At 31.9% G+C, this 72089-nt stretch overlaps 5 protein-coding genes and 1 long non-coding RNA gene across 8 annotated transcripts; 5 read left to right on the plus strand and 1 right to left on the minus strand.

Moving 5' to 3' along the window:
• Nucleotides 1-2393: 2393 nt before the first annotated feature.
• LOC125824398 (uncharacterized) lies at nt 2394-3352 on the plus strand. The gene is made up of 2 exons (XR_007442770.1): nt 2394-2653; nt 3211-3352. It is a non-coding gene; the product is annotated as an uncharacterized LOC125824398 (long non-coding RNA).
• An 8983-nt stretch (nt 3353-12335) lies between these two features.
• LOC125824601 (protein REDUCED CHLOROPLAST COVERAGE 2) lies at nt 12336-27805 on the plus strand. 2 transcript variants are annotated; one of them, XM_049504003.1, is made up of 23 exons: nt 12336-12468; nt 13445-13506; nt 14039-14131; nt 15618-15690; nt 16897-17250; nt 18225-18289; nt 19005-19136; nt 19256-19297; nt 19389-19895; nt 20000-20157; nt 20270-20762; nt 20927-20989; nt 21076-21177; nt 21425-21733; nt 21820-21912; nt 22005-22106; nt 22183-22287; nt 22632-22765; nt 24184-24367; nt 24464-24595; nt 24666-24790; nt 24886-24967; nt 25063-27805. In XM_049504003.1, exons 1-23 carry the CDS (start codon nt 12399-12401, stop codon nt 27160-27162), a joined length of 5580 nt encoding a protein of 1859 aa, XP_049359960.1. In that variant the 5' UTR covers nt 12336-12398; the 3' UTR covers nt 27163-27805. The 2 variants fall into 2 exon arrangements, with proteins under 2 accessions (XP_049359960.1, XP_049359961.1); XM_049504004.1 differs by having other exon boundaries at nt 12337-12468; nt 24678-24790.
• Nucleotides 27806-28304: 499 nt separating this feature from the next.
• LOC125824603 (heptahelical transmembrane protein 2) lies at nt 28305-31768 on the minus strand. Of its 2 annotated transcripts, none has more exons than XM_049504006.1 (4): nt 31381-31768; nt 31190-31285; nt 31047-31107; nt 28305-29151 (listed from the first exon to the last, which is right to left on the minus strand). In XM_049504006.1, the coding sequence occupies exons 1-4, from the start codon at nt 31632-31634 to the stop codon at nt 28477-28479; spliced, it is 1086 nt and encodes a 361-aa protein (XP_049359963.1). In that variant the 5' UTR covers nt 31635-31768; the 3' UTR covers nt 28305-28476. The 2 variants fall into 2 exon arrangements, with proteins under 2 accessions (XP_049359963.1, XP_049359962.1); XM_049504005.1 differs by having other exon boundaries at nt 31047-31121; nt 31189-31285.
• Nucleotides 31769-38460: 6692 nt separating this feature from the next.
• On the plus strand, nt 38461-39741 carry LOC125824604 (protein ALP1-like). The gene is made up of 3 exons (XM_049504007.1): nt 38461-38808; nt 38923-39148; nt 39240-39741. The coding sequence occupies exons 1-3, from the start codon at nt 38521-38523 to the stop codon at nt 39689-39691; spliced, it is 966 nt and encodes a 321-aa protein (XP_049359964.1). The 5' UTR covers nt 38461-38520; the 3' UTR covers nt 39692-39741.
• A 7444-nt stretch (nt 39742-47185) lies between these two features.
• LOC125824456 (nuclear pore complex protein NUP43) lies at nt 47186-50941 on the plus strand. Its single transcript, XM_049503836.1, has 5 exons — nt 47186-47876; nt 48508-48577; nt 49559-49796; nt 49889-49962; nt 50708-50941. The coding sequence occupies exons 1-5, from the start codon at nt 47236-47238 to the stop codon at nt 50759-50761; spliced, it is 1077 nt and encodes a 358-aa protein (XP_049359793.1). The 5' UTR covers nt 47186-47235; the 3' UTR covers nt 50762-50941.
• An 890-nt stretch (nt 50942-51831) lies between these two features.
• On the plus strand, nt 51832-56159 carry LOC125824444 (50S ribosomal protein L35, chloroplastic). Its single transcript, XM_049503818.1, has 3 exons — nt 51832-52192; nt 53077-53193; nt 55815-56159. Exons 1-3 carry the CDS (start codon nt 51917-51919, stop codon nt 55887-55889), a joined length of 468 nt encoding a protein of 155 aa, XP_049359775.1. The 5' UTR covers nt 51832-51916; the 3' UTR covers nt 55890-56159.
• Nucleotides 56160-72089: the final 15930 nt, after the last annotated feature.

A 72089-nucleotide genomic window follows, 5' to 3' on the forward strand; every position in this document is an offset into this window, starting at 1 on the left:
AAATATTGAGGTAACGACGCGATCTATCAAATCAATTGTTACACAAAACAAGATCTGATGTCCTTACCTAACGATGAATTTAAACGATACAATTCTAACAATGTTTAACATACTGTGATTTCTATTCATTCTAACAAAACAAACATGGTGTTAATTATATTAACAAAACTACAATACAATAAGTAACAACCATCCAAACAATGTGTAACAGAATGTGATTTCTATTATTATTTTTTTCAAATAAACTCAAGAAAATTGTAATTAATACTCATTTTACTAGAAAATAAAATATTTCATTTGATAAAACTCTTAAAATTCCTTCTAAGGAAAGTAAAAATTATTACCTACCCACAATCTAATAGAGCATTTTTATATTATATAGCAAAAAAAGAAGAAGACACAATTTTATATTATATATTATATTTATATTATCCCTAAAAAGTTATCGTAATCCCTTAGTGCATAACCTTGGATATTATAGTAATTCTTTTGTTTATTTAAAAAAATTATATATCGTTAGTGTTGTTTTATTTTTTTCATTTGATGTCCGATAGTTGTACTGAGCCCGACTAAATCAAAATCGCTCTCCAATAAATTTGAATTTGTGTTAGAAAATTTCATATTACAGGTAAAGTATTTCTTAACAAAGGCAATTTCATATATGGTCTCATACCTGAGACCTCTAATCACTATAATTTATACTCAATTAGGTCACTTTGTACGTAATACACAATCTACCTTATTTTTAAGATTATAAATTCGATATATTTTTTTGAGGTTTACACGTAGATATTCTTATTTTTGCTGATGTTATACTGTAATTTCTTACGTCTACATAAGTCGTAACTAATAAATTTGCAAAAATAGTTGTTAATAATTATTATACTTTATCATGTAAAATAAAAATTTCGTCCCTAATTAATGTTGTATCTACTTGATAAGTACGTGGAAAATGCACATCTTGAATAACAAATTAATTAAATTAGTACTCTATCACTAATTAAACTCTATATTCACAATTAAAATCCAATTAGGAAAAAATCAAAATATTTACCATATTGCAAAATCTCAATTTTTTTCTCATAAAGGTCTAACGTGTTCGCGCTCAAAGAATGTAGTCCATGTCGAGTATTATTATTGAATCAATGTCAAACGGGTCAAAGGCTTAGAGTGAGACAAGTCAGGAATCTTAAAGCCCTAACGTGTTTGCCCAAAGGACATCTCCCTCGCGTAAGAACATGGATCCAGTTTAAAAAACAAAGGATTAAAATCAGCATTTCCACGACTTATATTCAATGTATGTGTTTCTTTGTCGTAGATTTGTTCATAAATGGAATCTGGAGAGAGTATTGTGTACGCAGATGTCACCCCAACGCAATCAAATTTATTTAAATATGACATAAATATAGTGCTCGAAAATGATTGCAAAATTAGAGGTATATGAAGTGGTTTGTTATAGGAAAATTTGAAATTTGAATCATGATCACAAAACTAATAAAAATCAGTAAAGCTATTCTTAGAACATAAAATGGTGGCAAAGAAACATGTGGGGTTTAGTTTAGATATATTGTGAATTGTGGTAAAAGATGTACCAAATATTTTTTGGTGATAAATTAAAAAAAACCCAATATATTTACTAGAAGAGTCTTTTAGTAAGACAAAAATGAAAGTTGGAAAAGTGCATAGCCATTTTGAGGCCACAAAAATGTTGTTAAAATGAGTGGATGATAATAAATCCCTTTTTAGAAAAATATTTCTATACTTCTATATTTTGAAATATACTTGTGAGATATGGAAATATTAATTTCAAGAGTATTTCAAGTAAAATAACGATTTTATTTATAACTTTTTGTATAAAAACTAAAACAAGTGCAATCGTAGTCTGATCTTCTTGTTTAAGAATATGAGGTTCCTCTAGAGTGAAGTTGTTGGGGGTATTCTATCCCACGAAGGATTGAGAGATACTGTCGTGTAAGAAACTTAGGTAAGACATACGCTCTTTTAGCCAGTTTATTAAGACTTTAATTCATTTTATAAACCTAAGACCACTCTTGCAATACAATCAAATCTTTTTATTATAATAATGTCGTTCTTTTACCACAATGTTTTTTAGATTCTACATTTCGAACATATAATAATATATCACAAGACTTAAAATTAATTTTAAAACACAAAAAACCTTGATCATCACAATAAAATGTTATTAAAGAGTGTGACTGTTATACGATTTTTGAAAACAACCACAAGAATTCAATTGAAAAGGATATTTCATTATTATTATCTAGTGAAAATGACCTAAATTATCTTTTGCCTTTCCTCTCAATAACAACCACACATATAATAAGATGTAGATAGATAGATAGCATAACTTGTTTCAATTTTTTTAATTTTTTTTTGGATGTGATAAGAAAATGTTGATCACACAAAATTTTATCAATTGCTATTCTTCATCTACCAATTTTTCTTATATTTTTTTGAAATATAGAAAAAGAAGATTGAGTACTAAACATTCAACAATTTCATTTGCAAAAAAGAGAGAATTTTCTGAGAAATCAAAAGTTGAAGAAAACGCAATTTCATCATTGAAAATTCCAAGAAATTTTCTTATTCAAGCTGTTGTTGGAGTTTTTGCTTTGGGGTTCATTGATGCAGGGTAAATTTTCCTAATTTATAATATTTGTTTATTTATATCTATTCAAATCTTAGAATACATTTTATCACACTAGCGTAAATAGAGATTTTGAGTTTGAGTTTGGGAATGGAGATCGGAGAAATTTTTAGTGCGGAGGGGTTTCCCTCAACCCTATTAAGAAAATCAGGAATTAGCGACTGACAAATTTGACAACTAAATAACAAAATTCGTTATTAATTCTATTTAGCGATAATTAGCAACTAAGTTTATAGATAATTTCAGATTTTCTTGAAGTGACGACTCTGGCAAGACATGAATTCTAATTAGTCGGATCAATATGTTTCACCTACATTTCAAGTTGCTACAATAAACCCTCTTTGTTGTCATTTTTATGGAAAATTGATATAGATAGCCGTTCACTTAAAAAAATATAGTTTATATATAAAATATGCATATAATAAATGTAAATATCATGTATATTAGCTAGAAATTATAAATATTTTTTATCAAGCGGCCAATTGGTGTAACTTTTCCTCTTTTTTATTTTTTCTCATATTTTTAACTTAACAATATTTCAGGTATAGTGGAGATTGGTCAAGAATTGGAGTGATCTCAAAGGATAATGAAGATTTACTGAAAATTGCAGCATTTTTAATAGTACCATTGTGTCTCTTTGTGATATTTTCTTTCTCTAAGAAAATTGAAGAATGAAAGCGTTTTATATTTTTATCCTTTTTTTAGAAAAGCACAAATTATTTTATTTTCAATCAAGTTATTACCATATCTTCTAAGTTGATATATTATTACTATCAGTCATTACCATCAACTACTTCACGACTTGTTTTCTTAGCAAAACATGATTGAGTGAAAGACCAAATATAGTTCAATACTCTATCTACGGAGCCTCTAAGAAATAAGGAAGAGGGAATATGTGGAACAAGATAATTTTTGTGTTTTCTTTCGGCTTACACGCCAATTTAGAGTTCTCGGGTGTGTGCCATCATGACCTCAATTTTTGGATCATGACACAAACGCCATTTATAATCTCAATCCATCACAATATTTACATGTAGCCTAAAGAATTTACCTTTTATTTTACCATTCAAGCTTTATCATATCAGGTCGGGTCGGATCAGTCCCTTTTTGGTGCTCTTAAATTTTCTTAAGGATTTTTAGAGGATTCTAGTGTTAGGACTTGGATTAGCATTAGAGAGTTGTAACTAAGATGATGAGATATTATTTTTGTCTCAAAATATATTTATCTTATTTTTTATTTATGCGCTCGTTAGAAAATATTGATTAGGAGGATTTTTGACTATTTTATCCTTATTTATATCTTAAGATATAATCTCTCTTCAATGAATATTTATTTTATGGGTAAAAAACATAGAATGAGAAGAAAAAAAAATTATGTCATGTAGGATAGTTCGAATTCGAGAGTTAAAGCAGTTTTAATTTAACCGTAAATTTGGATGTGAAATCTTTGAATTTTTTGAAATAAAATCTATATATTTGAAAACTAAATAAAAAGTACTATAAGTCACAATAATTGACAATTGAAAATATTTATATATATATATGAAAAAAATACGATCAAAGATAGACCTGTTTAAATCTCAAAATTTAAAAGATACCACATAAATTAAAATGAAATTTCTAAAATAACAATTATTTTGAGACAAATATTTTTAATCAAAACGATAAGTATTTTTAAACGAAAGAAAATATAACCATAGAAGTCCGTTAAGTGTATCACTATTTTTGGAGTTTGGATCGTGACATATGATTACTAGTCACATCTTGACATTATATTATGCACAAAATGGGGGAACATTTTTAGTTACATCTTTTTGAAATTTCTACCATATTATAAAATAGAAAATTAAACACCAAAAATAGAAATAGGAAAAATTACAAGAATATACTATTTAAGACCTTAATTTACCTAATATTGTTTTAGTTTTTTTATTTACAACATTAACATTTTAATTACAAATATGACATTTTATTATAAATTAAAAATCTACACGATTTTATGTCCTATTTTATTGGTTAGTGGACTAAATTTTTGGGAGTCATATTTTATCTTTTATTTTAATTAATTTTTAGAATCTCAACCACAATTATATTTGTATACGTTTTCTTTAATAAATATCTTACTTTCTCTTTCATGTTAACCTTACACGGAAGAAATATCATTGATGTACTTTTTTTTTCCTTGGTAAATGCATTGCTGCACACATTTTTTTCAAGAAAATGTTTTGAAACTCCTTGAAAATATTTCTCTTTGTTTCTTTTAAAAATGATCTCTTACAACACAATTTTTTTTACTCTTTGAATAAATCGATTATGAGTAAGAAAGTTGCTTTTGATAATGCTCCCGGAAAGAGTCCTCATTTAATGAAGGCTTATATCGATGTCAAGAGCCCGATTGTTTGTTCAAAATAAAAATTACAACTCTTAATTTGAAGAAGATCCGCATTATCATAGTTAATATGATTTGTATCATGTGGTCCATAAATTATCGGAAAAATTTTTAAACACATTTTTTTGTGTGCACTTTGGTGGTCGATTTGATACAATTATTGATGATATGTTATTTTAAATAGTGATATGTGTTAAGGAATATACTTTGGTAGCTGATCCGGTATAATAATTGGTGATTTGTTGGTTATTAATCGTAATATGTTTTTGTGTATATATTTTGATGGATGGTATAGTTAAAATATTGATAATTTGTTGATTTCAATTTGATGGATGGTGGTCGATTTAGTACAATTATTGATGATATGATATTTTAAATAGTGATATGTATTAAGGAATATACTTTGGTAGCTGATCCGGTACAATAATTGGTGATTTGTTGGTTATTAACTGTAATATGTTTTAGTGTATATATTTTGATGGATGGTATAGTTAAAATATTGGTAATTTGTTGATTTCAATTTAATGGATGGTGTGATTAATTTTTTGGCGATATATCGATATAGAATAATAAAAGAAATTGATTTTTAATTGATGGTAATGTTGATTTTAGTTATATGTTCCAAACCTGCAATGCATAACACCATAATCTAATCAACTATATACCAACTTTTTAGAATCATCAAATTAATTTACATGGTGTACAATGTGGTGTAACCTTTGTGTCAAGTTCAAATTTTAATAACAATAACAACAAAAAATAATTGGTGGATTTGTTGGTTAAAAAATAATGGTAATTTGTTGATTTAAAGTTGCAATATGTTATAGTATATATATACTTTGATGTAAGGTATGACTAATTTTTTGGTGATATGCTGGTTTAGAACTATAAAAGATATTGATTTATAATTGATGGCAAAGTTGATTTTAGTTATGTTACAACCCTATAATACGTAATACCATAATCTAATCAAGTATATATCAATTTTTTAGTATCATTAAATTAATTTACATGGTGTACAATATGATTTAACTTTGGTGTCAAATTCAAATAAATCTAATTTAATTTTACCATAATGAATGAATTATACCAAATTTTAACCAAATAAATTAAAATATATAAATCCATACATTGATGATAAATTTATTATTGGTTATATGTTCCAACGACATTGGTGTAAAAAAAGATTTAAACAAAAAAATTGAAGGGAGAGAACTAAAGAAAAACAAATAAATTTTTCAGAAAATAAAATGAGGTATATAAAAAGAAAAAAAAAAGGAGAAAGAGACGAGTGAAGAGAGTTTAGAAAAAAAAGGGTGGAGAGAAAAAGAGAATCAGTTTAATTAGTATTTTAAGAAGAAGATTAGAAAAGGGGAAGAAAATAAGGAAATAAAAATATTGAGGGATTAATTATTGAGAGATTTGTGGAAGGTAAATAACAAAATAAGAGAAAAATAAGAAATGAAATCTTATTTAATATAGGAACGTGTATTGTTGTATTATTTATACCAATTTATTTCTTATTTATTTTGTTTTTGTAAAAAAACTGTTGATATATAGGTGAAAAGTTAAATTATTGTTATATAAGGATTATTTAGGTGCTTAAATTGTACATTTAAGTTTTTCACCCCCAAAAATAACATATGTAATAGTAGTAATGAAATTCATACCACGTTCGAATTTTCAGTAATTGTTCAATTAAATTAAGTTGAATTTGAACGGATTCAAATAGATTTATTTATATTAAAAAAATGACTTATTGAAAGAATAACTCCATAATGAATTGAATTGAATTAAGATGGGTAAACAATCAGACATAACCAAGCACCCCCAACTCTAACTAAAACAAAATTATTGATTTTGTGGATTTTTTTCTTTAATATGATTATATCAGACATATCAAATTAAATAAATTATTAATATTTTGACAAGTTTTCTAATAGATGAATGAGTTATATATTTAACTCAAATCAATCCAAGTTTAGTCGAGCAAATTGTAAATGAACTGATTTCTCATTCTCTATTACCAACGAGCCTTTTAGTAATGGATTAAAGTTCTTTGATAATCTATTGACAATCAAATGCAAGTGATTTGATCAATTTACTAACCAATTTTTTGTTTGTAATTGCATTTTTTTATAGTGATGTTTAGAGTCCTGTGTTTAGTTTGTTGTGTCATAAATAACTCTTTTCCATATATCGAAAGCTATTTCCTCAGAATATCAACGTATCTGTGAGAAGAAAACTCTTATAGCTTTAATAAAGTAAAAATTTAATCAATCAAGACTTTTGTATCACAGTTGCAACTAAAATCATGAGTTCAGGTTTTGAAGAACGCTTCATAATTTAATTATGAGATTATAAAATGAGTATGGTTTAGTTTAATGTATTTTTCTATTATTTAATATCGACAACTAAAGGGTTTAGTTTAAAATATAATGAATTTCTTTCATTATATTATAGAATGTTTTTGGCCATCAAATTATATGTTACGCAACACATTACTAGTTTTCATGGATGTTTCTAATTTTCACGTCTCAAATTATTTGTTGTAATTATTTTTTATACGTCTTATAAAAAAATATTAATTGGGAAAGGTTCTTAACTATTTTACTAATCATAATATAATTTCGCAATTGAAGTATTTGTATTCTTAAAAAATATAGCTAATAAAGGTCAATGAAATGATTTTGTCTTGAACTTCTAAAATGACAAATAATTAAACTAAATACTTTTAAAACCACTCAAATAATTTGAGACAAAATGATTTCAAATTGTCTGTCATATTTCTCTTTTAGGAGTATATTTTTACAAAAATATTAAATAGGGATTTTCAATTATTTTATCATTATTTATGCCATAAGATATAACCTAGTTTCATTAAATATTCACTCTATTAGAGTACTGTAAACTTCAAGAACAGTTACTAGTACTAAGAATAAAATAGAAAAATAAATAATTTTATATTGAACTTCTAAAATAATAGTAACAATTTGAGACGAAGAAAATAGTTTATTCAGACTTTAATATAAATATCAAACCTCAAATGAGAAATATTTTTCGAAAAAGTTGATGAAGGAAAACAGTTATATTATGCTTTTCATGCCAAGAGCAAAAACAAAAACATAAACAAAAAAAATCAATTTAATTTTGTCTGTCTGTACTTTGGTCACATATTTTATTTTTTTATTTTAGTAGTCAAATCATAATTATAAGAGAGTACTATATATAAAAAGAAAAATTATCTAAAAATATTTCACACAAGGTAGATATAGCAATATTGATCACTTTTTTATCTTGTTTTGAAATAATAATTATTATCATAAAATTTTAGATCCTTTAATATTATCGAAAAAATGTCGATCTATGAATTTTACACCACAAAAAATTGAGGAATTTCTAGAACATCGGGTGAGTTAACCAAATTTTGAGTTTGTCATCAAAGTTTAGTCATTCCATCTTAATCTCTAGAAACTCAATCTATATAAAAGTTGAAATATTTGGATTAAGTATATCTCGAATGGATTTGTGAAAGATATTCTCTAAATATTTCAATAAACAACTTTTTAAGATTAATATATTATATACAATCATTATAAAGAAGAAAAAAAGCTTTATTAGTTTTGTTTGGTAATTAAATAGATTATAACTAGATAGAAGTTAAACAAATTGAATTATAATTCATTATTTAGGCATTTTCATTCAATTAATTTCGGTCTAACTAACTTTTGAGTATGGTTGGACATCAACCCATTATTTTTTCGGCTCATTTTACCCCCCCCCCCCCCCCCCCCCCCAAACCCCTTCGTCTAAAGTAATAATTCAATCAACCATCTATTTGTCACACCTCTAATTCTGTCATTTGCTTCTAATATTTACAATCCAGGATGTGTTGCAATTTAAAATATGTCAAATACCAAATGATGTGGTGCAATGAATGAAACTATTCATCTTTTAATTATATATCCTGATTTTGACTTCTGATATAAAATCATCTTTAATAAGCAAACGTTACTTCCGAATAGGTCCTATTCAACATAAATTTAAATTAATCGATCTCTAGTGAAAACATCAGACACTGAATGAAAAAACAAAGCGAAAACTTAAAATATTTTAAGGAAATAGTACTTGCCCTTTAAAGTCATGACTCTAGTGTGACATTACATGAAGCCCTAAAAAGCATAGCATTCAATAGCCAAATTCTACACCTCTTAGATTCTAAATAGATGCTAGAAACTTAAGAGATGCTATGCTATATAACTAACAAAAAAAATAAATCTAATTACAATGAATCTTTGGAATTTGTTGTGTTATAAATTTGCAAATCAATTCACCTCCTAATAACTTCAGAATATGTGTTTGAAAGTTTATATGACCAAATTAAGTTATTTTTACCTAAATTTAAATTACTTTTTGTTTGAAGTTCATATACACTATGATTGAAATTCATACATATATAATTGAAGTTCAACCACTTTTATTTGAACTTCAAACAAAAAGGCTTAAATTTCAGCCATATAAGCTTCAATTGGAAATAAATAACCAACGTGCAAAATCTTTTAAAAATTGAATACAAATTAGATAACAATATTCAAATAAAACACTCCGTAAAATTTTTACCATCCGATAATATCGTGAATATCATTCAAAATACTATAATGGAGTTTCACTTTTCTTTAATTCTAAATTCTATGATTATATAAATAATGATCTGCAAATATTAACTATTTTTTTTTTTACTTTTGAACTAATGACTATTTAGGTCTAAAAAATGACTATCAACTATATAGGCCCAACATTGGCCATGTTAATCATGTCGATTTGAAAAACCAAATTATGTTTGTCTTTCACTTCTACTTAATTTATTAGATTCGAGCCCTATAAACAAAAAGAAATTGATATAGAAGTTTTATTTTAGAAAATAAACTTATTCAATATGAATCTAAATTAGTCGAGTATATATAAATCGATTAAAATAATAATTTGAAAAAAATTAATTAAAAACATTATTTGTGCTAACTTGTTAATGCATCTTCAAAGCTATATAATATCTTTATAGACGTGGCACTAAATTAAACCTTAAATCTACTTTGTTGTTTTAAACAAACCTCTTATCATCTAAACTAAATCCAAAAGGAACTATTTGCTTTTTTTTTATTATTATTAAAGACAAATAGTTTGAACATGATAACAAGTTATTTTAACTTTTTCTTGAATCTAGCTCCTTCTAAACTCCTTTAATGACAAAAAATAAACTCTTATATTTCTTAATACAAAAAAGTTATTGAGTTCAGTCAAATTCGTAATTTTTATTGTAGTTTAACAATTAGGTAAAATACTTTCTATCAAAAACTTTTTATTGTAGAGGTTCAAACTTGATACTTTAGATTAAAAATAGACCAATCTGAACCGCCCATCACTCATCTACTCTGCTTAACTTTAGTTTAATCATTTGGTATCTGCAGTCCATTTGTTTGATTAATTTGAATTCATGTTGGCTGATTAAGTGGGTAAAGCGCTTGTTTCCTTTGATAATTTTTTTTTGTTACAAGATAGGTTGTCAAACAAATACACTATAAAAAAGGTAAAGCACTTTCGATCAAGAAAATTTTATTTATACAATTCGACCTTCAAAATCTCTAATTAAAAAAGGTGGAGATTCCATTTATTCCGCCAAACCCCTTAGTGATTATTTTTAAAATGGACTTGTAAATGGCATGTTGAGTCTAGCTGTAACTTTTATTATAGCTCTGACGTCATCGAGTGAAATTAAGGTTCAGATTCAATACCTTTGTTTAAAATGGACTAATGTGAACCATCCACCACTCCCTTATTTAACTTTGTTTATTAATTGTCCAATATTCACCATCCACTTATCCAACTAATTTAAATTTGTGTTGACATACTCACTAAGGTGGTAAAGTATTTCTCAATATTTAAATCTGAAATATCTCAACCATTTTACCTGTCCCTAATTAACTAAACCATCCACCATTCCCTTAATCAACTTTGTTTATTAATTGTCTGATATTCACAATTCACTTACCTATCTAATTTAAATTTGTGCTAGACAAACTCACTTAGGTGGTACACATTTCTCAAGGTTTAAATCTGAAATATTAAGAGAGGAAGTACCCAAACCATCCTACCCCATCCCTAATTAAATGAACCATCCACCACTCCCCTAATTAACTTTGTTTATTAATTGTACGATATTCACAATCCACTTATCCAACTAATTTGAGTTTATGCTGAACAAATGGTAAAACATTTCTCAATATCTAAACCTGAAATATTAAGAGTGGAGTACCCAAACCATCCTACCTCGTCCCTAATTAACTGAACCATCCATCACTCCCCTAATTAACTTTGTTTATTAATTGTCCAATATTCACAATCCACCAACTAATTAGAATTTATGTTGAACAGACTTATAAGACGGTATAACACTTCTCAATCCTGAAATATTAAGAGTGGAGGTACCCAAACCATCCTACCCAGTTCCTAATTAACTGAACCATCTACTACTCCCTTAATTAACTTTGTTTATTAATTGTCCAATATTCACAATCCACCAACTAATTTGAATTTATGTTGAACAAACTTATAAAATGGTAAAACACTTCTCAATATTTAAATCTGAAATATTAAGAGCAGAGGTATCCCAACCATCTTACATGTTGCTTTTTAACTTTTATTATTATTATTAAAATAAACCAAAAGACTAGTGAATGGGAAGATGAAACAATTTTGGAAGATAAATGAGAGGTCTAAAATTGCCAGCCTTACATTCTTTCTGATATACACACAACACATATGTACAAACAACAAAAGGTCTAAAAGATCTCTTAGGCTACTATGGCTTGGAGATTGTATTACCTTATCCTATCTCCAACAACAGCAACAAAAATAAACAAAATAAAAATAAAATAAAATGAATATAAACCCCCTCTTATATTTATTTTTTTCCTCTCTATATCTCTTCTCTTTTCATATTTCCTCTTAGATAATAATATACTCACAAGAACTACTACAAAAACAAAAAAAAAATTATGAAAATTTAACTCTTATTATATATTGTTTAATTCCCCTTATCTTCCTTTGTCTCATTTCATAACATTTTTCATCTTATCTTTTGCTTCATTCAAGTTCTCTCTTATTCTTCTTCTACTTCAACAAAAATATTGAAATAAAGTTCAACATTTTCTTGATACATATGAATTTTCATTAATCTTTACTCATGTGAATTATATGGGAATTTGAAATTCTTTAAGTATTTTTTTAATTTTATTTTTGAAAAAAAATATTATATTCATTGAAGTTTGAAGGAAGGGAGAAAAAATGGCTCCCAAAACAGGAAAAGCTAAGCCACACAAAGCAAAGGGAGAGAAGAAGAAAAAAGAAGAGAAAGGTATTTGTGCTATATCTACTTTATTATTTTATTTTTTTTTAAATAGTTATCTTCAATTAAAAAAAATTATCATGGATTTTTCATATTGTTTTTTTATGATAATAATTATGAAAATTTTATTCAAGTAAGTCAAATTGCTATGTCTAAAGTTTCTAAATGTTTTTATTATGCATTTTTGTCTATGCCAATGTAATTTCTATCAAAATTTCTTTATATATTGTATTAATAATATTTATCAAAATTTTATTCAAGTGAGTTAAATTGCTAATTCTTATGCTCATAAGTCTAAAGTTATTAAATATTTATCAATTTCAATGTATATTAATAATAATTATCAAAATTCTGTTCAAGTGAGTCAAATTGTTATTTGCTCTACTATTAAGTCTTAAGTTTATAATAAGTCATGTTTTTATTTTGTGTTTTAATTTCAACATGATTTCTATCATAATTCTTTTATATGTCGTATTAATGATCGAACTATCGTGGAGTTCTTTTTATTTGATAGAATTTCTTTCTATATCTAATTATCTATGAATTCTTTTGTAAAATCACAATATTTGTTATTTCGTGACGAGTTTCTTGAGGCAATTACATTAAATTAATATTCTACTAAATTAAGGTTATATTATCGAATAATAACAATGTTTATTCAATTAGACTTGAATTATTACTGTATATAATAAAATTAATTTGAAATTATTCAAGTTATATTATCGGAACAAAGATTATCAACTCCACGATAACATTTTCTTGAAAAATGTATTTTCCTTATGCATTTTATAATAAATTCATGAGTTGATAAAGTCCACACTAATAATTTACACAATTTGATAATAATATTAAGATAATTTTCCTGTATAACTAAATCCCAAATATAAATAATTAGTCAGTAAAAAGATAAATCTTTTAAGTTTTATTTATTTTTACATTTTTCTAATCATAAAAATTTTCCCATGTGTTAATTTTTGAATTACAGTTCTACCAAACGTTATAGAGATATCGGTGGAAACACCCAACGACTCACAAGTGATGCTTAAGGTAAAGTTACCAATGACAATTAATTTATTAACAATAGAGGTCGTTTGGTGCGCGGTACGAGGTAAATTATTCAAGATAAAATTTATATCATATTTGATTGACGGTATAAATTTATTTTGAAAAAGATTTACACCGTCAATAATCAAAAATATATAAATTCTATCTCAATCTTAATCCCGATATCTCATCTTATCCAATCAAACTTGGAGTTGTACTATTCCTCCTCCAAAGTGGATAAATTCGTCCAAGATATAATTTCATGATTATAATTCCAGACGATCAATCGTTTGATACGTGAAATAAGGTGAGATATTTCAGATTAAAATTGAGATAAATTGATACTCTAATTTGTCGATGAGAAATTTTCGACCACGCATAATATGAGTTTCATCTCAAATTTGAAATTATTCTATCTCACCTACTATGTGGGAAAACTAATCAAAAATTTATAATTTCAAAATAATTTAGTCTGCAAACTAAACGAGTCAGTAAAATAATTCATTATGGTCAATTACAATGGTTGACATTTTAGGGGATATCAACGGACAAGATTTTAGATGTGAGAAAGCTATTAGCCGTCAATGTGGAGACATGTCACGTGACCAATTACTCCTTGTCACATGAGGTAATATTTTGTATTGGTTTTATTTCCTTTTTTTTTTTTTTTTTTTGCATATTTTTCTCTTTTAATGTCATAATAATGGCCTTTTTCCTACATTTCAAATATATATGTTTTTTTTTGTGAAAGAAGTTTGAAAGAAAAATGCTAAAAAAGAAGAAGAAGAAAAGTTTTAATGTGTGTGGAGCTTAGCCATTTAATTTTGAACCAAGTTAGTTAGAGTTGTTTGAGCGAGTTTGTATACGCCTCAACTAATTTTACAGGGTACTTATTATATTTTGTATTTTAGATAATTTTTATTTACTTATTTTAAAAAAAATTATTCTGTTTCAATACTTGCATTTGTTATCGACTAAATCAGAATTTGCGTTAAAAATAAGTTTTATATTTGGAGAGTGAAGTGCTCTCAAACAAAGTTTCAAACTCGAGATATTTAGTTAAAAATAAAAAAGTATGTATCATTTAATTATATCAGATTTACTAGAGTTAAATTTCAAAATTTAAAGAGTAGTGTAATTTGGTTTTAATTGATTGCTAGTTAATACTCCTTTAGAGAAAAAATGATTCATGTAATTCACATTCTGTTCTTAAAAGTAAGTTTAATGTAACTGTATTTCACTTGTAATAAATATTGTTCACACACTTTTGAAATGCAAATTCATTTACGTAACTTTTAACTAGTAAGAAATACATACTCCCTCTATTATGTATTTAGAAAGTTATTATTCCAAGAGACAAGTATTTTTTTTCCCAATACAGTAAATATTTTTAAAATATTAATATATAATTGTCTTTACCTCAAACAAGTTATAAAGATGATCGTATGAATTTTTACTAATCACAATTTCTCAAATTATATCAAAAAATAAAATAATAAATATTTATAAAGTAATATTAATTCTAAACTTGCTTTGATATGTTTTACTTAAATTGAGGTATTTTAGAAACAACCTCTGTATCTTCACAAAATAAGATAAAGTATACGTACATACTATCCTCTTATACTCGGTAGATGACATTAGACATCTTGTTGTTGTATAAGTTATAATAGTTTCAAACATGCTTTATTTAAGCTGAGATATTTCAAAAACAGTTTTTCTACCTTCACATGATAGAGATATATAGGAGGAGACCCTATTTGTAGAATTACACTGAGTACATTGTTATTGTATAAGTAATAACAATTTCAAACATGTTTTGATATGTTTTATTTGAGCCGAAAGTCTTCACAAGGTAGAGCCCCCTTATAGAATCGCACTGGGTTGGGTATGGTTGCTCTTGTATAAGTAATAACCGTTCCAAACCTATTTTGATATATGCTTTACTTAAATTGAGAATTTATTGAAACAATTTCTCTACCTTCATACAATGTGAAATAAGATCTCGATATTACATCGAGTATATGTTCGTATAAATAATAATAAATTTTAATTATTTTTATTGGTATATATTATATAAAAATATAAATGGTAAATTTTTGGAATGGGGACAGGTTAGAGGAACAAGGCTAAAAGATACAGTGGAAATTGTGTCGCTGAAACCGTGCCACCTCAGCTTAGTCGAAGGTACTTTTCTTTATGCTCATGGTCCTACTTATATATGCATTATCACCAAGAAGATCACGTGACCCACTACCGATATTGAAAATTTCGATTCGATAATCACGTGACGTGACCCTACTATCGATATCAAAAATTTCGATTCAATCATTTTTAATTTTAAGATATTATATTACTTTGAATGATTAAAACATATAACAACATGTAATTATTAATATGCTATTTTTTTTTAAGAATTTAAAAGATTGAGTATTTCATCGCTATACTCATCTACTTTTACTTATTGGCAACTATTATAAATTACTAGTATATAACGTTCATAATTACTATCATCAATCATAATTGTTATTACTTCCAATTCATTGGTAACTGTTAGTATTACTAGCAATTATTTATAATATATATTATAGTTGTCAATTACTATTACCATAGTTATGTCCGATTACCATCATCAACTAGATCATATATCACAACTATATTATTAATCGTCATAACTATTACTAGCCCCCATTTAGGGATAAGGGTCTTTTCAACTTTGGTCGGATTTACTATTGCGATACTAAACTTTAATGAGGACCTATTACCTTCCTAGACTATTCAATACCGTATTTTAAACATATATATTTGCCCACGTGGACATAAAAAATAATGCAAAATTATAAATAGTAATGTGTCCACGTGGGCACATATATACCTTTAAAATACACTATTAAATAATTCAGGGGGTAAAAATACGGTATTAAATAGTCTAGGGAGGTAATAAGTCCTTATGAAAGTTTAATATCACAGCAAATCCGACCAAAGTTGAGGTATTTTTCAGACCCTTATCCCCCATTTACAATTATTACTATTGATAATCAACTGTTGTTACCATAGTTACGACCAATTAATCATCAACCATCATTATCAATTGCTATGACTTTCACCAATCGCCATTTACCATTACTATCACCAACAATCAACTATTGTTACCATATCATCATCAATAGCGCTATATATTATCAATTATAATTATCAATCAACGCCAACTATTAATTATTACTATCATCACCATTAGCCATAACCTTACACCACGCCATCACAATTTTCCACAATCATCACTGTCAACCAGTCTTGTTAGTTAATATTTACCATCATCACCATTAGTCATCACCGTCGTTAATTACCAAATATTTTTATTTTAAATTATAATTTATTTATTTTTGGGTGCAGAGGATTATACAGAAGAACAATCAGTGGCTCATATTAGAAGAGTTCTCGACATAGTTGCATGCACCACTTCTTTCGCCGGTTCATCTTCTTCAATCAAAACCACCGGTCGAACCGGTACTGAATCCGGTTCAGAAAATGCACTCTCCGAACCAAAATCAGGCAAGCCCAAACCTCAGGAACCGAAAAAGGCCGGCGCTAAACCGTCGAAGCCAGATGCCGTCGCCGCCGTATGTGACGGCGACGATGCCGGTGACGCGGCGGAGAAAGGTGACCCCGCGATGATGTGTCCTCCGCCGCGACTGGGACAGTTCTATGACTTTTTCTCGTTTGCTCATCTCACTCCGCCGATCCAATGTGAGTTAATTTTTTATTTAATAATTATGTAATTAATTTTATTAATTTTTTATTATTGTGATTATGTGATATGCATGATTATTGGAGCTGAAAATGCATAGGAAAGAATTTTCAGACGCTGCAATTTTTTATTTTTTAACACTTTGTTTGGATGCTTGTTACGTATTTGTTTCATAATATATTGTATTGTATTGTTTTCATGAATATAATGTTTGGATAGACGGTTCTCCGTCGTTACATAATGTTACATATTTATAATTTGAATGATAAACCTATCAATACGAGGTAGAGTTACTATGAAAAGGTAGGATCAAAGATGAAATATAATTTTTAAATAATAATTAAAGATAAAATGGGAAGAAAATATTAAGGTAACGACGCGATTACACCACATCGTTCGTTGCATAAAATGGGTCTTTCCATCGTTAGTTAATGATGGATTTAAATGATACAATGCAATAGAATTTAAGTAACAATCAAAACAAACATTGTATTTAAACTATTAATACAATACAATACAATACAATGGGTAACAACCATCCAAACAAGGTGTAAGTTTTACTCGTTGGTAAGAGGATATGAAAGTCGAGAATTAAGACAGGAGTGAGGTTAGTAGGTAGTTGGGATGTCTAGTTTTCCTTGTCAGTTGTATTTTTACTTTTATTTTCTTATACTTCTTATTGTTACATGTTTGTTTGCTCTTGTTATCGTATTATTTGTTGGTGTTATTGGTATTCTTGGCCGTATTCTCTTTTTCTTCTTGTTTTGTTGAGCTTTACTTGAGCGGATTGTCTATTGAAAACAACCTTTCTACCTTTTCTAGATCCCACTATGGGATTGCATAGGGTATTTTGTTGTTGTATTTTTCATTCTTAGTCGTAGCTACAATTTTATTAAATGTATTTAAAAAATTTAGTAGTGTTTTTCTCTAAAAACAATTTCTTATCTGCTAATCTTTTGTTTGAAATTTGCAGATATCAGGAGATCAAGTCGACCATTCCTCGAGGATAAAACCGAAGATGATTTTTTCCAAATAGATGTGAGTTTCGTTGTTTTACTCCCTGCATTTCAATTCGTTTGTCTGGTTTTGATTTGACACAGAGTTTAAAGGGGCCTTAAACTAAAGATATGAAAATGTACCAAATGTCTTTAATCGTGTGATCTTAAACATGTCACGTAGAAAATTAGAATTAAAGAGTTGCTAATAAAGGAAAGAGACATTTTCTTTTGAAACGGACTAAAAAAGAAAGTAGGACAAATAAATTGAAATAGAGGGAGTAATATTTATTTGTGGCAAAAGAAACCCGTTCAGGTTAGCTGATATGATAAATGTAAACTGTGAAGTGTTGAAAAGCACTTGTAGGTGCTGAAACTGATTTTATGAATAACAGTTATGTGGTTAGGTAGAAGTGCTGAAACTAATATTCCCTCCGTATCGTTTGTCTGGTCATGACTTGGTACGAGTTTAAGAAAGTAAAGAAAACTTTTTAATCTTGTGGTGTTAAACTAAAGATACGTAGAATGTACCAAAATGTCCTTTAATCTCGTGGACTTAAACATGTCATGTGGAAAATTGAAATTAAGGAGTTACCGAAAAAAGAAAAGAAGCATTCTTTTTGAAACAAACTAATGAGGAAAGTAAGACAAACAAATTGAAATGGAGGGGAGTAGTAGCAAATAGTAAATGTTTTAGTTTTTTGGAATGATAAAGATATAGTAGTAATTTGAATAATGGTTCGTGAAATACAATACAGGTCCGAATCTGCAGTGGCAAGCCAACAACAATTGTTGCTTCTAGGACAGGTTTCTATCCTGCTGGAAAACGTGCTCTTTCGAGTCACTCTTTGGTTGGATTGTTGCAACAATTAAGTCGAGTTTTTGACGCTGTGAGTAAGAATGCATTTTGTTAAACTTTAATCGTCTATCTGACCAGAAAGATTCACTATGTAGTGACATTGACTATATATGCGATTTCTTTATTAATTGTTTGTTTGTTTCGTTCCAGGCATACAAGGCTCTCATGAAAGGATTCACTGAGCATAATAAGGTTAGTAATATTTGTCAATTTGAAAGTAGTTGTCTTGAGTTCAAGAATAAGCAAACAATGAATGCTCAAGAATGGTCACTTTTGCTTACAGTTTGGGAATCTTCCTTATGGTTTTCGAGCAAACACATGGGTTGTCCCTCCTTTTGTTGCTGACAATCCAGCTACTTTTCCTCCACTTCCCATGGAAGATGAGAATTGGGGAGGAAATGGAGGTGGACAGGGAAGAGATGGTAAGCATGATCATAGGCCGTGGGCGAAGGAATTTGCGATCCTGGCAGCAATGCCTTGTAAAACAGCTGAAGAAAGGCAAATTAGAGATAGGAAAGCATTTCTACTGCACAGTCTATTCGTCGATGTATCAGTTCTCAAAGCAGTTGCTTCCATAAAGCATCTAGTGGACAACAGCTCTAGTTCTACAATTCCATACGAGGAAAAAATTGGCGATCTTCTTATCAGTGTGACAAAAGACATGTCAGATGCGAGCAAGAAATTGGACAACAAAAACGATGGCATTCAGGTGCTAGGCATGTTGCCTGAGGATCTTGCAAAGAGAAACTTACTAAAAGGCATAACTGCAGATGAGAGTGCAACTGTTCATGTCAGTTTGAATATAAATATGTTTATAATTTGTCATTTATCTGCTAGTTGATTTTGTTATTTGGTGAAGCATTCATAACTAATGATCGTTATGTGTTATTGCAGGATACTTCTACCTTGGGTGTAGTGGTGGTTAGACACTGTGGCTACACAGCTATCGTAAAAGTTGCAGCTGAGGTGAACTGGGGGACAAATCCCATTCCTCAGGATATTGAAATAGATGACCAGGCAGAGGGAGGTGCAAATGCATTGAATGTTAACAGGTTAGTAGAGTTAGCCAGAATCAGATGCCAATAAGATGAATATTTGTACACCAGTGAATTGTTTTTGATTTTCATGAACTATTCTACTAACGGTATTCTTCATCTTATTCAGCTTGAGAATGCTATTGCACAAGTCATCAACTCCTCAGCCATCTAGCCAAGTACATAAATTACAAGGTGCAGATGTAGAAGACGTTCTAGCTACTAAGTCTTTAGTAAGACAAGTGCTCAGCGAAAGCATGCAGAAGTTACAGGAAGAAGACGGTAAACAAGTGAAATCTATTAGATGGGAGCTGGGTGCATGTTGGGTGCAACATTTGCAAAATCAAGCCTCCGGGAAAGTTGAGTCTAAGAAAACTGATGAAGCTAAAGTAGAGCCAGCGGTTAAGGGTCTTGGAAAGCATGGTGGTCTGCTGAAGGAAATTAAGAAGAAATCAGATGACAAGAGCAGCAAAGCCAGTTCAGGGAACGAAGCTTCTTCAGGTGACGCTAACAAGAAAGAGCTAGAGAAACTAGACGAGGAAATGGAAATTCTTTGGACAAAGGTGCTACCTGAAGCAGCATATTTGCGCCTAAAGGAATCAGAAACTGGTCTTCACCTTAAGGTGTGTTGCTATCTTTTATACCCATACCGTTCCTTGCATGTTTAGTTTCAAAACTGCAATGTATGAAACAATAGTCCTGACGGGTCACATGTAAGATAGATCTGTCATGCTCCATCATCATGTCCAGTTCTTAAACTGTATTCTGGTTCTGTTTATTCTGGCAGTCACCCGATGAGTTGATCAGTATGGCACATAAATACTACGCTGATACTGCCCTTCCAAAACTGGTCAGTGCCTCTATATACTTGCATGTCTATCCTGCTTCTTGAAATTGAACTAACTCTCGCTGGCTACAAATTTGAACTTTTGAAAGGTTGCTGATTTTGGGTCACTGGAGCTTTCACCCGTCGATGGAAGGACACTGACAGATTTCATGCACACCAGGGGTTTGCAAATGTGCTCCTTGGGGCGCGTGGTAATTGCTTCAGGCCTTAAAATCTTAATAAATCTATGCAGTCATTTCTAACTTTATTTGTGCAGTGCCCAGCCCCTAATTTCCCTATACTTTAAGTAAAGGGAAGCATAGATTTCTAATCAGCTGTAAAAGCACTTATAGGAGTATTTGAATAGCAATAGTTTGTCTGCAAGTTCAACTTCTTATTTTTGTTTTAATTTCTAAACTTAGTATTTAACTTTATTTGAACTTTTGCTTCTGATGTCAGGTGGAACTTGCAGACAAACTTCCTCACGTGCAATCTCTTTGTATTCACGAGATGGTTGTTCGAGCTTACAAACACATACTGCAGGCTGTTGTGGCAGCAGTTGATAATATTGCTAATGTGGCTGCATCAATAGCTTCTTGTTTAAATGTATTGCTTGGGACTCCATCTGCAGAAAATGGTGATTCAGATGATGACTTGAAATGGAAGTGGATAGAAACTTTTCTTTTGAAGAGGTTCGGATGGCAGTGGAAGGATGAAAGTCGGGAGGATCTTAGAAAATTTGCCATTCTTCGAGGTCTTTGTCATAAGGTATACAAATTCGAATACTAAAAATTTGGTGTCCGGTCCTTGGTAAATCTTACCTACCTCATCCGTACTAACAAATAATATTTCAGGTAGGACTTGAGCTTGTTCCCAAAGACTATGATATGGACTCTCCATTTCCTTTCAAGAAGTCGGATATCATAAGCATGGTCCCTGTGTACAAGGTACGCACACTAGTTTCCAAATGTCAAATGCAGAATGTGAATTATTAGGAGGAGCCTCCAGAAGTTTTGACAATTGTGGATGTTCTCAACAGCATGTTGCATGCTCATCAGCGGATGGGCGTACTCTGCTGGAATCATCCAAAACTTCTCTGGATAAAGGCAAACTGGAGGATGCTGTAACTTTTGGAACTAAGGTAACATTTTGTGGTTCAATGGCATGTCTTGATAATCATTCAAGGTCTCGAACTGAGATTTGTTTTAATTTTGAAGGCACTCTCAAAACTCGTTTCTGTATGTGGTCCTTACCATCGAATGACAGCAGGTGCATACAGTCTCTTAGCTGTGGTACTCTACCACACTGGAGATTTTAATCAGGTATAAATTTATATTTTACATTCTGAAATATGGCTTCACAACTTTGATAAATGCTGGCATTTTTTTCGAACTGGCTAGATAACTGAAATACTAGTCTGTTTATGTTACGTATGCATCCTCTCCCATGCATTGGACAGGGAAAATAGTAATCGTTTGCTACTTGTGTGTTATGTGAGATGTAGGAGGACATATTTTAGTCGGTAGAGCTTTTTTAAAAGCAGAGTGTTCTAGTTCACGTAAAAAACTTTTATGGAAATTCAGCATGCTGCATTTTCTGATCATAATTGCTTCACTGGTTACAACACTAATTCTCTTATATATGTAATGATGACTCACCCTATCAGGCAACTATTTATCAACAAAAAGCTTTGGATATTAATGAAAGAGAGCTTGGACTTGACCACCCAGATACAATGAAGAGTTATGGAGATTTAGCCGTTTTCTACTACCGACTTCAACACACAGAGTTGGCATTAAAGTCTGTGTACCTCTCTCTTCCTCACGGAAAAATCTAGTTCTAAGTCGTGATTATTTGTTTATTTTTCATTGCCTGCCTTCAACTCTAGTGTGATGGAAACTTACAACATAGATCCCTATTGATTAATCTGATGGTTCATCCCTTCATATTTATCTGGTTTTTGAATAGCTTCTCGTATTCATCAACTTAAAAAGAATAAATCAACTGCTGTGCTGGCTCTCAGACTAATAGTTATTTGGCCAAGCTGCCGAAATTAACTTATTTTGAGAAGTACTTCTTATCAAAAGTGCTTTTTGAAAAAGTATTTTTGTAGAGTAGCAGTTGTGTTTGGCTACTATTTTCAAAAAGTGCTTTTTAGTGTCAAATTACGAAAAAGGAAGTTAATGCTAATTTTAGTTTGGTAAGCATGAATTTTTATAGGGTAATCTTGTCCCAAAAAAATCGAAAGTGCTTATTTTTTTGGAGAAGCTACTTTTCAGCTTCTGCTACTGTCCTAAAGCACTTATTTCTTTGCCAGAAGCTTGGCCGAACACCTTCATTATCTGTACAAGTGTTTTTTTTTTTAAAGAAAATTAGCTGTGCAGAAGCTTGTCTAAGCGAAGGGGTGTCAAGCGACACCGTTTCCTCAGAAAATTTTACTATATATATATATTAATACTATGTATAGAGATACATATTTAACGAAATGACACCACTTGACTAAAGTTACCTATTGGCGTGTTGGTCTGATTTTGTTGTTTGAGGTTGGAGGTTCAAACCTCAACTTATAAACCAACGAGTCAAGATATAACCTACTTATAAGTACGATATCTTTCCTTCTATAAATATCTACACCACTTCCTAAAAGTTCTGTGTACACCACTGAAACAGGCTATTACTGTCCGCCATTGCTTGTCACAGACTTCCTTCCCAGAAGAAACTCCTTCTCTTGCAGATCTTCTTCCATTCCCTCATTTTTTTTTCTTTGGACCCCTCTCTAGGAGCTCCCACCTTTTTGCTCCCTTGGTGACTCAAACCCACAATCTTAGGTGCTTACCACCTGAGAAACCCCTCTTGTCCCTAATGACTTTTACATCACAAAGTAGAAGATATAACAATGGCTCTATTATGGAAATCATTTTGCTATTTATACTAGAAACAATCTCGTATATTTTATCCTTGTCCCCCACGGAAAGGCCACGAGGCTTATGGTTTGAATTTTGCCCTCCTGATTCTATTTAATGTCACTTCTTAGGTGTTTGTAGTATTATTCATTGAGCATGATGCAGCCTGAACCATGCTGTGAAAGCAAGGAACTGAAACTGTGCCAGCTTCTTTGTGTTTAATGTATTTTTAATGATTTGTGTCGTGCATCATCTCGTATCAGAACACTTCGTTATGTTTACTGATGAACTGATAATTGTTTTTTCTTTATTTAGGTATGTCAATCGTGCCCTCTATCTTTTGCATCTTACTTGTGGACCTTCTCATCCAAATACTGCTGCAACATATATAAATGTTGCAATGATGGAGGAAGGTCTCGGAAATGTCCACGTTGCACTCAGGTACCTTCACGAGGCTCTTAAGTGTAACCAGAGACTTCTTGGAGCTGACCATATTCAAGTAATTTCTCTATTCTATCTCTATTATGTTTGTGTCCAGAAGATCAGCCCGTTGACAGCTTAAATTTTTCTTAACCCAAATGTTCGTCTCCTCCAGACTGCTGCCAGCTATCATGCTATTGCAATTGCTCTTTCTTTAATGGAAGCATATTCCTTGAGTGTTCAACATGAGCAAACTACACTTCAGATACTGCAAGCTAAACTTGGACCTGATGATTTACGTACTCAGGTATAAATTAGTTTGAAGTCTGGTTATTCAGTTTGTTCTCGGTGATGAACCTCGTGGCAATCTTATTCAGAATTTTCTGCAGGATGCTGCGGCATGGCTTGAGTATTTTGAATCTAAAGCACTTGAGCAGCAAGAAGCTGCACGAAATGGTACCCCGAAGCCTGATGCCTCTATCTCTAGCAAAGGCCATCTAAGGTAGTAATATTCTTTTCGATTCAGTAGTTCTTTTTTTCCTGTTTCACACTTGCATACGCTAATCAAAATTTTGTTTTCCTCTTTGGTATGCGTAGTGTCTCGGATTTGTTGGATTACATAGCTCCAGATGCTGAGATGAAGGCTAGAGAAGCGCAAAAGAAGCAAGCTCGTGCAAAGGTTTGTGCTTCTTTCTCCTAATATACACAACCATTTTCTATTTAGATCACTTTACTGAAGTATCCTGTTTAAATTTCCTCATTTATCATATATAGGTTAAAGGCAAAGCAGGGCAAAATGGGGGAATAGCTACCGATGAATTTGAGAAGGATGAACTTCTTTCTCCAATTAGTCCTGTTGTGGAGAACTCCAGTGATAAAGAGAACAAGTCCGAATTAGACAACAAATCAGAATTGAAGATTGCAGAACCCACACCTAAGCAATCTGAACACATTTTCATAGAACAGACAGTACTGGAGAAAAATGACGACGTGATACTAGAGGATACCTCTGAGGAAGGATGGCAAGAGGCTTTACCCAAAGGTCGTTCAACAATGGGGCGTAAGATTTCTAGTTCTAGGAGACCTAACCTTGAAAAACTTAACACCAACTTCACGAATGCTTCCCATTTACCAAGAGCTCGAGGTAAAACCACTAATTTTCCATCTCCAAGATTAACTCCAAATGAATCTGCGGTGTCATCTGGGCTATCTCCTGCTTCAAAGAAGTTTGTGAAGAGTGCTAGTTTCAGCCCTAAGTTAAACAGTGCTGCTTCACCATCTGGTGGTACTGAGAGGTCTTCTAAGCCCAAATCGGCACCGGTCACCCCTGCTCAAGCTGAACAAGTTGTCAAAACTAATTCACTTGTCAGCTCAATCAGTGTTCAGGCAGCTGGAAAACTGTTTTCTTACAAAGAAGTTGCTTTAGCTCCACCTGGTACCATTGTGAAAGCAGTGGCAGAGCAATTGCCAAAGGATAGTAATTCAGAACAAAACAAGGAGACTGTGGCAACTGATTCAACTCTACCGACAACAGCGAGAACCAATGATGGAGAAAAGGCTCAGAAAGTCGGTGAAGAAAAGCAACAGGATGATTCTGGTGAGAAAACCAATCAAGCAGTCAATGACGCTCAACAAAGTAAAGAGAAAGCACCTGTATCAGCTGAATCTTCTGAGGGGACAAAAGCTGACACTTCTGGGGAGAAGGACGCAGTTGTCACGGCTTCTACAAATAGCTCCGTTCCGGGTATCCAAAATAATGGTTCTTCCAGTGATTCAAATGCAACTTCCAAAGTCAATATGCCGGAAAGCAAAGCTGCTATTGATTTAGTGACAGAGAAGGATGCTTGTCTTACAAATGAAGGAGCTGCAGTGAAAGAAAAGAATGACGATGAACCTGGTGATCTAGGAAGTGTCACATTGCCAACTGGAGTAGATAAAGATATTACCAGCAATGCTAGTACCATGCCTACTGAATCAGACCAACAAGGTGATTCTGAGACTGGAAAAGAAGCAACCAAGAAACTTTCGGCAGCTGCACCACCATTTAATCCATCACCTGTTCCAGTTTTTGGCACTATCCCAGCACCAGGTTTCAAGGAGCATGGAGGAATATTGCCCCCTCCTGTGAATATCCCTCCTTTGCTTCCTCTGAGTCCTGTTCGTAGATCACCACATCAGTCAGCAACAGCACGAGTTCCGTATGGTCCACGCTTGTCAGGTGGCTATGGTAGGTCTGGAAATCGAGTTCCACGAAACAAGCCTGCTTTTCTCAATGGTGAACCTAATGGGGATGCCAGCCATTTCGCTGTTCCTAGAATCATGAACCCACATGCAGCTGAGTTTGTCCCTGGCCAGCCATGGGTTCCAAATGGCTTTCCAGTTGCTCCAAATGGTTACATGGCTTCATCAAATGGATACCCGATATCACCAAATAGCATACCAGTATCTCCAGATGGTTCTCCAGCATCCTTGAACAGTACACCAGTGACTGAAGACGGACTTACAATATCTCCAGTTGAAGCAGGAGAGTCCCCTTTAGCTGTAACTCTGGAAGAAGCTACTGAAAATCACGATACAGCGGTGGCTGATGGGACTGAAGGGGAAACCTCCAGTAGTTTGGTAACTGACGAGACAGAAAGTCAGCAGATCATGCAGGATCAGGAAGAAGATGTGGAAAAACTACATGACATTCCTAAAGATGATGAGAAATTACAGTGTGAAAATGGAGAAATGTCTGTAGATACACCTGCACTATCTGATGAGATTACTGCTTCAAAAGAAACGTGTAGTACTGTCGTTCTTGAGGAGAAAGGAACCAAGCGTTGGGGAGATTATAGTGACGGTGAAAATGAGGTTGTAGAGGTAGCAAGTTGAAGAGATACTACTTTCATGTTAAAAGCATTGACCTGTTCTTCGTCAATTGGTTTTTGTGTCTTTTACTTTACAGATGACCGGGTATCTCTGAAGGCCAGAAACTGAACCACAGAGCTGTTTTCCTGCTTAGATGTCCGGTGAAGATCAAAACCAAGTAATGCACTGACTTCCTGATACAGTTTGACTTGGTTGAAGCAAACTCGTTGGAATTTTTATTAGCACGACCACAGGTTGCTGAACAGAGAAAATATAATTACATCGAATCCTAAAGGAACTGAGTCCATCCATGTATTTGTTAAATTCCACTTCTCTCTTCAATTTTGTTCACTCGAACAGAAGATGCAAAAGATTGCAACTCTTTCGAGTTTGTCAGATGATACGTTTGAGATGAACACCAGTGCATGGGAAGTAAATCATCTCCTGAAATCGAGTTCAAGATTCATTGTTTTCTCGTAGCATACTTTTGCAATAACCAGGTTTGGATGCTGATTACTTCTCAATCTAATAAGTGATGCTTCATAGTTTTAGTGTAGAACTTTTTGTATAGAGTAAAGACAACTTCATGGATTTTGTAATTTTATCTTACCATTTTGTTTAAGTGCAACTCTATGGTTTCTTGAAATCTAGTAATCTACTCTTCTAACTTGCTTTCCCATCTTTACCATATGCCCTTTTTCACAAATTTATTTTGTACTATTTATTAAACATACCCCATGTAATCCCACAAATACGGTCATAAATGTGGTCGAGGATGGTGGTGTGACGCAACCTTACCCCTACCTTGTGAAGACAGAGAGGATGTTCCCTATAGATCATCGGGAAATAAAAGAGCCATTTTAGAGGTAATATCTAATTGTTGCTTCAATCAAGCTAGTTATTTTTATGAGTTTTGTGATAATCACTAGTTTACATATTCAAAAGTATGGATTTCATAACCCAATAGTCCTTGAGCTTATAATCTTTCACGCAGAGTCCGTGAAAGGGGTGTGACGTAGGCAGTCTATCCTGATGTAAACATTAGTGGCTGATTCTACAGCTTGAATTATTGACTTATAGGTCAAATAGAGACAACTTTACCGTTGCTCTAAGATTCCCTTTTAGAGTAAACTTGTTATTCATCTCATGGATATAACTATTTCAAGAGAATCAATGGCATGGTGGATTAGTTGAAACTTCCAATAACATTACAAAGTACAAAAAAAAAAAATTATATACAAATGCTGGAGTACATGCATTAACCTAACTCCTAATTGAGTGAAAAAGAATGTTGAATTTCCAATCCCCCTTTGCAGCCATGTCTACCCCATCATACCTTCATTGCAGGGTGGGAAATCCTATTCCTCGTCGCCAATCCATAATAACGAGGGAAGCTACACAATGTGCTAGTGCTGCTGCCACGACGAACACATGGAAGATCTGATGGCTATGTCCTACAAGATCAAATGCACCAGGTTTGCATCTTTCTGGAAATCTTGTCATGTAAAATACTGCCCCAGTAGCATACAAAATGCCCACGATTATCTCATACCCTAGAGCCACAAGTACTTGTGGATGACCATAGTGAAAGAAAAGTGCATGTGTAGCTGGGATCAGTCCTGAGAAACCCATAGCTAGAAAGAGAGTAGCCCTAAAGGATCTGAAACGACCGGAGAAGAGAGCCGGGGAGAGGAGGGTGATGATGGCAAGTATACCAAATATAGTAATGGTGGTTAGGTAAAAGATACACCAGTATGGTTGATCACAGAAGATATAGTAAATTGGGCAAAAGAAAGAAGAGACTATCATAAGTGAAATGCCAGCATAATCTAATCTCCAGAAGAAGAGGCTATATCTAAGTGAGTGACAAGCAAATAAATGGGAAAGAGTGCTGGAAATCAAACAACCCATAGCTCCTCCTAAGAAAACAAACCAAGGCCATATGGCTACTTCATAACCATCTCTATTTATGTCTAGAAATGATGGATTTGTTATTTGTCTGGCATAAGAGTCCTGCATTCAAAAGATTAAACTATATGATGCCTTGTTTTTGTTTTGCAGGTCAAAATCTACACATAAGTGAAACCAAAGGCGATTTCTGTTTGTTCAACTGAATTCAATATTTTGACGTGGAAAACAAACATATATATATATATGTGTGTGTGTGTGTGATAAATCACTAAAATTTCAACAAATATTAAAGTTTGAACTCATAACCTCAAAAGTACAATTAATTCAATACTAAGAACCTTAAAAAATTGAATCCGTCAAGTTTAAATTTTGGATCCCACCTATGCTCAAAACAAGCTGCCCCGGAGAAAGCGGTTGCATTCACTTTATTTGGAGTATGAGTCGAGGGTCTATTAGAAACAATTTGAAAATCTTAGTAGCTTAGTTGGTTGACGATCTGAACTTTTACCTTGTTGAAGAGGATCCGATTCCCCATCTAGTAATTCTCTTAACACCAATTTTTTAAAAAAGAAATATATCAAAAAACCGTCTCTCTACCTACCTCTGAATACATCTTACCTTCTCTAAACTCTACTCTACACTAGGTACTAGGTATGTTGTTTGTTTGTTGTTTTCAAGAAGCATCTTCTATTCCACTATAAACAATGAAAGATGTAATGTACTAACTAAATTTTTAAAAACTCCTAAAATAAACAACAATAACAAAATTTTATCGCACACACCACGTGGATATAAATAAGCATTTCAATTTTTCTTTATTTACCAACAACAAAAAATCCTCAATTGTTTCCTCCACTATTCACGGAAGATAAGACAGGAGAAAAAAAACAAAAAGAACAACAAAAGCACCAAATTAGGAAAATATAGAAAAACAAACCAAATGCATGTGATATACAGCTAAATAACTCCTAAACAACTCTAGCTCTAATCAATCCAAAATTGCAAATTTATCAGCACATTAAAATCTAAATTAAGCAATAAAAGGTACTAGATTTTTTTTGTATTTGACTAGATATGAAATTTAAGGAAAAATTTGGAATTTGTGATATAAAGCAGATATTTATGTGTATAAAATATTTCATTAAGATAAAATAAGAAATTTAAAATTAATTTTCAATAAATATTTTTGGAATTATGTTCTCTGTCTTTCTGTTAATTATTATTAGTAAATTTTAGTTTTGGTTCTTTCTTTTTTTGTTGACAAGATTATATATTATATTCCTTCCGTCGTTAAAAATCTGTCTTGAAATATTTGTTATTTTAAAAGTTCAAAATAAAATGAATTATGTTTTCTTTATTTTATTCTTAGTACTAATTACTATATTTTAAAAATTACAAATACCTTAATTCTGAAAAAAATAGATCTTAAGACATAAATAAATGTAATATCTTCAAACATCCCTCCTAATTACTCTCTTATTTTAATTTGTTTGTTTGATTTTGATTTGTCAGAAAGTATATAAATTTTTTGAATCTAAATGTATCAAAATATTCTTTAATCTTATGGTCTTAACTCTTAAACATGTCATATGAAAAGTTATAATTTTTTATTTTTTTTAAAAGTAAAACAAACAAATTGAAACGATTGAGTATTATTTTTGTAAGAGACGTAAAAAAAAAAAAGCAACTTGATGCACTAAGATCATGCTATATGCGGGATTCGAAAAGGGCCAAACTATGAAAATTTATTGTACGTAGTCTTAAACTATATTCGTAAAATGGCTCAAACTCATATCCTCATAATAACTTTACCAATTACGTTAATGTTCTCTTCTAATTTTACGAAGGACGTGTAAATGAAAAACGCGATAAAGAAGGAACTAGGGAGTATATACGTGTAAATGTGTAATCAAAACAAAAGATCCTAATAAAACGTGTTACCTACAATACCCCTAACATTTCGCGCCAATATATACAAAGTTGATCGGAAATCTCACCGGGAAAGAATCGCCGGAGCCATTATTCTTCATATTCATCCATTCTCCATCACTCGTTCCTCTGTTCATCATCATCCAATTTCAGTTAAAAAATGACCAAAATAGACACAAAACACCGTCGAAATTAATTCAAAAAACGGAACCTGAAAACTCCGGCGAACAAATTCTCCACTGTCGTCGTCTTCTCCGTAAAACTCATCACCGTCAATGTCACAAATACCACAAATCCTCCCAAATGCCTAATCAAAAACACAAAATCCCCAAAAAAAAAATCAGAAGAAAATTAAAAAAAAATTCAAATCTCAAATCGCCGAAAATTAATTCTCCTCCTTACGTCCAAATATTTAGCGTTTCATTATGCCATGAAAATAAGCTGAGAGCAATATCCTTCAAAGGCCATTCACATCGATAATAATCTCTGATGAATTCGTTATCCTGAAGGTATTCAGGTAATGCTTCGTATTTTACCAATTTTTTTCTCCGATCTAATTTCTGATCGTTTTTTCTAATTGTTTTATCGATTCGATCTGCTGAGTCGACTCGTTCGCCGTCTCTGAGTTTTGAAATCTTCTTTCCTCTTCGTTTCATTTTAGCGAACGAGCGAGTTTGAGCTCCGACGAGTCGATCTCAGCCCCCGGCGAATTTTCGCCGGAAAACTTTGAATTTTTCGCCGGAAAGCTTTGAATGAACGTATTTAAAAAAAATGCTAATTTTGTATCAAATGTGAAAGCTAATTGAAAGTTGGCAAAGACACACAAATATTTATAGTAGCAAATGACGTGCAGCCACTAATTATTATTATTATATTTAAAATAAGATAAAATAAAAAAGTAATTTTTGGATTAGTTATTTTTTTTAATTTTTGTTTTCCAGGGTGTTTTTTGTTTTCATTAATAAAAGAGAAACACCGATAAATATGGTGTTTAAGTTCTATGTACTGACATTATAAAAAAGTATTTATACGATCGTAGAATACGATCACAGTCACAAATAAATCATTGTAATAAATATTTATTTATTATATATGATAAACGATAGTAAGAAATAATTGATTGTAATAAGTTAAACTACACTCATCGTATACGTATTTTCTAATTTAACATAACATAGTGGATTTACTTCCCATATATTCACAAGTTATAAATATGTTTTTTTCTTTCCATAGTAATTTTCCTCAATTAGTGTATCTTTCAATTTATTAAACTAAATTATCAATATTTACAATTCAATAATGAACATAATTTATATGCATAGTGTCATTTAATAATATAATATATCTTTCAACATTTTAAACAATAACATATTCTATGAAATCGATCTAAGAAGATAAGGTGTACGCTCATTTTATACCTAATTTTATAAGATAAAGAGACTATTTTCGATACATGGATATCCTTTGGGTGGGATATAACGATGACGCATACCCAGATCTTATCTCTATTTTTATAAGATAAATAGATTATTTCTGATACATTCTCAAGAGTATCTTAAATGTGGGATATAAAGATAGAGTGCACACAAATCTTATCTCTATCTTTACGGCTTTTATTTCCGATACAATTCTCGAGGATATCCTATGGATGAGATATGGAGATGGTGTGTGCTACGTCGCAAATTTTATCTCTACTTTTGTAGAAAGGTTATTTCCGATAGAGACTCAAATTAAAAAAAAAAAAAACAAAATAGATTTGACATCTTCCATCATTTTATTTTTTAAGTTAAGAATTGTTTTTTTTTAGTAAAGAAATGACAGTCCATTTTAGTGTGAGTTATATTCAAAAAAAGAAATGAAAATTTTAAGATGAGGGAAGGTGAGAAATGTTATTTGAGTGATGTGTTAATTTTAAAATATTCTTGGTAAAATAAAGTTGGTGGATTCACGTGCTATTATATTATCTATGGCTAAATCTTAAAAGATTGTTAAGACGTGAGGAAATGTTCTTTTGCTTTCTCACTCAACTCGTCCGATATTCGTATTGAGATTCGATTAAATTCAAATTCGCATATTGTACATGATTCTTTTTTGTCATTTTTAAAATTTTAAATTTAAAACTTCTGATTAACGATGAAGAGATTTTAGTCATTCTATCACAACCTATATTGATTATTAAGACCCTTTCATCATCATTCAAAATGTGTTTGATATAATAAAAGTTTTTTTTTTAACGAAAAATACTTTTCTTGAAATACAATCAAGAAAATATTTTCAAGTCTTTGGTTTGTTAGGAAAGAATATTTTCTAACAAGATATGTATTAAAATTAATAATAATATCAACAAATTGGACTGTTTTGATGGAACTTTTACATACTACTAAAAATTCATATAGTGTGTCATTGTTAGTCAAAGTAAATAATATGAAGTTAACAGTTACTACTAAGATAAATAGTAAAGTAGAATGAATTTCGCCCATAAATGAAGGGAAAATGACTTTTATCATGTCAAACATTGGAAAAATAAATTAGTTAGATCAGACATTTTGAATATCGAATAGTTAAATCAAAGGGTCTCAATCACCAAAGACTTCTATATGAATATATTTTCCTTAAATCATTTTTCCTTAGACCAAGCACACACAAAAATTCTAATTATATTCGAATCGATAAAATAATTTTTTTCTAGATAAGAAGTGTTCAACTCTTTAAGTGACCCTCATTCCTAGTTTCTACAAATTCAGACTAATCAGACCAAGCTTTTTGAATATCAAATGGTTAAATAAAAATGAAAAAGATAAAAAGCAAAATATAACTTTTTTGATTTTCTTGATTTTTTTTTTTGTGTTTGACTATTAATTGAATTTTATTGGTTTTATTACTTAGAAAAGAAAAGTGCTCTGCTGGCTTTTGCCTAAGATTCGTTGGGGCATATTGTAAGATTCCTTAAGAGCATAATTGGAAGTAAATAATCTTTATATTTTATTGGTCTCAAAATACTTATCACGTTTGATCGTTGTTCAAGTGTCAATAGTCCTTATAGTTAAATTAGACTAAATTAAAATTAAATCAATAATTTATGTATATGAAACTTATACAAAAAAATAATTGTGAATCATAATTTTTCTCCATATCAATATGATGAAAAAATACATGTTAAAAATATTGATAAAAATTTATATAGTTTAACTCTCGAAAAATGAAACATGATAAGTATTTTGAAATAGACGAAGTAAATACTTGTAAGATTTTCCTAACTTAAAGTAATTGTATCTCATATATATATATATTTATAGTTTCTCATTATAGTTTTTATTTTTCAAAAATAGGATTCAACCCAACAAAGGCTCAATCCAAAGAAAATAAAATAAAGCCCATAAATAATTAAAAATAGAAGACAATAAAATACAAATGGACAAAAGCTCATCCATCAGTCGAAAAAAGGAAGCTTCAAAGGAACCTTCCACCAGTCTCTAATTATAATTATAGTTAGATTGTTCTATAATGTTTATTTCGTTATATCAGTTAAATTTTCTTTTCAATCGAGTTTTGATGATGTGTTATATTATATGTTTTGCAACATTATTTTATTGTTACGATCATAAAAAATCAGGATAAATTAATAATGTCATTATGGAGTTCTTTTAATCATTTTGTTTAATTTTTTTAAAACAAATATTCTAGTTTCTAGGTATTAGGAGAAGATTAATTTTATGATTAGAAGTAACGTTTAAAAACAAATCCAAATCTTTACTAAGAGAAGCAAAATAAGGATCCCTCTTTAAAAAATTGAAGCAATACATTTTGTAATTTTAAAGTAACTAATCATAATCATGTTGCTTTGTTTATCCCAAACAAGACAGCTAGCTTAGCCTTGCATTTAAGCCACCAATAGTCAATTTTTTAAATTAAATAAATTATGTTAAATATTACACCACAAAGGCAAATTGGTTAGGGCAAAAGTAAATATACTAGAAAAATGTAAAATTGATTTAGAAGAAAAAGATTGGCTCACATGGTGTTGAATCCTAATTAGTTATAGTCGAAGGTAAGTTTTACAGAACAATTATAAAAAAGGAGATGTTGGACGGCTAAAATTTGATATATTCATAAAAAATGAGTGTGGTTGATATGTGTGATATGAATTGATTTTAAGATAGATTTAATTTGACGTGATATCAGAATCAAACCCATTAAGTTTGATTATGTGGGACTCCTAGTATGTGTGACGTTATGAGTATAGTACTTCTGGTCCTTAAATGTCACGCTCCGAAACCCCAAATAGAGAATGACTAGTCTGAGTGTGAAAAGGAAGGGGTATTGATAAGAATGATCCCACATCGAATCGGAACAAAAACTTTGAGCTCTTTATAAGTCGTGGAAAATCCTCCTCCTATTAAATTAGCTTTTGGGGTGACTTAGTTTGACAAAATGCAAATGCTAAAATTGATGTGCAGGAACATAAGGAGGTATTAAAAAGAGACGAACTAGACCTAAACACAATGAAAGAAAACGATTCATATATATGATATACTCGATCTAGTAGTTGAGAGTATACTTTAGAACTTTTAGTAAATATTTCAATTTATTAAGAACTGACACTAATTTAAATCATCTTTTAACATAAAGAGAACTTCTATTGCTATTGCAAATATGGCTCAAAATTTGTTTATTTTTATCCTAATTTATGTATTAAGATCTAATTTTCTTCATTGAATATCTATTTCCTTTATTTATGTTTCATCTCTTTATATTTGAGTGTAGTCTTCAAGGACAATTATTATTTAACTTAAAATTGAAAACAAAATAAAGTTTATCATGAACTTTTAAAATGAAAAGTAATAGAAAATATTTATTTTTAAAAATCATAACAAATAATTTGAAACAAAGGAAGTAGATACTACTATTTTCTAAATTAACAGTGATTATCAATGAGATTCCAAAGATAAAATCAAATAATATAATAGTTAAGACTGAGGAAGTAGAATTAAATTAAGTAAAAGGCTGCAAGATTCCCACGTTGATAAATTGATAGAGATAAACAAAGAGAAAAATCAGAAAATAGTTGAAGAAATCTAAATCTCAGAGCAAAATCTCTAAGATTATTATATTAGATATTTACAAAGCTCAACTACCAATTCAACTGGTTATAGTTGGCAAATCCTAATAAAATTTTCTTTCTTTATATTTAATATTAAATTTAGTGACTCAACTAATTTAAATTCATCACACAAAGTTCGACTGTGGCGAAAAATACATTAGTTAAGTGGAGCCTCCTTTTAGAATTAATTGATAATTATTTGATAATAATGCAAGAAGCCTTTTCACATTTACCTAATAAACAAAGAGGAATAATAGTAATTTTTTTATTTTAAAAAAAAGACCTTAGATTGAAAGAATCTAGAGAAATCACAAAAACATGGAGACCATAAACACACAACAAAATTGGTGGAATGGAGAAAAAAGGTGGACCATTTTTCGACTTTTGTATATTTTTTCATATTGATATTTTCTGTATCGTTTCAATTTTATAGGATATCCTCGAAAGAATGAACATAATTGTTCAAGTTCTGCCATGTGTATTGTAAAGGCCTTATTTAGTTGAACTTCTTAAAAGCCCATTGTAAAATGGGCTGTTTGCAAATAATTGTGCTTTCATCTGAAAAAAGCAATTTAAGGGAGAACTATTTTATTAGATATATATTCATATCATATATATTAATTCTATTTATATTTTAAAATAATTATATATTGTATGATTAATTAAGAATTATTTTTTCTACCAGATACATTAAAATAGGGAAAGAGGAAGGCGATATAGGAAGAGAGATAGTCATGTACTCTAGATACATGTGAATCATACTAGACACATGTATTTGTGTGTATCCGGTATGATTCACATATATGTGGAATACCCTATATATATATATATATATATATAAGAGAGTGACAAGCAAGATGAGAGGGAGGCGAGCGAGAGTTGTCGATGTATTCTAGATATGTGTGAATCCACTTGAATACGATGTATCTAGAATAAATAATACATAATTTTGACTTCATGTATCTTGAGATACGTGCATTTGGACGTACTGAATACATCAAAATCTGATAAGATTTCTAATATTATAAACTAGAGTGTATTTAAGTAGTTAGCTCCTAAGCTAGTGAGATTTCACTAAGTTTCCCCGATTTTTATCATCATGCTGGATCATACTAAGTTTTTTTAAATTGACATGTATTGTAACTTATGGTGGAAGCTTACAATATGTCGATTTCTATAGCATAACAATAACAATAACACTAACATATTGGTGCAATTTTTAAGTGGATATGTGCACAATCTTATTGCTATCTTATGAAGTTAGGGGCCGTTTGGTTACTGGATAAGGATTGAGTTATTCAGGTATAAAATGTTGCATAAGCTTTACCATGTTTGGTAGCAATTTTTTGTCAAATGTATAAAATTCAACACACATAATACTATGTTTGGTTAGAAAATTAGAAAGCCACATAACTAATACATGTTTAAATTATGAGTCAATCTATGTATTATTTTATGCAGGGTAAAAGATGGAATAAGTTATACCTGAATAACTAATACCTGAATAAAAATATAAATTGACAATTTTGCCCTTCACTCTCAATCAAATATACAACACTTCTTTTTAGAAAAAACATTTAGATCCACTCTCCATATCTCTAGATCTAAAATGACTCTTCATCTTCCAGGCCAATAGATTGAAAAACTTTCAATCTGACGTTCTTTCTTTGAGGTTAGAAGTTATGAAACTCAAAATTTGGCTGATCTTGTTTTATTTTCTTCTTCTTCTCCTCCTGTTTTCTCTTTTTGTGTTTTTCCTCTTGTTAATCTGATGAGAGACGAATGAAATTCTAGATCTTCTCAGTATTTTCTAGTTAAGTTGATGTTTTAGTACATCCAAATTTGATGTGGATTTTGTTTTGTTTGTTCAAAAGTCGTGCTTTCTGAAAAATGGGTTCATTAGGTTTAGTTGTTTTAGCTTCTAAAATTGCAAAAGATGAACATGTTATTTGCAGTTTGACAAAATAGTATTGTATTCTAGCTATTGAAGCCAAACAAAAATAAACATTTTACCCTGTTTTTCAATGTTACTTTTCATTTTTTTTAAAATAAAATTGAGCATTCTAGTTTGAAACCATCTATTACCTTCCTATTATACATAATGTGTCTGCAATAATTAGTTAAGTAACATGATTGATACTTTTGTTTCTTTTGGATTCAATTTGATAATGATGTTGCAATTTTTAAATGGAAAATAGGTGTAAATGGATTCTCAGCAGTTGTGCGATGTTGAATGCTTTATGATCCTCGAGGAGATTGTGGTGCATTCGTATATTGTCCTTATTTGCTTTTTTATGGCTATTTACAGCATGTTATAAAGAAACCAATCTAGAAATAGACGGGTCATTCGATATTGTATGAGTGCTAGAATTCCTAAAATCTTGTCTCATCTAAATATTCTCATTCGTGACAATGATATTGTATGTATTGACAAGCTTAGGATGGATAGAAATGCCTTTCACATTTTGGCCTCCTTAGCCAAGAATATTGGAGGGTTGACTGATAGTAAAAATATGTCGAGTACTGAAAAATTAGCAATGTTCTTAAATATTTTGGCTCATCACGAAAAGAACAGGTCTGTCAAAGTTGATTATATTAGATCGGGGTGGAGTGTAAGTCGAGCCTTTAATGAATGTCTAAGAGCTATTCTTAAACTAACTCCATTGTTACTTGTTAAACCTAATCCGGTGCTCGAAGATGATACTGATGATCGATGGAAATGGTTTAAGGTAGGTAAATTTCAATCTAACATTTGATTTACTACAACAAACTTGAAATATTATGGTGAAAGTATTTTTACTTTTAATAGTCCTTTAGTATTTAGAGTTGAATTTATCTTATAGGGTTGTCTTGGTGCATTGGATGGTACTTACATTTCCATTAGAGTTGAAGCAATATATAAGCCAAGATACAGAACACGAAAAGGAGATATAACAACTAATGTCTTGGGGGTTTGTGATAGAAATCTCAACTTCATTTATGTATTACCTGGTTGGGAGGGATCAGCCGCTGATGGTCGCGTATTGCGAGATGCTGTTGTACGAAGAAATGGGTTGAAAGTACCTCAGGGTATGCTAAATAATAGGCAGATCTTGTCTATTTCTACAACATCAAAATAAAATAATATTTAAAGTAATTATATTATTGTTTACATTTTTAGGCAATTACTATTTGTGCGATGGAGGATATACAAATGGAAATGGTTTTTTGTCTCCCTACCGAGGATATAGATATTGGCTAAAGGATTGGCAAGGTGACAATCCGTCACCTCACTGTCGAGAAGAGCTCTTTAATATGAAGCATGCTAGGGCGCGTAATGTTATTGAAAGAGCATTTGGACTATTAAAAGGACGTTGGGGAATTCTTAGAAGTCCTTCGTGGTACTCGGTTAAGGTTCACAATAGAATTATTAGTGCATGTTGTTTGATTCACAATTTCATTCGAAGAGAGATGGAAGCTGACCCATTAGATGTGGAAATGGAATTCCACATGGAAAATCAACATGAACATGACAATATTAATACAATTGAAACATCTGATGAGTGGACCACTTGGAGGGATGAACTAGCTCAATCTATGTGGAATGAAAGATTGGGAAATCAATCTTTATAATTTTAAACTATGTGATCACTTTTGGTGTGCTTATGCACTTTTGTTTTTGGTTTTCCGCTCACTGTAAAATGTAATAGCTTTTATTATTTTGTGAAAACGAATGGTCAATCTTTTGTATGTCTCACATTGTTGTCTGTACAAACAAATTGTGAAACTCAATGTATATCTATTATTTTTGAATAGAAGTAGTGATTTTGTATATATGTCATCACATTATCTTTTTCCTAGATCAATCAAGTTGTATTACAAGTTATTTGGTTATAGCTGAAATTTTTTACTTGTAAGTTGTAAAGTATTACTTGTGATTTCATTTACAATTTTACAGATTGAAATGGCTAGTTCTACTGCTGCAGCATCTAACACGTCCAGAAAGAGGGCAAGAAAATCAACACCTTCATCTCGAAGGGTATGGACTCCAGAAGAGGAACTTACTCTTGTAAATGGATTAAAAGAATTGTGTGTTAATGGTTGGAGAGGAGATAATGGAACCTTTAGACATGGATATTTAAAGGAATTGGAACACTACATGAATGCTCGTCATCCTAACCGTGGATTGAAATCTCTACCACATGTTGATTCTAAAATAAGAGCATGGAAAAAGAGTTATGCAACAATATTGTTGCTAAAGAGTCGAAGTGGTTTAGAATTCCAATATAGTGATGGAAGTTTCTTAGTTGATGATCCTAAAGCTTGGGATGACTTGATAAAGGTGATTTATATTTATTTTAAATCATTAGGGAATTGCTACTTACTTATATTTTCTCTTGGTTAATGGATCTTTGTTTATGGAATATTTTCAGTTACTTCATGTACTTGTTCTTTATTTTCTTAGGTTGATCCAAATGCCAAGTCAATGAACTTAAAAAAATGGCCATTATTTGCTGACTGGGAAGTGATATTTGGCAAGGATAGAGCTACTGGAGAGTTTGCCGAAGGGCCAGAAGATGCTGTTGAAGAAATAGAAAGAATTGAAGCTCAAGAAATTACTGATGGCATGTCTGTGGGATTTCCTATTGATGTTGTCGACGTAGATGATGCTTCAGGCACAAGAGAAGATCAAGCTGCTCAAGAGGAACCTAATGTATCAACTGGAGCAACACAAAGTCCATTTACTACTCAAGATGAACCTAATGAATCAACTGGAGTAGCACAAAGTTCATTCACAACTCAAAAAGGTGAAACCCATCAATCTCAAAAACAAGGTAATAGTTTTAAAGCATCATCTTCTAAAGTCAACGAAAAAGGTAGATGCAAAAAAAGAAAAACAACTGAAGATGATAATGAGACTGTTCTTAAAGGTTTGATGGAGGTGATGAAACAATTCACTGAAAGCCATGATAAAAGGATGGCTTCTTTAATTGACAAGCTAGGAGAGCGTGATCTATCTGAGATTCGTGGTAAGATATTTTCTATTATTGGATCCCCTGCATTTGAAATATATAACTCAGATGAACGAGTCAAGGCAGCAATGGGAATTACTCAAGATATAAAGAGGATGGAATTCTTCTTAAGCATCAGTGAACTTGAACGCCACAGTATCATATGGATGATTATTAATGATAAGCTTTAAATCACTGATGGTTTTTGTGTAGCTATTTTGTAAGGTCTAACTATAATGGGATTTTTTGTTACCTAGTAGAATGTCCACAAATGTACATATATGTGAATGTTGTGGGCTTAAAGTAGGTTGTTTTTGTATAACAAATGCATGATTAGGTTCAACATTAGTGTTTTTTTAAGTAGCCAACTCAGATGCTCTTCAGATTGCTCAAAACGCTGACCCAAACGGTAAGTTCATTCTCCAAGGTGTTTTTAATTCCTTCTTCTCCGAGACTGTATTGAAATTTTCTTTTCTCGCAGACTATTCAGCAGTTGGAGTAATCACAAAGATCCAGTTAGAAATACAAAGTACTCAAATGCTATTTTGTCAAGTGATTATATGTTATTGGGGCTGGTATTCAACTTTTGAAGCTTGGTGTTTGTCATGGAAGGATAATGTTACAAAAATAGGAGACTTCTTTTGAAAAAAAAGTAATTGTATGTCTTTGTTGTATGTGCCAGCTTTTGTAATTGAACAATGAATTATGTAAGTTTCATTCACTTTAAATGAAGATGTGTCTAATATTTTAACAATGAATTATGTGTGATTGAATTCTTTCCTCATGAATGCTTTCTCATTTAGCTTAATTTGTATAGTCACGTAGTTGAGGTGCTCTAAAATAAAGAATATCACATCATTATTGCAGAACTACCACGTTGAAAATGGCAGACAAACTGTAGTAATTTTGACAAAGACAAGGATTTGGATCATTTGGATTGATAGTTGGTGAAAGTAATAAAGAGCAACTAATGCACTTTCAAGTAAAGAATGGAAATAAAGTGATTCTGATAAAGGTTACAGCTATCTATCTACAATAGCTATCTATTCCTCATAATGTATCTGATTGTATTTAATTAGAAGTGAAGAAGGGTCACAGTTATCTATCTACCATACACAATTGAAATGGTCAGCGTTGGAGGTAATAAATCCATCCGTCATTTGGTTAGCAATGGAAGTTTAATGCAATTCTAAGAAGTGAATGACAATTGAATGGTAATCCTGTTATGGATTCTAAAGTTAGACTTTGAGCAACTAATGACACAAATAGGCTTGCCAGATTTTAGAACTGTTGGAAAACCATTTCGACTAAATTTCTAAGTTAAAACGCCTAATTGCACAAACTCAAAACGAAAGCCTCGAAACTCAAACCAGCCATCCTAATAGACTAAAAATGACCTTCCGGATCTACCCGTGCTGACGGAATTCTCATCCGATCAGTTTTTACTAAGAATACTGACTGAAGTCGATATTTGAGTAATTTTCCAAGTTAAAACGCCTAATTGCACAAACTCAAAACGAAAGCCTCGAAACTCAAACCAGCCATCCTACTAGACTAAAAATGACCTTCCGGATCTAACCGTGCTGACGGAATTCTCATCCGATCAGTTTTTACTAAGAATACTGACTGAAGTCGATATTTGAGTAAATTTCCAAGTTAAAACGCCTAATTGCACAAACTCAAAACGAAAGCCTCGAAACTCAAACTAGCCATCCTACTAGACTAAAAATGACCTTCCGGATCTAACTGCGCTGACGGAATTATCATCCGATCAGTTTTTACTAAGAATACTGACTGAAGTCGATATTTGAGTAAATTTCCAAGTTAAAACGCCTAATTGCACAAACTCAAAACGAAAGCCTCGAAACTCAAACCAGCCATCCTACTAGACTAAAAATGACCTTCCGGATCTAACCGCGCTGACGGAATTCTCATCCGATCAGTTTTTACTAAGAATATTGACTGAAGTCGATATTTGAGTAAATTTCCAAGTTAAAACGCCTAATTGCACAAACTCAAAACGAAAGCCTCGAAACTCAAACCAGCCATCCTACTAGACTAAAAATGACCTTCCGAATCTAACCGCGCTGACAGAATTCTCATCCGATCAGTTTTTACTAAAAATACTGACTGAAGTTGATATTTGAGTAAATTTCCAAGTTAAAACGCCTAATTGCACAAACTCAAAACGAAAGCCTTGAAACTCAAACCAGCCATCCTACTAGACTAAAAATGACCTTCCGAATCTAACCGCACCGACGGAATTCTCATCCGATCAGTTTTTACTAAGAATATTGACTGAAGTCGAGACTTTCGTTTTGAGTTTGTGCAATTAGGCGTTTTAACTTGAAAATTTACTCAAAGTTCTACTTCAGTCAATATTCTTAGTAAAAACTGATCAGATGAGAATTCCATCAGCGCGGTTAGATCTGGAAGGTCATTTTTAGTCTAGTAGGATGGCTGGTTTGAGTTTCGAGGCTTTCGTTTTGAGTTTGTGCAATTAGGCGTTTTAACTTGGAAATTTACTCAAATATCGACTTCAGTCAGTATTTTTAGTAAAAACTGATCGGATGAGAATTCCGTCAGCGCGGTTAGATTCGAAAGGTCATTTTTAGTCTAGTAGGATGGCTGGTTTGAGTTTCGAGGCTTTCGTTTTGAGTTTGTGCAATTAGGCGTTTTAACTTGGAAATTTACTCAAATATCGACTTCAGTCAATATTCTTAGTACAAACTGATCGGATGAGAATTCCGTCTGCGGGGTTAGATCCGGAAGGTTATTTTTAGTCTAGTAGGATGGCTGGTTTGAGTTTCGAGGCTTTCGTTTTGAGTTTGTGCAATTAGGCGTTTTAACTTGGAAATTTACTCAAATATCGACTTCAGTCAGTATTCTTAGTAAAAACTGATCGGATGAGAATTCCGTCAGCGCGGTTAGATCCGGAAGGTCATTTTTAGTCTAGTAGGATGGCTGGTTTGAGTTTCGAGGCTTTCGTTTTGAGTTTGTGCAATTAGGCTCTTTAGCTTGGAAATTTACTCAAATATCGACTTCAGTCAGTATTCTTAGTAAAAACTGATCGGATGAGAATTCCGTCAGCACGGTTAGATCCGGAAGGTCATTTTTAGTCTATTAGGATGGTTGGTTCGAGTATCGAGGCTTTCGTTTTGAGTTTGTGCAATTAGGCGTTTTAACTTGGAAATTTAGTCGAAATGGTTTTCCAACAGTTCTAAAATCTGGCAAGCCTATTTGTGTCATTAGTTGCTCAAAGTCTAACTTTAGAATCCATTAAAGGATTACCATTCAATTGTCATTCACTTCTTAGAATTGCATTAAACTTCCATTACTAACCAAAGGACGGATGGATTTATTACCTCCAATGCTGACCATTTCAATTGTGTATGGTAGATAGGTAACTGTGACCCTTCTTCACTTCTAATTAAATACAATCAGATACATTATATGCCTTTTTATAGATCTAAAATTTCATTATCTTCTAAGAGGCAAATCTTGAAGAACGCTCAATCTAAATTCTTTCTTTGAGGTTAGAAACTTTTGAAATCTTAACCTTTTCTTATGCTTTCGTCTTCTTCTTATCATATTGTTTTTTTTCTCTTGTAAATCTGGTGAGAGACAAATGCAATATATGTGAAAATAAGTTAGTATACTTTTGTAGTGAATCATAAGTTAGTATAAATTGTGATTTTTTACATTCTTACAGATTAAAATTGGCAGTCCCACTAAAAGAAGGTCTAACATGTCTCAAAAAAGGGCAAGGGTGTGGACTCAAGAAGAGGAACTCACTCTGGTTGATGGATTAAAAAAGTTGTGTGCTAATGATTGGAAAGAAGATGATGGAACCTTTAAACATGGATATTTGATGGAACTTGAACAACACATGAATGATTGTCATCCTAATAGCGGATTGCAAGCTCTACCACATATTTTTTCAAAAATAAGAGGGTGGAAAAAGCATTATATGACCCTATCATTGGTAAAAAGTCGAAGTGGCTTAGGATTTCGATACAGCGATGGAACTATCTTGGTTGAAGATCCAAAAGCTTGGGATGACTTCATAAAGGTGATTTACAATTGTTTAAATTATTAGTAAACTAAAGCTAGTTAGTTATATTTTCTCTTGGTGAATATAATCTCTGTCTTTGGAATATTATCAGTTACTTCATATACTTGTTTCTTTTTTTTCTTAGGTTGATCCATATGCCAAGTCAATGACATTTAGGAAATGGCCATTATTTGTTGATTGGGAAGAGATATTTCGCAAGGATGGAGCTACTGAACAATCTGCCGAGGGGCCAGAAGTTGGTGTTCAAGAAATAGAAATAATTGAAGCTCAAGAAGTTGCTAATGATATGTCTTTTGAATTTCCTATTATTGTTGTCGATGAAGATGATGCTCCAGCTAAGAAAGAAGATCAAATTGCTCAAGGGGAACCTAGTGTATCAGCTGGAGCAACACAAAGTTCATGGAGTGCTTTTTAAGCATCAATGAGCTTGATCGTTACACTATGGTATGAATGATTATTGATGATAAACTTTAAACCTTTGAATGGTTTTTGGTGTAGCTACTTTGTTAGGTATAACCATGGCCTAGTTAAGTTTTATTTTGCCTATGTTTTATGTGCCAGTTTATATAATTTAACAGTGAATTATGTAAGTTTCTTTCACATTTAATGAAGGTGGGTCTAGTTTGATTCCGTGAGGCCACGGTACTAGAATTTCAAGTTTGTCTCAATGGTATATGTTAGATTTGTTGTATTCTTCATCTTATAAAATTTATTTTGTCACTATTTTGTTGCTTGAAAAATGGACTCTCAATTTTAGGATATGGCAGTATGTGAAAATTGTAACTGAATGAATTATTTAGTATGACGAAACTGAAATTTAGATTTAATGTACTCCATTATTATTTTGAAAATTAAGTAGACATTCAAATTATTGGGGATATTGTCTATGGGTGAGGACAATGTCGATAATTGTTGAGGATAGTGTCCAACAATAGATTGTTCTGTTGGAAGTAAGCATCCTCTATCAATGGTTCTTGCCATTGGAAGTAAGCCATATCTATCAATGTGCATATCAATGGCTTTGCTTGAAGTAAGCTCTAGAGCTTCCACTAGTTCTTGCCAAGACTTTTGTAAATATGATCTCCTTCATCAAATAGAAAAAAACAAACTTCCTCATTTCTATATTATAGATTATTGAAGTAAAGGCTCCAAATATAATATCTAGCATTAATACGCGGTGTTGCTCATATGTTAACTTATATGTATCTATTTTTGTTATATGTACACATAATTATATGTACTAGCATATCAATAAGTTTCAACTATTACAATATTGGTCCCGTGTTAACACGTATCATATATATACATCGGTTCAACTATATGAGGAAGTTGAAAAATGTGGCATTTAAGTTTCTGTCCAAAATTTTGCCTAAGCAAAACGCAAAAATAAATAAAAATACAACGGTAAGAAAGGTCTAAGATATAACAATAACAAATAATTTATTTTTAACAAGTATATAATGTTTATTAATTTTTAATATAACAAACCAACATCCAAAAAAATTATTAAACTCTGCATAACTAAACTCTGCATAATTAAACTCTGCATAACTAATACCTGCATAACTAATACCTGCATTACTAATACCTGCATAACTAATACCTGCATTACTAATACCTGCATAACTCTAACCAGCAACCAAACGGCCCCTAATTCTCCTTATACCCACTATAGTTAGCCTCTCACACTTTTTCACCAGAAATTCATGCATCTTTTTTTTTCCACATACTCGAATCATCCCAACTTCGCCTTCCTTATCTTATCCAATATAGAGGCCATTCCTATCTTGTCTCGAATAACTTCATTCTGATCCTAGCTCTCTTAATATGCTCATACATCTAATTCATCTCAATGTTCTTTTATCTTTTGAACCGCGAGTTCGTGATGATCAATATTTTACCCCATATAATAATACCATATAACTATCACTTTATAGAACTTACATTTAAGATTCGTTGACACATTCTTATCACACGAGACCTCAATATGTCTACTTTTTACAATATAGTAACCTCACCTTCTCCATAAAGTTATATATAGTCCCAAACTGTATGCTAAAACCCTCGAAGCAAAAACCCCTCACACAACAATGGCAGTACTCACTTCTTCTTCTCAAAATCTCCAAGTCCACCGTTTTCCTCAAGATCACTATATTGACTCCCTCCGTTGGCTCCCTCAACTCTCCGCTTTCCACCGTCACATCATCCTTTCAGCTTTCGATTCCGAATCCTCAACTTCTTCACTCCAAATCTTAAACAGTTCAAATTCAAGCTCAAACCCACCAGAACTCACATTTCAATCTTCACTCACAACCCCATCAAGAATCACTTCATTGACAACTTCGCAAAACCCCAATAAACCCCTTATAGCTGCTTCCACGTTTTCGGGTTCGCTGTTGCTTTATACAGCTGATTTGGTTAATGGGTCGTTGGAATTTGTGGATTCGGTGGATGAAAAGGGGTTTCATTTGGGTCGGGTTAATGGGATTGATGTGAGTGAAAATGGGTCGGAGTTTGTGAGTGTTGGGGAAGATGGGAGGATTAATTGGGTGAGTTTTGTTGGAGGGGGGTTGAGTACTAGGAAGGTGTTTGATAGTAATGGATTGGTTTCGTATGGCGCAGTGAAGTGGGCGTCTCCGGTGGAGTTTGTGAGTGGTGGGTTGGGATTTGGTCTGCAATGGTGGGATCAACGACGCCCCGGTGGACCTGTTTCGCAGTTTAAAGCTAATTGGTAATGGGATTTTAGCTGCATTGCTATTCATTTCTTGTATATGTTGATATCTGAGCTTTTCGGTTGAATGTTCATGAATGCATATATCCATGGTGTATTATTTGTGGTTCTTTGTTAATTGGTTTTGGTAGACTTCTTACTTGTGGAATATTTGATAACAAAGTACTGAAGTGAAATGAAGTTGATGTGAAGTGAAGATGCTGACTTTTTATTGCAAAATTACCGTGGCGTCTCAGCTATCACCTATAGGTCTAAATCTTAGTTAAAGTAGATAAGAGGGAGCCTGGTTGGAATGAGGGAATTGAGCCATTATATATTTAAACAGATGATATGTTTCAGCTTAGAGCTATGCTACTATCTTGATATTGAGCTGTTGAAAGAAAACACAAAAGGAGGAGAAAAAAGTAATCTTTTACCCATCTCTTCAGCATGGACTTGCAATTTGGATCTATCTTGGCCCATAAAAAAATAGAAGATAAACTTTCTGTTGATTTTCAACTCCTTAGTCATAGCATGGAAGACTCTCTCTTTGTGATTCTATGTTATACATCTTTTACCTGGCTAGACTGGTGTTTCGTATTGTATTGAGGTGAACTTCTTTTTTTTGAAAGTGTGTTTGACTACATCGCAGGACACGTGGAACTACTTCTGGAATTGTACATTCAATTGATATTCATCCATCAAGAAAGCATACTTGTCTTGTAAGCTGATATTCCTGCCTTCCGTTTTAACTCTTGATTAACAATGCTTGTCACCCCTCGTTCCTTGACCCTTTTTTCCTTTTTGATAACGGTGGTATTTGAGTTAGCTTGTGCATACAACTTACCTGATATAATCAACCGGATACCTATTACCTTCTATCAACTAAGCTACCAGGAAACTCTACCTATCAAGACTTAGGCAAATGAGAAGTATTTTACCTAGTTTGCCTTTTTTGTGATTCCAACCATGGCCAAGGTCGTCAGCAGATCTTTGACCAGTAGTTCACCCCTCATTCCCTACCTTAACAAGCTGAAACATAAAACTTCAATTACAGTTTTAATAGCTAGCAGAAGGTGAACTTATGGTTAAATGGAACATAATTTTGAGAGGTGATAACTAAGAGAAGAAAGGCTGTGACTGACTACCTTGACTTTCAGTTGCTGATAAAATTGAAAGATTGTGCCACTTGAATGTGGTTAAAACATGTATTGATATTATCAGAAATTCTAAAGTAGTGAGGGAATCATGAGTGGCATTGCTGACAAGGAGTGCACCAGTGCCATTCAACGTCATAACTAGACTAGCAGAATATTTTTTCACATAGAAAAACTGTAGCTAATAGCATATCTATACAGATGTTTTCACAAGTATGTTATTTGTATTTAACCCGTGATAGATCTGATGGGATTCCCTTCAACAAATTCTTAATTGAAAGTTCATTTCTAAGAAATATGCTGAAGTCCAAAACTCAAGGGACCAAGTAACTGAAGTATCTTCTTTTCCTATTTTATTTTTTTCTCTTTTTTTTTTGGAGATGGGGAGGGGAATGAAGTGGAGATTAGTAGAAGCAAAATAACCAGGTCATTAGTACTAAGGTCAATTATTTTCTAGGTTATGACTGAGAATGCCTGGATGTTTGCTTGTTCAGCTTGCAAGGTTGTTTCAAGTTTAATGTCTATAATTCTACTATGTTTTTGAAGGCAGGAGGTTCCTCTGGTACTGTGTTTGCATGGGATCTTCGCTGGCAACAGCAGCCTATAATGCTTTCTGGTGTTGGAACCAGTGATTTGCCCATTCTTTCACCATCAGAAAGTGATGTTTGGGAGGTCCAGTATGACAACTATACTACTTCATCCAACTACCGAAATGTGTCAGAATCACGTGTTCTTCCTGCCATGATTTGCTCAGAGGATGGCATTCTTGCCGTAATTGAACAAGGTATAGAACATAGACCTTCTTTTCCGTGTTTTTTCGTGTATGAGTTGTTTCTGATGGTCTTGACTGGTTTGGTTCGTCTTTGTTTGCCCCAGGTGAAGAACCCGTTGAGCTTCTTGCTGAACCTTGTGCCATCAACAGCTTTGACATCGATCGACAAAACCCATCAGTATGTGAAACCTTATCCAATGATAACTTCGATGTGCTTGCGTTCTTTAAGAGCATCATTTCAAGATGTTTGGTTGCAAATAATAGTATATCATTGAAATAATGGGGGAAGAATATTGAAAAACTTGTTTGAGAGTATTTCAAGTAAAATAATGGTTTTCACTTGCAAAACTTCAACTTTTTACAAGTGAAACTCATGTCCAAACACCATTTCAACTTTCAAATACTCTTAATTGAAGTGAGATTAGAATATCACCATCAATACCTCTTATGTCCGAGATAATCCTATACTCCCTAGCAAATGTGAATTGAGTAGCATATCAGAAACCTGAAGCAGGGGCAGGAGGATCATCTGATCTTAGCATGATCCTCTACTCAACCAAACTGATAGAGAAGGTTGGACCAATCGAGCTAGGAAGTGAGGCTTGTGACCGGACCAGGGGGAAGGGGAGTCGGGTAAAACTGTATTTGCTGAGCCAAGCAACAACAACAAACCCAGTGTAATCCCACATGTGGGGTCTAGGGAGGGTAGAGTGTCCTTACCCCTACCTTTGAAAAGGTAGAGAGCTTGTTTCCAAGTTGGACCAAAATCAACAGAGATTGGTGTTGCAAGGGCAAAGTGAATATCACTTTGCTCTGTGTGTCCAGGCGCCTACGGATTCATCTTTTGCTTTGCTCGACATTTCTTTTTCATATCAACCTATTAATGATATGCATTTAACATCAAGAACATTATTACCTTGCAGGACATTGTTTGTAGTTTGGAGTGGGAGTCCATAGCCATCTTGACAAGGTCTTGACTGCTTCTTCTGAAGCTGAGAACTTTGGCTATACAGCAGCAGATTTTGTTGTATTTTGAATTTGCTATATGGTTGAATTCTTCTGTTAATTATAATTATTATGAGCATGTGTGTTTTTGTAAAGGAAAAATGTTGGCAAACCTGAAGGATTTACAGATATATATTGATAATATTGACCAACTTTAGTGTGTACATATAGAGTTATTTTTAGGTAATTTGACTAATCTCTTTTACATCAAATATTAACTTAAGACTTTATGCAACACTATGTGCTTCAACTAGAAAGTCAGCCCAACACTCGCTAGAACGATAAGTATTTCTTTATTTCTATTTAGAGGTTTTGAGTTGAACTTTAATTATGAAGTCGTTTTTGTTAGATCTATTTAGGATTTGTATCAATGTAAATATTGAATATCGGATGAAAATAAAAGAATTAGAAAGCCCATTAAAGTTTATGCCAAATCTTTATAAGTTTTTAATTTACACCCACTTGATTAGTGAGATTGGGAGGGTTAGTATTCTCTTAAGACGAGAGTAGAACATATTATTGAAAGTCTCAATTTCTATTCGTCAAAGTGGAGATTTTAATTTCAAAAGGTATTTAACTACTAGGGTCATCGTCAATCACGGGGAGAAAAGAATGAACTACTTAAAATCTCAATTCCTATTCGCTCAAGTGGAGAGTTCTACTCAAATCTAATAATCCCAAACAAGTCTATATACTATATTAACTAACATATGCTTATTTAATTGGAGTCATATTGGTTGAAAAAAATTTCTAAAGCTACTAATCAAATCCTCCCGACTGATCAAAACATAAAATTTGCACATCATCTCTCCCATCCACCCATTTTTTTTTACGAAGGATAAAGGAGAAAACAATATATACATTAAATCAATTGATTCGTCGTGACAGAGTTAAAAAAAAGAGTTTAAATGAGTAATGAGAGATAATATTATTAGTCATATGAGTGTGTCAAAGTGTAATTTCACAAACAATAAGGGTACTTTACTATATTTCCATAAAATTAAATTGAGGTCCATAAATTTTTTAGAAAAAAAGTACCACAAAAGGATAGAAAAAGAGCCATTTTCAATCCTCACATTATCCATATATCAAAAAAAAAAAAAAACTTCAAGAAAACAAAAGCTTCAATGACTCTAACAATGGCTTCTTCATCTTCAACTTCACTATTCTCCACAGTTCTAAACTTTTCCCCTCGAAAATCAACAGGTTTTACTTGCCGCACCTCTGTTAACATTCCATCAATTGCCAAGAAAACATCACTCAGTCTCAGTTCTTCAAGGAACATATCAAGTTTTGCCCCAATTGTCTTCGAGAAAGTTTCGAATGCTGCAACACCCACTAATGGAAATTCAAAGACATTGACTGTAGAGTGTCATAAAGGGTATAAAATGAAGACCCACAAAGTAAAGATTCTATTTTTATCACTGGTTTTGCTGTTTGTGTGTGTTTGAGTTTTGGTTTGTGTGGAGGTTTTCTGTTGGAATTGTTGATTTGGGTGTTTGAATTTGTGATAATCTTGGAAATTTCAATCCACAGCCTTTAACTGTAGTGTGTGGCAAAGGGTACAAAAGTTTCTATTTTTCTCACTGTTTTGCTCTGTGTGTGTGTGTGTGTGTGTGTGTGTTTGAGTTAGGTTTGTTGTGGAGGTTTTATGTGGGAATTGTGATTAGGTGTTAGGATGTGTGCCAAAGGGTATAAAATGAAGACCCTCAAAGTAAAATTTGCTTCTTTTTTGCTCACTATAGTGTGTGTGTGGTTTTGGTATGTGTGGAGATTCCTATGGGAATTGTAATTGGGTGTTTAAATTTCCGGAGAATCTTAGTAGTTAAGTTGGTTGACTATCTGAATTTTCAAGTTGTTGGTAAGGGTTAGATTCCCACATATTAATTCCCAAATGCATTTCCCCCAATTTTGGAAGGAAAAAAAAGAAAGTGTTTGAACGTGTCCCAAAGGAGACAGAATGAAGAATAGGGGTGTGCAGCGGTAGGTTCGGTTTTATGTATTATCGGTTTACAAGTATTGGTTTATTGGTCGGTTCGGTTCTCATTATATTTGATGTGTGTATGCATATGTGGAGATTTTCTGTGGAGAGAAAATGACTTGTAAAGGGAATGTAGATGCTCGGGCGCTCTCTTTTTCTATGTCTTTTACCTTAACTGTAAAAATGAAGACCACAAAGTAAAGTTTGCATTTTTTTTGTGTGTGTGTTTGGATATTAAAGTGTGGAGGTTTTCTGTGAGGATTGTGAGTTGGGTGTTTGAATTTGTGATAATCTTGGAATTTTCAGGCTTCAGCAAAGAGGTTTAAGGTGTCTGGTAGTGGGAAGATAATGAGGAGGAGAGCTGGGAAGCAGCATTTGCTTAGGAAGAAGAATACCAAAAGGAAAAATAGGCTCTCGAAAACGGTTTGACTTCTTTCTCTCAGAACTCATACATTCTATTGTGAAATCTTTATATAAATTATTTGCTTGTTATCAGTCTGGAATATCAATTTCTTGTCAAACCTACTCCGAATGCCTGAATAGATTTTAGAATTGTAACTTATTCTGTTTATGTCCCATGATGTCATATCTCATAGGGAATGCAACTTTTAATTCATTCGTTGAAGTAGAAATCAGGCGATGATCTTCAGAACATTATTTTAAGGACAATGCATTTTGCAAGAGTTCTAGTTTACGTGCATTTTTCCAACAAAGTTAGGCAACTTTTGCATATCAAGAAATCAGGACATAGAAAGAACTATCTCTACTCTATATTTGAGGAATTACAGAGTCATAAAAAAGTGTAGTAATTGTAGTAATGTAATGGTGATCAGTGAATTTAGGAAAAGACTCAGCTTTTATATCGTATTGATAAGACAATGAAAAGAGACACTCACACTTCTGAAGCATTCCATGGGAAATCATCTTTTTTGTGTGCAAATATCTAGTGCTAGTTTGCAGTTCCAAGCGAAGGGAAAGAACTATGTATTCTCTAGTTTTTGGTTATATATAGAACTCATTTTTGTGTCGAAGAATTATTATGTAGCACATGGTATGACTAGCGTTGATATTCTATTAATATTCAAATTTGAGATGTTGTGAAGAGAAAATATACTTAATTTAATCTCCTTTGGCAATTGCCATTAGCTGGTTCATTTGGATAAAAGGGTCTGTGGTTTCTTTACCCATATGATACTTCATGGAGTGTGCAGGTTGAAAACCCTTTAGAGTTATTCTCTTTACCCGTTAACCTTTTCTATTCTTCCTGGCCGTGTAGTGTGCCACACTTTAGAAACGCCAAAGAAGTTATCTTCACTTACTTGTGCAAGCTTCGTGCCAGCCAATGGCCCTTATCAACAATCAAGAGGCTGAAGCGCCATTCACATCCACCTACCGAAGGAACATGCTACTGATCGCCAACTCAAAGGACTGCATACTTCCAATTCCATATAGCTAACCCCAAGCTCTTCCATTGCCTGAATTAACAACTCGAACTCCTATCACAGGGTTTCTTGTAACTCTCTCAATATGGATACAATAACTGTGATGGAAATTTCACCTCTACCATCAATAGGTTTAGCCAGGGCATTTACAACACGACCCAAATAAGCCTCACTCACAGGTATCTGAGCAATTCTTCCCGCGGCTTGTACAGAACTTAAGTGTATTAGCTTTGGTGGCAGTAAATAGTACCCACTTCTGTAAATGACTGTTGAATTGGGTTTAGGACTACGCCTATGTACCAAATAAGCCTTGCTTTCTGATAGTGATGCAGAATCCTAGGTATTTGGCTAGCCATAATTAAGCTGACATGATTTGTTCACTAACTTTTGTGGATACAATAACAGCAACAGCTATGCTCAAAATCCCAATCTAGTTGGGGTTGGTTATCTTCATGATCTATTTTGCTTTATTTGGACCTGTTTCAACTATTTTTTGTGGATCTGCAAAATAAAAATGTCATTGTCGTAGCCAGTAGGAGCAGCAACTTTTTCTTCTTAGCAAATTGAGGAACTACGTATGGTTTAGTACTAACTAGGAGAGTTAAAATGTCATTTACGCATTTGTGAGATACTTGTTTTTAAGATAGTTCTGAACAGTTCATATGATGATTCCATGATTTCCCAATAATTTGTCCAGCAGGTCCTGTAAGTGTGCTGTCAAGTACAAGTAAATTACTTATCACATCCCGACGGCCAACACAATGATGTTTATTTCTTGTCATACGGACTCTAGCTCTAGTTTTTGGCATCTTTAATGCAATGTAAATGATTGTATTTTCTTCCACCGTGCATTTTGGGATTGTGTAATTTTGTTGCATGTCACTTTCTGGAAATGGCAAAGAAGCCCTCGTTGGCACCCTTTTACCTTTACTTTCCATATGTCTCTAATAAAACCACTTGTTTTCGATAAAGATGTTCTCAAATGGTGTTTGATTCATCCATATCCGCAGGTTCTCTCACTACCCTACCTATGCATTGCCTTTTCCTTCACTGTTTCATCGAAATTTGCACCACTTATCTGCTCATATTTATGATACCACCGGCCGAATCTCGCTCATGCCTTGTCACTTGTTAGCTACAGATTTGCTTGCCCATCTGAAAAAGTTATTACCCTTGTCAATTCAGTCAATCCTTTCCAGCTGCATTATGATTATGTGATTCACCAAAATGTCCTGCAACAAACCAAGAAGTCTATTGCTACTTTAATGGTACACTTTGGAATTAGTCAAGGTGTGGGCAAGCTAGCCCAAACACCACGATTATCCAAAAATAAAAGTTTGTTGCTACTTTGCTACCAACTATCAGACCTTACCTTCCTAAGATCAATGTCTAAGTATTGAAAGGCTATTCTTATTGCAGTATAGAATGAGTGATGGTTTAAGGGAATAGAAGATAAAAACAGATATAACTTGAAGCCAAAAACCTCGTGGATGAACGTGTGTGTACTTTCTGGCGAATGAACTCTCTAATTTTTGGAGTAAGATTTGTACTACTCTTTCTTCAAAGTTAGATGACTCAGCATATAATGTTTGTGTTACACAGGTACAAGTTGACCGCAGCGATTACAACAATGTAATCGGTGCATTGCCTTACTTGAAGGTAAACCGAGCCAAGTAGGTCGAGCTGCAGTTAGAAACATACTCTTCATCAAGTTGCCAGAACCCGACGGGATTCTCTCTTTTTGTGTAGAGGATGAAGAAACACCATTGCTTGATACACTTCTCCAACTTTAATCCATCTGAAGTTCTTTGTACTAATGATTTTTCATATCATTTAGACTTGTTAAGCACCAGTAAATTCTGTTTCTTTTTTCCCTTGTAAGTTTTACTATAAACTCTTCAACATCAACTTATAATGATCAATTTGTAAGTTTTTTGTGCAAGTGAGCTTCTATTTTCTTAACTTGCCTTGTATGGTAGTCATTTCTCCTCCCTTATTTTTCTTTTTCGGTGTCTGATACCTGCATTGCTAGACTATTCTTTGCGTTCATAGATTGTGATTATGATTTATGTTTATGCAAGATTACTATAAAGATAAGGATTCATATTTGTGCCATTAAGCGCACGTCATGAGTTTTAGATCATGCATCGCTGACCCTCGGAGATTTCTCGATTATCAATATAAGAAGTCTAGTTTCTTTGATAGTGTAAATTTATTAACTTGACCCCTCCTTGTTAATTGTTTATTTAGGTGTCCATCATGAGTTTGAAACTTTCAAGTTTCGAAACATGTCACTAATTTTCAAGAATATCTCGATTATTAATAACTAGTATAAATTATAGGAACCACATATTATAAGTACTAAATAACATTCTATCCCTTCTAGTTTTCTATTTACCAAAAATCCCTTAAAAATGATGTTTGCGGGATACATAGCGTTGTGCACGGGATACATTAGGTTTGATACATTCCACATAGCGGGATACATAGCGTTGTGCATGGAATACATTAGGTTTGATACATTCCACATAGCGGGATACATAGCGTTGTGCACGGGATACATAGCGTTTGATACATTCCACATAGCGGGATACATAGCGTTGTGCACGGGATACATGCGGGATACATAGGTAAAATAAGGGATTTTTGAAAATTTTGAAATAAGTAGGGATAAATGAATATTAAAGTAAGTAAAGGAGTGTAGTTAAGTAATTTGTCCTAATAACGATAAGTTTGTTTTCTTAAATCCTTATAGGCTTATAGTGGGGCTTGAGAAGGGTAAATACAATTTAACCTTATCTTGTAAAAATAAAATGTCATATTTTTGATAGACTCTCTACACAAAAAAGGCATTTCAGAGAGCAGTTCGAAAAGAAGAATATGCAAATGAAATCAGTAACATCAATAAAATAGAACACTATGAAAAGCTATATGTAACATATAAAAAAATAACAGTAACAACAACGAACTATTGGATAGTGCCTTTTAAATAATTGTGACTCTTTATATATTCTTTATCTTTATATATATTGACTCCATGTATATAAATTTTTCAAAACAACAATATTTTAGCTTCTTATGGGACTCCTTAGCCATATTTTTAATATTTATTTAAAATATCAATATTTTAGTTTGTTAAGAGTTGAGTTATGTATTTTTTTTAAAAATTGTTTAATTGGAAAGAAACAAATATTTAACAATAGAATAGAGAAAATCATGGGATAAAATATTTTAAAAAAGGTAAAAATCTTTCAAGTTTTTCATCAGTTGCGTATTTAAAGGAGAAATACAAAAGTGGGTCTCTATCCATTGTGCTGTGAAGAGTCTTTCTCCATTGTTCGTAAAAATTCCAAAACAAGTTTCAAATCAGTCGACTCTTTTTCGAATTCAATCTTTATCGAATTGACTTCGACGGATTTTTGAAACGATCGTTTTGGATAAGCAAAGTCAATTTCACGAATTTCTTTAGAGTTTGATATTGTCGGTGAAAACTCAAAAAAACGATTAAGTATTCTTTTTAATGGTCTATTATTTAATTTGTTTATAGGTGATATTCGTAAATCGACTAGAAAATTGGGTAGAATTTTTTTTTTTTTTATGAATGCAGTGGAGTGTTTGTATGTATTGAGATTTTAACCTTTTTACGAAATATTGTAGCCATTCTAGGATTATAATGAATGAAAGTGTGTGTTTTTTATTTTTGTAGCTGGTGTTTTTAAATACAACAAATATATTATAGTCCAATACAATTATGTAATGAGTAACTAATTTGGGGATACAATCAGCAAAATGTATGCGTTATAATAATTTATTGCTGATTTGTACTGAATACTAGATACAATTGAGTATATGATACACTTTTGATTTTTGTAACTGGTGTTTTTTAATACAACAAATATATTATTGCCCAATATAATTAGGTAATGAATAACTAATTTGGGATACAATCGACGAAATTTATGTGTTATAATAATTTATTGTTGATTTGTAGTGAGTAGGGGATACAATTGAGTACTGAATACAATTTTATTTTAACTAAGGAGGAAAAATACATAAATTGTTATAATAGTACATTTTGGATATATGGGGGAAAACCCTAGAAAGATGGGTAAGTATGCAGTGGGTGAATATTTTTTCCTTTTTATCGGATAGTGGTGTAGAAATTAGTCTAATATGAGACTGATTTGAGAAATAAAAGGAAAGAAAAATAATGATATTAGGATACAAATTATTTTTTAAAATATTGATATTTTGACATTTTTAATAATTATTTGAAAGTGTAGATGCATTTTGCTGTTAATGGATTCAGTTTACCCAATATTAACAAAGCATTTGTAACACCCCAGAAAATTTTCGAACTAAGACCCGAACCTTTCTTCGTAGTGGGTGAGATTTTTGCAAGGAATTAAAAATTTCTTAAGTGTTAAGGTCATTAGATGTAGCACCTTGAGTTCCAAAAAGAATTAAATTGGAAATAGCAAAATCTGAAATTTTGTAAGTTAAGCTAAGTACGAGTTTTGGGTCGACTTCAAACGACCATAACTCATAGCTCAGGATGCTTTAGGTGTACTACCATATACCGTAGGAAATATATTTGAATTATCTTTCCAACGCCGCCGAGTTTGCTAAGTTTCGAGGTCAGATGAGGGAGATATGGCCTTTTGAAGATTGGCTGTCCAGTTAAGGAAAGATAGCCGAAAATAAAGAGGGGTATTTTGGTCTTTTCCTTACCCAACCAGATTTAATTCGTTTTTAGTAATATTTTAAGGGTCTAATACTATTAGGTTCAGTTTTATAATCCTAAAATTGGCCTAGGGTTTTAGTTGAGAGTTCAAGAAGAGAAAAGAAGAGAGAAGAGGAGAAAAGAGGAGAGGATCAAGCGTTCGTCGAGATTCTTGCGTGTTGTAGCGGATTTTCGCCATGGGTTTGATCCCTAAGAGGTATGTAAGCTTCCATAGTGTTGGGTTCTTTCACCCACACGCCAATCATGATTTATTCAGCGTAATTTCGTTCTTGAAATTTATGGATTTAAGTTCTTGATAAGTGTTCTTGAAGTTTATTAAGTTTTGAAGTAAGATTCTGCTTAGGTCAACTTTAAACGACCATATCTCTTAGAATATTAAGAGTTACGTGAGCCATAACCTATCCAATTAAAGGTAATTGAATCTACTTTCCAACCCCACCAATTTCACGTCAATCCAATATCTGAGTAAAAAGTTATGACTATTTTAGTAACCTATACAGTGCTGTTACGAATTAGCCGACGGGAAAATATTGAAAATAATCGGTTTTTGTCTTTTTACCTCCAAGAAAGCCATCAACGAGTTTCTTGACTAATTAAAAAGCTCAAAACAATCAGATTTTCATCTTCCCTCATGAAAATCATAATTTTTGGCTATAGAGATTTTAAGAAACTAACTCGAGAATCTCAAGAAAGGTCTTCATGATTGTTTACCTTCAAGCTAGGGTTTCAAGGCTTCTAATCAAGTTCTTCTTCAAGATTCATCAAGATTCTTAAAGATTCTTCAAGATTCTTCAAGAATCTTGTTCTTCTAGGTATGTAAGGCTATCATAGTGTTGGACTAGTTCATCCTCACGCCCTACATCTACTTTCAAATCAGAAAAAGAGTAATATAGGATACTTTCCCTAGATTTGAGTATTCTTGAGATAAGTTGATTTTGAGTTCTTGAATTCACGTTTCTTTTAAAAGTTATATTCCTAATTATCGAATAGCTATATTGTTATTGAGATCCTTCATATCATGAATCATAACTCTTGAATTCATAATTCAAATTCAAGAGAGAGTTAAGATTAGAGTTCAAGAAAGCCTTTGAGTTCAATTGTGAATCCTTTGAGATCAACTATCGATTTGAACTAAGTTTTGAGGAAGTAAGTCAGAGAATGAGAAGATTCACATACATGAGTTTCATAATGTTATGTAGACCTACGAGTCAAGTCGTTCATGCCCATAAATTCCGCATGAACTCCAAAAGTTGAGTATCTTTGAGAGGAGTAGTATCTTCAAGTTCTAAGTCTTGAGTATTGAGTTCTGAGTTCCTAATCCCCTTTGAGATTATATTTTTAAGCATGGGACTATTACATGTTACCCATAAAGTCTTTGAGTTGAATTGTTCATGCCCATAATTCCGCATGAATCCTATAAGTCGAGCAGTCTTGAGAAGAGAAGTATCTTTGAGTCCTTGAGTTGAGTCGTTCATGGTCATAATTCCGCATGAACCCTCTGAGTTGAGCATTCTTGAAATGAGTAGTATTATTGAAGTTCTTGAGTTCCAAGTATTTGAGTTCTATCTATGGTTATTGAAAACCTTGCATTGAGTAGTTCATGTCCATAATTTGGTATGAACCATATTTTAAGAAGTCTTTTACAAACATTTTAACTTTGTTTTAAGACTTAAGTTTTGAGTTCAGTAAAGAGTGAAGAGTAAAGTTTGAAGTCCTTTTCTTCAAAAGTATATGGGGACTAAGTATTTCCAAAGAGTTTATAAATGTTTTCACATTTAAATAAGAACGGAAACTGAGATTTCCAAAGGGCCTTCGGGCTAGTTTTCAGAAAAGAGTAATAGCTTTCTAAATGAAGCAAGCAGGGAAACTGAGATTTCCAAGATAACCTTTGAGCTAAGTTTTTGAGCAATTATCTCAAATCAGCAGAAAAAAGTATGTTTTTAAAACATAAGAGCTAGTATATTTTGGGAGTAGTATTGAGCACCGATATGGGGGAGAGTTCAGACAACTCACAGCCCCCATAAACCATGTAGCCATCATGGGTAGAAAAGGGTCATACTTTTTAGATGAACCCTTTTCACATAGACTAGTGGATCCATTAGTAGTTCAGGTCCTATACCTTTGGCCGGGTACAGGATGCGCTGGCAGCGTGAGGTAGATCGTTGTATCATCACTATAGCTCTTATGTGATGGTTGTCGGTTAGAGAAACTCCCACAGAAGTTATTGTATTTTTATATACATCAGTTTATTGTATTTTTATATACATTTCAGAGTTATGTTGTATCCTTGCATACACACAGATTTTAGAGCATGTTTTTAAACAGTTTGTTTCTTTATATTGCACTTGTTTTAAATTGCTTTATATTGAAATGAGTTCAGTCATATTGAGTTGAGTATTCAAAGTTGAGTATCCAGAGTTGAGCATCCAGAGTCGAATATCATATCTTTGAGTCGAATATCATATCCTTGAGTTGAGTATCTAATCTCTGAGTTGAGTATCTTATCCTTGAATACTTCTGAGTTGAGTAAGTTTGAGTAGTTTGGAGTATTCCTTGAGTTGAGTAAGTTTGAAAAGAGGCAAATATGTTTCCTTTTTATCAAGTTTCAAGCTTATGTTTATGTTTTAGAATTCCCCTTACATGCTCGTACATTCCACGTACTGAGCCATTTGGCCTGCATCTTCTCATGATGCAGACACAGGTATTCAGGATCATCAACAGGAGCTTCGTTGATACATTCAAGAGTTCGAGTTAGCTATGGTGAGCTTCCTTGCTTTCGGAGGATTTCATTTACCTTTCAGTTATATCAGTTGTTAGGATGTCGTGGGTCTTGTCCCGACTTCCATCTTTATCAGTTAGAGGCTTCATAGATAGTCAGTATAGTTGAGAAGTCTGTATCATTTATTTTATTAAATGTTTTAAAGACTAAAGTTGCCTTTTTATGGCGAGTTGTATATATTTTATTATACAGAGTTTTCTTTGGACTTAAAGTTTGTATTTAAGTTTTATGAACTTTTATTTCAGTTTTTAAGCTTTCTATGCTTGAATCAGTTTTCCACTTGTAGTCAGCCAGGATGAGGGTTCGCTTGGGGACCATCAATGGTCTTCGAGTGCCGGCCACGTCCAGGGTGTAGGCTCGGGTCGTGACAACATTATTGAATCAATAATCCGATAATTTTTTAGGGAAAACTATGTGTATAAGAAAACATATAAGTACTAGTTAATTGGTTAACATAGCTATAATTTGCCTTAATTGCAATTTGCGACCTACTTTTAGCTATAATTAGACTCAATTTTTTTGTTTTGAATAATTCGCACGTTTGTATAATTCGGGTTTTGTATAATATAATTTATATAATTTTTATATAATTCAGAATTTATATAATATAATTTGTATAATTGTTTACACTTCTGATGTTTGTAATTGTATAAATTCATTATTTTGAGTTTATACAAAAATAACTGAATTATGCCTATACAAACATGCGAATTGTACAAATTTACAAATTATACAAATGAGACAACTTAAACTGTAGCTACAACCCGTAAATATGTAAACTATAGCTATATAGTATAATTAAATTTATTATAGTGACTATTTGCGAAAGTTCTTTTTTTTTTTTTTAATAAAAGTATTAAAAGCCGTTAATTCAATACTCTTTTGACATGAAAGTACATACATTAATATATATATATATATATATATATATATATATATATATATATATATATATATATAAAAGAGAACATTATGCCTGCCTACGTGGCGCCACCACAAGCCATGATTCTCTTTAAATTTATGTTATTTCCAAAACTAGTCTTCCCCTTTCATGAAAAGTTGTGACTTTTATGAAAAACTGACTTCTATGAAAAGTTGCAACTTTTATGAAAAATTGCAACTTTTATGAAAAATTGTGAGTTTTATGAAGAGTTGCGACTTGTATGAAATGTTGTGACCTTTCCGAAAGGTTGTAACTTTTCCAAAGAGTTGTGACCTTTCCAATAAGACACAATAATCATTTTTTTCACACTATCATTTGTTGTCTATAAATAGAGGACTACATTGTGCATTCAATGGGCTCGATTTCTTTCATGTTGTTTCATTCTATTGTTGCATATCCTGGTATGTTTTTTAATGGTCATTAATTTATGCTTATATTATTAATTGTTATTTTTGAGTATATGTTTTAAACTTTGTTGTTTATGTTTATGCAAATTTATTGTTATAAGTATTTGTTTGTACAGATTTTCTTTAACATGAGTCTAGAATCCAACATTTTTATTTATGTGTACTTTCATAATGCAACAATTATACATAAATATTTCTAAAAAAGTTGTCAAGTTGTATTGATGAAACATCTAGGAGAGTCTTCAGCCGTTTAATGAAGAATGAGTTTCTATAAGGGTCATCAATATTATTTTGTTGTTGTTTCAAATTTATTTTTCGCCTTCTATAAATTTTGCTAGAGTAACAAAGTAATAATAACGAAAGGTGGTGAACATTTGACCTCACACAAGTAGATTGTCTCTAAAAAGAATTATTTATGTTATTGCGGTGTACATTTTTTAACTGTCTTAACTTATTTATAAATAATATTGATTATCGAAATCTTTCACATAATTTTTTTTTACCCAAGGAGTTATTCTTATCATAAAATTATTAGATTCTATATCTTTCATGTATAAAAAAAATAGAAAAAAGTGATGTTTCATCACTACATAAAAACATCACTCAATTTTAACAAGACAATTATATCATCAAACATATAATATGATAAATTATGTAAAAGATAAAAATGATTAGATATCAAGATATTTTTAATCATTAATTACATATTTACAATTCTTGAATTTACTTTTTTTTCTTATAACAGTCGATTATTGAAAAGGTTACCTAGTACAAATATAATACATGAGCATAGTTTGTGTGGACCCACACGCACGTGAATTCTTTTTTTATCGTAGGGATGTACTTTTAAGTTGCTCAGAAAATCTATCCCTTTCTTGAAAAGAAGAAAGAAGAAGAGATAATATCATTATACGTACACATACTGTAAACATCCATGTTTTATGAAGAAGCTATAAATTAACTTATCTAGGTCCTGGCGGCCCTGCTGGTGTAGGGGGGGAGCAAACCTTCTATGTGTGTGTGTCAGGAAATCAATACTGGAAACTAAAAAGGTAAGGGAACTAGACTAGAAAAACTAAGAGATCCAAGTTAGCATATTGTGTCTTCTGGTATGGGAGAAATCACTAGTTAAGAACAAAGGGAAAAAATGGTGTATAACAACCAGTAGGCAAGTAAGTAAAATCATTCAATTGTTCATATTAAGTATCTATACTTGTTCATTATGAAATCGATAATACCATTGTACGTACACATACTGTAAAGTAAGGCAGGCAATTGGACAGAGTTTTGACCGGTCCGATTCCGGTTGAACCGGTAAAGAACCGGTCTTATAGGGTATCGGAATCGATACTGAAATGGAACCCGGTTTTTTATCCGATTGATCCGATTCGGTAAGAATCGGTTCCGGTCCGGTTCCTGTCCGGTTGATCCGATTCAACGGTCACTTCCCATTTTTTAATTTTTTTTAAAAAGGTGAACGTTAATTTATAGTCGTTGGGCTGGGGCCCAAAACGGCCCCCCACTCCCTCTCTAACCCCTTAACACTATAAATATACCCATATTTTTTCATTTAAATCACAAATTCACAAACTATTTCATTGACATCTTATAAAATCTCTTAATTTTCAATCTCTCATAAATTAACAATAATTATTTTGTGATATTGACTTGAAGTTCGGATTTCAGAGATTTATTTGACGTAAATCGGAAGCTTCAATTGGCATCTCTCAATTACGACTTTGGTTATACGTCTACTTTTACGTAGACGTTCGGTACATTCATTCCAACTTTAATTTTTTATTTGTTTATTAATTAAGTTATTTTTTTATATTATCTTGGTTGTTTTTCATAATATTTAATTATTTTAAACTTGAACATGAATTCGGAAAGAAACAGTGGTAAAAGACCAATGTCGGAATGAAAAAATAATAGGGGAGGAGGTAGTTCTAGTTCTAAATATTTGCCTAGATTTAGAGTTAATACTAATGATTATACTCATGTTGATGAAACTTCTTTTATGTCACGAGGACCTATTGAATTTAATTACAAAAATGAAGTAGATCATGAGACTTTAAATAGATGTTTTACTAATTTTGAGGAAGAATTAGATGAGGAAGTAGAAATAAATGAGGAAGATGATGATACCCCTACCCCTACAAGTCCAGCTACTGAATTACCGAAACAAGATGAACTCCCCTCTTTACCTACTTTTTCAAAGACCGTTGTACGTGTTAAAAGATCTTTAGTATGAAAATTTTTGGTACAAAATGAGAAAAAAACTATTGTTACTTGCACGAAATGTAAATTGACCATGAAACATGTAACTATGGGTACACAAAGGAGAACGGGACGACTAAGAACACATTTGAGAAAGTGTAATAAATAATTTGCTCGCCTAGATGATATAGAATGGGCTAATAGAAATTGAATACCCATACCTGAAAATTCTATGGGAGTTGGAGGTTCTAATATGGTTCAAAGTGTATTAAATATGACTAACCCGACTGACCGAAGTACACACCACACATATAGTAAAGAAAAAGATCGTAGAAAATTAGCTAAAATGGTTGTTGTTTGTGGTTTGCCTATTTCATTTTCTTCACATCCTGATTTTGTTCATTATATTCGGGAATTGTATAACCCAATTATGAAGGTATTCCAAGAAGTACAATTAAAAGTGATCTTTTTAAATATAAAAAAGAATACTGTCATTTTCTTCGTTGTTATTTAAAATGTAGACTTTGTCCAATTGATAATGATTCTTTTCATATTAAGTGTGCTGCACATGTGTATAATTTGATAGTAATAGATGATATTTCTCAATTTGGAATTTCTTGTGAAAAAATTAGACTTGCTTGTAATTGAATTTTTAAAGCTAAAGTAAAAGCTAGAATTATAGAATTTAAAAATCGTTGTAAAGAATGTGGACTTGTATATAGAAAAGTTCCAAAAGAAGTATGCACTAGATGAAATTCTTTATTTGAAATGCTTGAAGTTGCTTATATTTATCAAGAGCCGGTACAATTAGTTTTTAATGTTCATAATGTGGACCCAAATTTAAGAATTGGTTATGAAGATTGGGAAAATACAAAAGAACTTATTGAATTTTTATGTGTTTTTTATAAAGCAACAAATGTTGCTTCTAGTCAATATTATCCAACTATTTCTTATGTTTTAGTAAATATTTGTGCTATTTCATCTGAATTTGCAAAATATAGAGGAAAAGATCGATTTGAAGATTCACTTACTTTTATGATTGAAAAATTCAAAAAATATTTTTTCCTATTCCTCAAATCTATTTGACTGCTACTACTTTCAACCCAAATTACAAATTAAAAGGTGTTGAAAGAATGGTTGAAAAGATTTATGCAAATTTAGAAATTAAAGATGATGAAACTCCTAGTGTTGAAGATTGTAAAAGTAGCATATATACAAAAGCTACAGAGTTATATAATACATATAAAGCTATGAAAAAAAATATTTCAATAGTTGAACCTCCATCTTGTAGGCCTAGAAGTGATGATACGGATGATTGGATGGATGATTATCTTGAGCTTGAATCCTCTACTAATAATGATTTTGATTTATATTTCAATGAGGCAAGGGAAAAGATTAGGCATGAAGAAGGACAACTTCAAGTTCAAATATTAGTATGGTGGAAGAATCGTGAAAATCAATTTTCGACCCTTGGTAGGGTTGTTCGAGATGTGCTAGCGATTCAAGCATCATCGGTCGCTTTGGAGCAAGCCTTTAGTGCAACGAGATTTATGATTGGAGATCATCGATATTCATTAGCAAAGGATAGTTTAAAAATATCGGTGTTGTTTCAAAATTGGGTCAATGCCGAAAGAAGAAATACCGGACTACCACAATTAAGTAGCCAAATAGAAGACAAAATAGATGAAATATTTGGTGATAATAGTGATGATGACATGAAAGCAATGGAAGAAGAACGACAAATACAAGTTTCAAAAAATGTTTCTTTTGAAATGATACAAAAGTTACAAAAAGATTTTTAAAAAAATTTCAATTGTTAGTAGTTAGTACAATAATTAATATTCAATACCTAGATTATGTACTATTGTACTCTTTGTCTCTTTCTAATATTTGTATTATACAATTTATTTATTTGAATAAATATACGGCTATTCGCCTTGATTTTCTTTTAAAATAATCTCTTATATTTAATCCAGGTCATTTTACAAATTTAATTTTCAACTATTTTACTATTAGTTTAAACTTTAATATAACATTGAATTTTAAGGTTTAAACGTTAAATTCAATATAAACTTTAAACTTGTTTAAAGTAAATTTTAAACTTTAAATTCAATATAAACTTTAAACTTTAAAGTCAATTTTAAACTTTAAACTTTAAAGTCAATTTTAAACTTTAAAGTTTAAAGTTTAAACTTAAATTCAATTGAAACTTTAGTTTACTTTAAAGTTTTAGATTGAAGTTTTTTAATAATATAATATTATATAATAATTAAAATTAATAAAAAAAAATTACCGGTACACAATGATCCGGTAAGAATCGGTTCCGATTCGGCCCAAATCGGTTCCTATCCGGTCCAAACCGGTTCCTATCCGGTAACTAAGGGATCGGTCGGAACCTAAGGAGATTTCCGGTAAAAACGGTTCCGGTAAGACCCAATTTTGGTAAATAAATCCGTTAACGAGGACCAATTACGATAAAACCGATCCTGTTGATCCGGTCATGTCCAATTGCCAGCCTTACTGTAAACATCCATGTTTTATGAAGAAGCTACATATTAACTTACCCAGGTCCTGGCGGGGTTCTGGCAGCCCTGCCAGTGGAGGGAGGGGGGGAGCAAACCTTCTTTGTGTGTGTGTCAGGAAAACAATATTGAAAACTAAAAGGGTAGGGGAACTAGACTAGAAAAACTAGGAAATTCAAGTTAGCATATTGTGTCTTCTGGTATGGGAGAAATCACTAGTTAAGAACAAAGGGAAGAAATAATGTGTAACAACCAATAGGCAAGTAAGTAAAATCATTCAGTTGTTCATATTAAGTATCTATACCTGTTCATTATGAAATCGATAATATCATAATACGTACATATACTGTCAACATCCATGTTTTATGAAGAAGATTAACTTACCCAGGTCTTGGCGGCCCTGCTTGTGGTATATTATACATCTCAAAGGGATATGTCATTCTTCCCAAATCCAACAAATTAAAAAGCTAGTGTCTATTTTGTATATATATATGGCACCCCTTAGGGTAGCTTTCTAATTTTCACACAGTATCTTACCTGATTTATCACCTCTCCTTAAAAACATTACTTAAATTATTATACATTTAAATAAATTTATAACTGTTTTACTTATACTTATTACCATAAACATTTTTTCCCATTACTTTTTGTCTCAATCTATTTCATTTAATTTATTGCCACAAAAATTAGTAGAAAATTATTTTATTTTTTTATCACTAATACTATTAATTAATTAATTTACCTAAGACCCTTCCTCTTCCTTCTCTCTGTCTCTTCCGTTTTATTAAAAAAATATTTTTTAACTTTTTAAATTGACAAATCGGTTACAAACCTTCTTAACTTCGATTCTTCTTTATATTTTTATAGAATATAAATAATTTTGTAGCTTCTCATTTCTACCAGAAATTCATTTGCAAGCTTATTCTTTTTAATTTTACACTTTTTCTTCTAAGTTGTAGAAGCTTGAATTTTCTTGTGACAAAAATGGAGGAAAATGATGGGCTAATTTTTTCAAGGAAGCCATGATTTAAAGTGATTTGATAGTTCTAAAAAATAAAAATAGTTGATAATTTTATTGTTTTTATTATTATTATGAGTATATAATTTAAATAAATCTCAACCATAAATTATTATATAGGACACATGGCATAAATCTAAAAGGCCATTGAATATTACTTGACCTAATTATACTTGACCGGATCTTTATCCCAAATTTTGTTGACCTATTCCTCAGCATTCTCATGGTTCAACAGTATTGTATAATTTATTTATTTGAATAAATATACGGCTATTCGCCTTGATTTTCTTTTAAAATAGTCTCTTATATTTAATCCAAGTCATTTTACAAATTTAATTTTCAACTATTTTAATATTAGTTTAAACTTTAATATAACATTGAATTTTAAGGTTTAAACTTTAAATTCAATATAAACTTTAAACTTGTTTAAAGTAAATTTTAAACTTTAATTTCAATATAAACTTTAAACTTTAAAGTCAATTTTAAACTTTAAAGTCAATTTTAAACTTTAAAGTTTAAAGTTTAAAGTTTAAACTTAAATTCAATTGAAACTTTATTTTACTTTAAAGTTTTGAATTGAAGTTTTTTAATAATATAATATTATATAATAATTAAAATTAATAAAATAAAATTACCGGTACACAATGATCCGGTAAGAATCGGTTCCGATCCGGTCCAAACCGATTCCTATCCGGTCCAAACCGGTTCCTATCCGGTAACTAAGGGACCGATCGGAACCTTTGGAAATTTCCGATAAAAACGGTTTTGGTAAGACCCAATTTCGATAAATAAATCCGTTAAAGAGGACCAATTCCGATAAAATCAATCATGTTCAATTGTCGGCCTTACTGTAAACATCCATGTTTTATGAAGAAGCTACAGATTACCTTACCCAGGTCCTGGCGGGGTTCTGGCGGCCCTGCTAGTGTGGGAGGGGGGAGCAAACCTTCTTTGTGTGTGTGTGTCAGGAAAACAGTACTGGAAACTAAAAAGGTAAGGGAACTAGACTAGAAAAGCTAGGAAATCCAAGTTAGCATATTGTGTCTTCTGGTATGGGAGAAATCACTAGTTAAGAACAAAGGGGAGAAATGATGTGTAACAACCAATAGGCAAGTAAGTAAAATCATTCAGTTGTTCATATTAAGTATCTGTACTTGTTCATTATGAAATCAATAATATCATTATACGTACATATACTATAAACATCTATGTTTTATGAAGAAGATTAACTTACCCAGCACCTGGCGGCCCTGCTAGCGGTTGTGGTGGCCCTACTGGTGGTATTTTATACATCTCAAAGGGATATGCCATTCTTCCCAAATCCAACAAATTAAAAAGCTAGTGTCTATTTTGTATATATATATGGCACCCCTTAGGGCAGCTTTCTAATTTTCACACAGTATCTTACCTGATTTATCACCTCTCCTTAAAAACATTACTTAAATTATTATACATTTAAGTAAATTTATAACTGTTTTACTTATACTTATAACCATAAACATTTTTTCCCATTACTTTTTGTCTCAATCTATTTCATTTAATTTATTGCCACAAAAATTAGCAGAAAATTAATATTTTTTTTATCACTAATACTATTAATTAATTAATTTACCTAAGACCCTTCCTCTTCCTTCTCTCTGTCTCTTCCGTTTTATTAAAAAAATATTTTTTAACTTTTTAAATTGACAAATCGGTTACAAACCTTCTTAACTTCGATTCTTCTTTATATTTTTATAGAATATAAATAATTTTGTAGCTTCTCATTTCTACCAGAAATTCATTTGCAAGCTTATTCTTTTTAATTTTACACTTTTTCTTCTAAGTTGTAGAAGCTTGAATTTTCTTGTGACAAAAATAGAGGAAAATGATGGGCTAATTTTTTCAAGGAAGCTATGATTTAAATTCATTTGATAGTTCTAAAAAATAAAAATAGTTGATAATTTTATTGTTTTTATTATTATTATTATTATTAATATAATGAGTATATAATTTAAATAAATCTCAACCATAAATTATTATGTAGGACACATGGCATAAATCTATAAGGCCATTGAACATTACTTGACCTAATTATACTTGACCGGATCTTTATCCCAAATTTTGTTGACCTATTTCTCAGCATTCTCATGTTTCAACAGTATTGTATAATTTATTTATTTGAATAAATATACGGCTATTCGCCTTGATTTTCTTTTAAAATAGTCTCTTATATTTAATCCAAGTCATTTTACAAATTTAATTTTCAACTATTTTAATATTAGTTTAAACTTTAATATAACATTGAATTTTAAGGTTTAAACTTTAAATTCAATATAAACTTTAAACTTGTTTAAAGTAAATTTTAAACTTTAAATTCAATATAAACTTTAAAGTTTAAACTTAAATTCAATTGAAACTTTAGTTTATTTTAAAGTTTTGAATTGAAGTTTTTTAATAATATAATATTATATAATAATTAAAATTAATAAAATAAAATTACCGATACACAATGATGCGGTAAAAATCGATTCCGATCCGGTCCAAATCGATTCCAATCCGATAACTAAGGACCAATCGGAACCTTTGGAAATTTCCGGTAAAAATGGTTTCGGTAAGACCCAATTTCGATAAATAAATCTGTTAACGAGGACCAATTCCGGTAAAACCGATCCTGTCCAATTGTCGGCCTTACTGTAAACATCCATGTTTTATGAAGAAGCTACAGATTACCTTACCCAGATCCTGGCGGGGTTCTGGCGGCCCTGCTAGTGGGGGAGGGGGAAGCAAACCTTCTTTGTGTGTGTGTCAGGAAAACAGTACTGGAAACTAAAAAGGTAAGGGAACTAGACTAGAAAAAGCTAGGGAATCCAAGTTAGCATATTGTGTCTTCTAGTATGGGAGAAATCACTAGTTAAGAACAAAGGGGAGAAATGATGTGTAACAACCAATAGGAAAGTAAGTAAAATCATTCAGTTGTTCATATTAAGTATCTATACTTGTTCATTATGAAATCGATAATATCATTATACGTACATATACTGTAAAAATCCATGTTTTATGAAGAAGATTAACTTACCCAGGTCCTGGTGGCCCTGCTAGCGGTTGTGGTGGCCCTACTGGTGGTATATTATACATCTCAAAGGGATATGCCATTCTTCCCAAATCCAACAAATTAAAAAGCTAGTGTCTATTTTGCATATATATATATATGGCACCCCTTAGGGTAGCATTCTAATTTTCACACAACATTCTAATTTTCACACAGTAT

The sequence above is a fragment of the Solanum verrucosum genome, unplaced genomic scaffold, assembly GCF_900185275.1.
Source record: "Solanum verrucosum unplaced genomic scaffold, falcon-dt-bn FXZP01000022.1, whole genome shotgun sequence".
NCBI lineage: Eukaryota > Viridiplantae > Streptophyta > Magnoliopsida > Solanales > Solanaceae > Solanum > Solanum verrucosum.

Excerpts from the sequence above, each read along its gene's own strand:
- LOC125824603 (XM_049504005.1), bottom strand. The coding sequence starts at position 31,634 with ATGAAACGAAGAGGAAAGAAGATTTCAAAACTCAGAGACGGCGAACGA. Across the intron at positions 31,286-31,380 it reads GAAACGCTAAATATTTGGAC|GCATTTGGGAGGATTTGTGG; the intron begins GTAAGGAGGAGA and ends GTTTTTGATTAG. Across the intron at positions 31,122-31,188 it reads TGTTCGCCGGAGTTTTCAGG|ATGATGATGAACAGAGGAAC; the intron begins TTCCGTTTTTTG and ends AACTGAAATTGG.
- LOC125824444 (XM_049503818.1), top strand. The coding sequence starts at position 51,917 with ATGACTCTAACAATGGCTTCTTCATCTTCAACTTCACTATTCTCCACA. Across the intron at positions 52,193-53,076 it reads ATAAAATGAAGACCCACAAA|GCTTCAGCAAAGAGGTTTAA; the intron begins GTAAAGATTCTA and ends TGGAATTTTCAG. Across the intron at positions 53,194-55,814 it reads AAAATAGGCTCTCGAAAACG|GTACAAGTTGACCGCAGCGA; the intron begins GTTTGACTTCTT and ends TGTGTTACACAG.
- LOC125824604 (XM_049504007.1), top strand. The coding sequence starts at position 38,521 with ATGGATAGAAATGCCTTTCACATTTTGGCCTCCTTAGCCAAGAATATT. Across the intron at positions 38,809-38,922 it reads ATCGATGGAAATGGTTTAAG|GGTTGTCTTGGTGCATTGGA; the intron begins GTAGGTAAATTT and ends TTTATCTTATAG. Across the intron at positions 39,149-39,239 it reads TGGGTTGAAAGTACCTCAGG|GCAATTACTATTTGTGCGAT; the intron begins GTATGCTAAATA and ends TTACATTTTTAG.
- LOC125824456 (XM_049503836.1), top strand. The coding sequence starts at position 47,236 with ATGGCAGTACTCACTTCTTCTTCTCAAAATCTCCAAGTCCACCGTTTT. Across the intron at positions 48,578-49,558 it reads CAAGAAAGCATACTTGTCTT|GCAGGAGGTTCCTCTGGTAC; the intron begins GTAAGCTGATAT and ends ATGTTTTTGAAG. Across the intron at positions 49,963-50,707 it reads TCGATCGACAAAACCCATCA|GACATTGTTTGTAGTTTGGA; the intron begins GTATGTGAAACC and ends ATTACCTTGCAG.
- LOC125824601 (XM_049504003.1), top strand. The coding sequence starts at position 12,399 with ATGGCTCCCAAAACAGGAAAAGCTAAGCCACACAAAGCAAAGGGAGAG. Across the intron at positions 15,691-16,896 it reads CCACCTCAGCTTAGTCGAAG|AGGATTATACAGAAGAACAA; the intron begins GTACTTTTCTTT and ends TTTTGGGTGCAG. Across the intron at positions 22,107-22,182 it reads CTGTAACTTTTGGAACTAAG|GCACTCTCAAAACTCGTTTC; the intron begins GTAACATTTTGT and ends TTAATTTTGAAG.